The 71,653-nt window shown below is 47.9% G+C and overlaps 1 protein-coding gene across 3 annotated transcripts; it reads right to left on the bottom strand.

Annotated features, from left to right (window-relative positions):
- Positions 1-14,964: 14,964 nt before the first annotated feature.
- On the bottom strand, positions 14,965-53,973 carry slc1a4 (solute carrier family 1 member 4). 3 transcript variants are annotated; one of them, XM_059648307.1, is made up of 8 exons: positions 53,020-53,973; positions 42,337-42,379; positions 41,509-41,586; positions 37,585-37,751; positions 30,778-31,011; positions 26,704-26,898; positions 20,325-20,459; positions 14,965-17,080 (listed from the first exon to the last, which is right to left on the bottom strand). In XM_059648307.1, exons 1-8 carry the CDS (start codon positions 53,553-53,555, stop codon positions 16,846-16,848), a joined length of 1,623 nt encoding a protein of 540 aa, XP_059504290.1. In that variant the 5' UTR covers positions 53,556-53,973; the 3' UTR covers positions 14,965-16,845. The 3 variants fall into 3 exon arrangements, with proteins under 3 accessions (XP_059504290.1, XP_059504292.1, XP_059504291.1); XM_059648309.1 differs by lacking the exon at positions 53,020-53,973 and adding an exon at positions 52,507-52,572; XM_059648308.1 differs by lacking the exon at positions 53,020-53,973 and adding an exon at positions 45,033-45,085.
- Positions 53,974-71,653: the final 17,680 nt, after the last annotated feature.

Here is a 71,653-nt window from a genome sequence, read left to right as displayed (position 1 = left end):
CCATCCCTGATAACCCCCCCTCACTGCTCCCTCCCTGATAAACCCCCTCTCTGCTCCCTCCCTGATAACCCCACTCTCTGCTCCATCCTTGATAACCCCCATCTCTGCTCCATCCCTGATAACTCCCCGCCTCACTGCTCCCTCTCTGATAACCCCCCCCTCTCTGATATCCTCCCTCTCTGATATCCCCCCCTTCTCCCTCTCTGATAATCCCCCCCTCCCTCTCTGATATCGTCCCTCTCTGATATCCCCCCCTTCTCCCTCTCTGATAAGCCCCCTCTCTTCTCCCTCTCCGATAACCACTTCCACTGCACCCTGTCTGGTCACTCTCTGCTCCCTTTCTGACAACCACTCCCTTTGGTCACTCTCTGATAACCACTCCGTCTGATCAGTCTAACAAGGTGTAGAGCTGGATGAACCCAGTCCTTCGCAGGCCTGGGAGAGGGAGGCTTCCTTCGCAGGCCTGGGACAGGGAGGCTTGTGTTCATCCAGCTCTACACCTTGTTATCTCAGATTCTCCAGCATCTGCAGTTCCTACTATCTCTGATCAGTCTGTTCACTCTCTTTGTTAATCACTGTTCTGGTCACACTGGTCACTCCCTAATGGTAACCCTTTCGCTCTGCTCTCTCTACGATCTACTTTTCAATGATTACTTTCTCTCTCTCTGGATGGTCATCCAACCTCTAAACTCTCTCACTGTCTATGATATCTCACTATGATCACTCCTATAAACCTCTCTATGTCTCTCTCTTTCTTTCTAATGATCACACTTTCTCCATGATCTCTCTCACTCTCATTATGATCTATTATTTATGATCACTCCGTTGTCAATCTTGCGTCTCTTTCTGGGCATTTGTCGCTTCCGGAGCGGGTTCATTCGAATACAACGTAACAAAAGGATGGGGCGGGGCAACAGTAGCGGCAGCCAATAGAGGCGCAGCACCGCCGTCAGTTTGCCCATCCATCGGCCAATCAGAAAACACGCCACACTCAGGGGGCAGGGCCTCCTCGATCCGCAGAGAGAGACAAATTCCAGCAGAGCGAGGGGCAACTCCCAGCACAGAGAGGGGCAAATTCCAGCACAGAGAGGGGCAAATCCCAATGCAGAGAGAGACAAATTCCAGCAGAGAGAGGGGCAACTCCCAGCACAGAGAGGGGCAAATTCCAGCACAGAGAGGGCCAAATCCCAATGCAGAGAGAGACAAATTCCAGCAGAGAGAGGGGCAACTCCCAGCACAGAGAGGGGCAAATTCCAGCACAGAGAGGGCCAAATCCCAATGCAGAGAGAGACAAATTCCAGCACGGAGAGGGGCAACTCCCAGCACAGAGAGGGGCAAATTCCAGCACAGAGAGGGGCAAATCCCAATGCAGAGAGAGACAAATTCCAGCAGAGAGAGGGGCAACTCCCAGCACAGAGAGGGGCAAATTCCAGCACAGAGAGGGCCAAATCCCAATGCAGAGAGAGACAAATTCCAGCACGGAGAGGGGCAACTCCCAGCACAGAGAGGGGCAAATTCCAGCACAGAGAGGGGCAAATCCCAATGCAGAGAGAGACAAATTCCAGCAGAGAGAGGGGCAACTCCCAGCACAGAGAGGGGCAAATTCCAGCACAGAGAGGGGCAAATTCCAATGCAGAGAGAGACAAATTCCAGCACAGAGAGGGGCAACTCCCAGCACAGAGAGGGGCAAATTCCAGCACAGAGAGGGGCAAATCCCAATGCAGAGAGAGACAAATTCCAGCAGAGAGAGGGGCAACTCCCAGCACAGAGAGGGGCAAATTCCAGCACAGAGAGGGCCAAATCCCAATGCAGAGAGAGACAAATTCCAGCACAGAGAGGAGCAACTCCCAGCACAGCGAGAGGCAAATTCCAACACAGAGAGGGGCAAATCCCAATGCAGAGAGAGACAAATTCCAGCAGAGAGAGGGGCAACTCCCAGCACAGAGAGGGGCAAATTCCAGCACAGAGAGGGCCAAATCCCAATGCAGAGAGAGACAAATTCCAGCACAGAGAGGGGCAACTCCCAGCACAGAGAGGGGCAAATTCCAGCACAGAGAGGGGCAAATCCCAATGCAGAGAGAGACAAATTCCAGCAGAGAGAGGGGCAACTCCCAGCACAGAGAGGGCCAAATTCCAGCACAGAGAGGGGCAAATCCCAATGCAGAGAGAGACAAATTCCAGCAGAGAGAGGGGCAACTCCCAGCACAGAGAGGGGCAAATTCCAGCACAGAGAGGGGCAAATCCCAATGCAGAGAGAGACAAATCCCAGCACAGAGAGGGGCAACTCCCAGCACAGAGAGGGGCAAATTCCAGCACAGAGAGGGGCAAATCCCAATGCAGAGAGAGACAAATTCCAGCAGAGAGAGGGGCAACTCCCAGCACAGAGAGGGGCAAATCCCAATGCAGAGAGAGACAAATTCCAGCACAGAGAGGGGCAACTCCCAGCACAGAGAGGGGCAAATTCCAGCACAGAGAGGGGCAAATCCCAATGCAGAGAGAGATAAATTCCAGCACAGAGAGGGGCAATTCCCAGCACAGAGAGGGGCAAATTCCAGCACAAGAGGGGCAAATCCCAGCACGGAGTGGGAAAATTCCAGCAGAGAGAGGGGCAACTCCCAGCACAGAGAGGGGCAAATTCCAGTACAGAGAGGGGCAAATCCCAATGCAGAGAGAGACAAATTCCAGCACAGAGAGGGGCAAATCCCAGTACAGGGAGGGGCAAATTCCAGCACAAGAGGGGCAAATCCCAGCACGGAGAGGGGCAAATCCCAATGCAGAGTGAGACAAATTCCAGCACAGAGGGAGGGGCAAATCCCAGTACAGAGAGGGGCAAATCCCAGCACAGAGAGGGGCAAATCCCGATGCATAGAGAGACAAATTCCAGCACAGAGAGGGGAAAATTCCAGCAGAGAGGGGCAAATTTCAGCACAGAGTGGGGCAAATCCCAGCACGGAGAGGGTCAAATCTCAGCAGGGCAAATCCCAGTGCAGAGTGGGACAAATCCCAGCTAGAGAGGGGCAAGTTCCAGCACAGAAAGGGGCAAATCCCAGGGCAGAGTGGAGCAAATTCCAGCTAGAGAGGGGCAAATCCTGGGATTTGAAAATGATGGTGATCTATCCCAGCTGAGGGTGTGATCAATCCTACCTTCTACAGGGCAATTAGGCACGGGTGATAAATGCTGGCCCAGCCAGTGACACCCACATGCCATGAATAAAAATTCCCAAATAGGAGGCAGAGCACGGATGAAGCCTGATCGAACTGAAATTGCAAACAGTCAGCACGGGTATGATGGCTGAATGGTCCCTTTCATGCTGTCTGAATCTGAGATGACAATAAAATGTGAGTTGCAATGTTTGACATGTCATCTAAAGAATGGGAGGGGGAGTGGAAATGGTTTGCGACTGGGAGGTGCTTCCGCTTGGGAACCCTGCAGCCCAATGGTATCAATGTGGACTTCAGCAGTTTCAAAATCTCCCTTTCCCCCAACGCATCCCTAAACCAGCCCAGTTCATCCCCTCCCCCCACTGCACCACACAACCAACCCAGCTCTTCCCCCCCCCCCACCCACTGCATCCCAAAACCAGCCCAGCCTGTCTCTGCCTCCCTAACCTGTTCTTCCTCTCACCCATCCCTTCCTCCCACCCCAAGCCGCACCTCCATCGCTGACCTACTAACCTCATCCCACCTCCTTGACCTGTCCGTCTTCCCTGGACTGACCTATCCCCTCCCTACCTCCCCACCTACACCCTCTCCACCTATCTTCTTTACTCTCCATCTTCGGTCCGCCTCCCCCTCTCTCCCTATTTATTCCAGTTCCCTCCCCCCATCCCTCTCTCTGATGAAGGGTCTAGGCCCGAAACGTCAGCTTTTGTGCTCCTGAGATGCTGCTTGTCCTGCTGTGTTCATCCAGCCCCACATTTTGTTATCTTGGATTCTCCAGCATCTGCAGTTCCCATTATCTCCACCCACTTCAATCTTCACTCTAGTGCCTTACAATGTATTCCTTCAAACTACCACAGTTTTGTCTTTTTAGCGTTCATACTCCAGATTGTAAACCCCTAGATTTTATTCCCACTGTACTTAACAGGGACTGCTCCTGATTCTGTGAGTAATCATCAGTGTACTGCAAGTTTACTGTGTTCTTTCCTCCAATATTTACCACTGGAATTATACCAAATTCTTTGAATACTCGCTCAGTGTAAAGACTGAATGGCTTTAGTTATAGCACACAGCCTTGTACTCCTCCCTTCATTTGTAACATATCTGATTGTCCTCCTGACCTGACTGCCAATATTTGATGCCTCTATAGACTCTGCGTAAATCTCACAGCTTTACTGTGAAAGTCACATTACAGCAATACCTCTGTTAACATGGTGATCAAACGCATTTTCATTGTTAATTTGTAAATGGTTTTGTTTGCATTTAAATATTTATTGAAGATTGTTCTCGGGTTGAAATTTTTTCTCTGTGTCTCTCTCTTGATCCTACACCTGGTCTAAATCAAGTCTGCATTCCATCAATCTGCTTCAACTGTAATTAGGCATTGAAAATCCCTCTTGCTATGCAATGTCAGGAATTCCACATTCATCTTCTCAACTGGAATCATTTATGATACAAGATAACAAGGTGTAGAGCTGGATGAACACAACAGGCCAAGCAGCATCAGAGAAGCAGGACTAAGATGCTGCTTGGCCTGCTGTGTTCATCCAGCTCTGCACCTTGTTATCTCGGATTCTCCAGCATCTGCAGTTCTTATTATCTCATTTATGACACCGGTGTGTATTTAAGGAGAAGGACATGACACCTAATCTGAACCCATTAATAATTGTGAGATTTTTCATTACATTCATTTTCCATTTTCCATTACACTAACTGTTTTATTTAAAAATCTCAAGCATTCCATCCAATTCTTTCTTTTTTGTGATTTGTTATATTTTGACATGTGACTTGTTCAAGAAAAAGTAAAAGAGGAAGTTTAGAGCTGTTACATGGTAACTCAGCAAGCTATACGACTGTAACAACTCATCGTATCTTTGTCTAATTCTTTCTCCATTCATCATTGTTGAACTTCAAGGGCAAATTTTCACAATGCAAGAATGATTGCTGTCCAGTAAAATCTTGATCGGTAAACCAGCATGTGTATCTTCCGTTTGCACTAAAAAAAACCCATCAATTAATTCATTGTGGCCCTACTGTCCTCTCTCCTTCACGCAGCTACTTATGATAATAAATATGTGCAAACCTCCTCTTCATATACATGTGATAATAAAAATGCAAACGTGTAAAAATAAGCTAGAGGGAGCAAACTACGCCCTTGCGATGTTAGAGGTTTGAATCTTCTGAAGCAAGCAGAAGAACAGCTTTATATCTCTCCTGTCCCTAATATTGTGAATTATATTTTCCTCTAAGCTCGCATTCTTTCTGTGCCACTGACAATATAACAGGATAATGAGGCAACTCGTCATTCTTCGTAATACATCAAGTCTATAAATTAGAAACAGGCCATTTGGCCCAAATGGTCTGTGATAGCATTAATTTCTTGTGAATTTCTGAATGGATTTATCAGCGATTGTCTTCCATCAAGGACCCTGCTGGGAACATTATCGCTGCATCTACCCTTTCATTTTCTTGGCAATTCTCTGGCAAGTCACTCCTCGATCGTCTCTTTTCGAGAATAAAGAGCCCTGACTTTTCCTTATGGTCCTCGCAATTCCCTGTCTCTGCTTAGCTCTTTCCCAAAGGCAGCATTCTAAAAAATTATTTTTCGTTATGTTGCCTAATTGACCCTGACCTGAGAGTCTGGCCGGGCTATTCCAGAGGCCAGCAAAGAGTCAGCCACATTGCTGTGGGCCTGGAGTCACATAGACCAGACCAGGTAAGAATGATAGATTACCTTCCCTACGGGACAGTAGTGAATCTCGATAGGTTTTACAATAATCAATGACAGTCTCATGCCCACAACTGCAGAGACAAGCTATCAATTCTGATCGTCATGGTGGGGCATGAACCCATGGCTATAATTTTCTGCTTCCTCGAGGATTAAGAGCAGTAGTGAGAGAGTTCGGAAAACATGGCTGTACTGGAAAAATTAAACTCTCAACGTTGAGCTAAAAACATTCCAATTTTTCCCATTAGGGCTTAGACTGTGGGTTCTGAATTCCTTTAACAGGAGGCAGCTTCGTTATTGTTATTGTTTTGTACCTCCTTATTAGCCTGGCTCACCTCCTCTCCGTGCAGATTCCAAACCTCCTCTCCTTCCCTGGAAACAAGGCGACCATTCCCAGCGCAGGGGGTGGGGTGGGGGGGGGGGGGGTTGCGGGTGTGGGGAGAGCAGGTACTTATCCACAACAGCTGCTTTCATTTTTCTTCTTCAGAACTTCATGAACCTCTATCTTCACCACAACATCCCAACACACTCCAGAGACACTTTCCTTTTCATCCCTTTTTTCCCTCCGAACTGACATCAGCAAAACCACTAGCCACATCACATCAGAATGGCTGCTCTCATGTCCCACATCAGCCCTCTAGGACTTCACTCTATAGCTCAGGGTGCCTGCTACAAGTTAATAAAGTGTGAAGCTGGATGAACACAGCAGGCCCAGCAGCATCTCAGGAGCACAAAAGCTGATGTTTCCGGCCTAGACCCTTCATCAGAGAGGGGGATGGGGAGAGGGTTCTGGAGGATGCCACCCGAAGGTTGCAGGAACAGCAACTCATATTCCGCTTGGGAACCCTGCAGCCCAATGGTGTCAATGTGGACTTGACCAGCTTCAAAATCTCCCTGTCCCCCACTGCATCCCACATCCAGCCCAGTTCGTCCCCTCCCTCCACTGCATCACACAACCAGCCCAGCTCTTCCCCTCCACCCACTGCATCCCAAAACCAGCCCAGCCTGTCTCTGCCTCCCTAACCTGTTCTTCCTCTCACCCATCCCTTCCTCCCACCCCAAGCCACACCTCCATTTCCTACCTACTAACCTCATCCCACCTCCTTGACCTCTCCATCTTCCCTGGACTGACCTATCCCCTCCCTACCTCCCCACCTATACTCTCCTCTCCACCTATCTTCTTTTCTCTCCATCTTTAGTCCACCTCCCCCTCTCTCCCTATTTATTCCAGAACCCTCACCCCAACCCCCTCTCTGATGAAGGGTCTAGGCCCGAAATGTCAGCTTTTGTGCTCCTAAGATGCTGCTTGGCCTGCTGTGTTCATCCAGCTTCACACTTTATTATTTTGGATTCTCCAGCATCTGCAGTTCCCATTATGCCTGCTACAAGTTGTCTGCTTCTGGATGTACTGGCACTGGAGGGGTGCGGAGGAGGTTCACTCGGTTGATTCCAGAGTTGAGGGGGTTGGCTTATGAGGAGTGACTGAATAGGCTGGGATTATATTCATTGGAATTCAGAAGATTGAGGGGGATTTCTTATAGAAACATATAAAATTATGAAGGGAGTAGATAAGATAGAAGTAGATTCGATGTTCCCACTGGCAGGTGAAGCTAGGACAAGAGGGCATAGCCTCACAATTAGAGGGAGCAGATTTAGGACTGAATTGAAAAGGAACGTCTTCACTCAGGATGGTTGATCTATGGAATTCCTTGCCCAGTGAAGTAGTTGACACTACTTCAATAAACGTTTTTAAAGCTAAGGTAGATTTTTTTTTGAACAATGAAAGAATTAAGGGATACAGTGAGAGTGTGGGTAAGTGGAACTGAGTCCACGAAAACATCAGCCGTGATCTTATTGAATGGTGGAGCAGGCTTGAAGGGCCGAACAGCCTACTCCTGCTCCCAGTTCTTATGTTCTTCCAGCTTGCTCTGTATGAAGGGGGCACTGACCCATCTACACAGGAGCAATCCAATGGCTCACAGCTTCACTGCTGATTACTCAATCACTTTGTGTTTACTGGAGACTGCCAGCCTTTAGCGCAGATGGGGAGGGAGTCACTGTAGACCGAATGGACAAGCCACAGTAAAGCATTGTGCCACCTCAATGTCACACCTACAGTATAACCCAGCACCTTAGCACCCACACACTGTCTGTGCTTCTGAAAGTCAATGGGTCCTGTTCTGGGGGTGGAACATCAGTTAGTCAGGGACATCCCAGTGAGTCCAGGGGCAAGTCTGACTCCAGTTCAGGGGCTGAGCCCACTTTTCCTGCAGTGAGGAAGAAGCTGAGTTTGATGGAAGTGGATGGAGGAACACTGAGTGGTGAGGAGGAAGTGCAAAAGCCAGGAAGGGCTACCAATCTGAGAGGATGAGGTAGGTGACAGCCACTGAGTGAACATGCTGCACACGATTGGGAGAGATGTTCTTTTCACACAGAATTCCTACAGTGTGGATACAGGCCCTTTGGCCCAACAAATCCACACCGACCATTGGAACATCCCACCTAGACCCATTCCCCTATAACCCACACACCCCTGAACACTACGGGCAATTTAGCATGGCCAATCCACCTAGCCTGCACATCTTTGGACTGTGGGAAGAAACGGGAGCACCCAGAGGAAACCCACGCAGACACAGGGAGAATGTGCAAACTCTGCACAGACAGTTACCCGAGGCTGGAATCGCACCCAGGTCCCTGGAGCTGTGAGGCTGCAGTGCTAACCACTGAGTCACTGTAATTGAGGAGTCACATTGCTGAGTCTGGGTGAGGGGTGTGTGCAGTGAGAGCATTAGAGTAGCTGGTGGTCCATGTGAGGGGGCAAAGAGGTAGTGACATTGGGCCTTGTGAAGAGTTGGAGATGATCGAGCAGCATTGTGCCCTGAGCATGTCTCCGATCTGGGCTGACTGGCAATGGATACATGGTCTTCTTTGCCAGACAACAAGAGAATACAGAGGCCTCTGCTACCCCCACCCCACTCCATACACCAACCACCCTAGGTTCCTGTGGGTGAAGTGGGGAGTTAACAGAGCTCTCAGGGCTGTCTGTTCAGGGTAAGAGTGCAGGAGCAGAACAGTGTGATGTGCAGCTCCTGGTCTGCAGGCTCTCCCTGGGGGGTGAGCAGCTGGGCCTTGGATGTAGCACCTGCAGCCAAAGGATGTTAAGGTGCCCACAGGAGTGGGCACTGCCCTCACCCCTCCACCGCCCCCCACTTTCCTGTTGAGACAGCATGGGGGAGGCTATGGGAAAGGATGAATCAGCAAAAGAGAGGATGGTTACGAGAGAAAAGTCAATGTGGGCTGTGGTGGACCTCTCAACACAAATCTACCCAAAACAACCCTCAGCCAGAGATAAAGGGAGCATTTAGTCCCAGGCCCTGTGCACTGTTACTGCAGTGATATGGGCACTACATCACCAGCTCCCTGTAAAGTTACTGAGAAAAGAACAAACGCTCTCAGGCTTCCTGAGTAAATAGAAACCAAAAAAAAACTGCAGACGCTGTAAGTCAGAAACAAAAAGAGAAATTGCTGGAAAAGCTCAGCATGTCTGGCAGCATCTGTGGAGAGATATGTTTCGGGTCGTGTGACCCTACCTCAGAACTGCTTTCTAGTTTCTGAGTAAGTAGATGTTGTTTGCTGTAGCATTCGCTGTTCGATGTGAGACCTTCTGTTATCCTGCCCTGTTTAGCACAGCGATGGCTTCCAGGGAAGCACACCCCCACAGCAGCCATGCGAGACAACCAAGCGAATATTTCACCGCAGTGTAAAGGTCAAAGCACCACCTTAAAAATGGAACGGAGGGAGCGAGAGAGAGTCAGAGACCTTGGGAAGAGAGAGTTGCAGAGTTTGGGGCTCAGGCAGCTGCAGGCATGACCAGTAGTGGACAGATTCCTGAAGAAGGGCAGGATTTATGGAGCGCAGATGTCCTGAAGGTTTGTGGTGTCTGGAGGAGGTTATGAGACAGGAGACTGTTTAGGTTTTGGAGGGATTGGGAAACAGGTATGAGAATTTTAAAACCTCTTAACAGGAAAGATATTTAAGCCCCAGGGTCAATCAATTCCATTTTATTGATATGATCTTTTTAAAGACCCTCATGTGGCACAGAGGTAGTGTCCCTACCTCTAGGCCAGGGGACCTCAGTTCAAATCTCACCTGCTGGTGTGCAATGACAGGTTTGAACAAGTTGATTGAGGAAAACAGGTTAAGAAAATACATAGGGTTCACTGATGCTCTCAATGCCTTTAGAGTCGGGGGTGGAGTTTGGAGTGCTGTTCTTTATATTCCGCCCCCCCCACTCCATTCTGATTGTACACCCCTCCCTCGCTTTTTAATGTTAATGTTACACTTAACAAGCTTTACTAATACATATTCAATTGGCCACAGGAGTGTTTTCCTGGAGGTGGGGAAAAATATACATATGTAAAAGAATTAAGTCTATTCAAAGGAGTGTCTACACTTTTCTGCCATACAAAGCAACATTAAAATATAACCATGGGTGATTTGGAGGTTGGGGGAGGGTGGTGGGGTGAGGTGAGACAAAAAAAAATCAGAAATCCGGGGGCCCGTTTTGTGGCAAAATGCAGGGAGAAACAAGTTTAATAATTGGTAATGCTCGCGCGCAGGGTGTCCCTGGAGAAGGATCACGCACTGTCCCATCAATGCTCTTCATGCTTTTATTTCCCCCGCCAACTCCATTTCAATGTAATCCCTTCCCTATTTCCCAAGCTCCCCATCACTTCCGTCAGTTTGCATTGTCTATAGTGGGCTTTGCATGCAAATATTTAGTTGGCTGCACAGTGAGTACAGCTGGCAGTTAATAGTTTATCATTGGGGTGTCATGGTGGCTCAGTGGTTAGCAATGCAGCCTCACAGCACCAGGGACCCAGGTTCGAGTCCAGCCTCGGGCGACAGTCTGTGCAGAGTTTGCACATTCTCCCCGTGTCTGCGTGGGTTTCCTCCGGGTGCTCCGGTTTCCTCCCACAGTCCAAAGATGTGCAGGCTAGGGTGGATTGACCATGCTAAATTGCCCCTAGTGTCCAGGGATGTGTGCGTTATAGGGGAATGGGTTGGCGTGGATTTGTTGGGCAAAAGGCCATGTTTCCACACTGTAGGGATTCTATGATCAAGATGGAGGGAACAGGCACTGTTATTGTGATGGAAATAGCAGAAACTGCAGATGCTGGAGAACCTGAGATAACAAGGTGTAGTTGTATCAGAGATAATGGGAACTGCAGATGCTGCAGAATCTGAGGTAACAAAGCTTTCGTGCTCCTAAGATGCTGTTTGGCCTGCTGTGTTCATCCAGCGCCACACTTTGTAATAACAAGGTGTACAGCTGGATGAATGCATCAAGCCAAGCAGCATCAGAGGAGCAGAAAAGCTGACATTTTGGGCCTAGACCCTCCTTCAAAAAAAGTGTCTAGGCCCGAAACGTCAGACCTCCTGCTCCTTTGTTTCTGCTTGGCCTGCAGTGTTCATCCAGCTCTATATCTTGTTATCTCTACTGTGATTGTGGTGGTGAGAAGGTCACTCAGCTGCGTGTGATAACATTTCTGGGTATAATTTTTCTTTTAAAAATTGGCGATCTGGGTCCTTGTAGCACAGTGGTGGTCTCCTTATATCTGAGCCAGGAGGCCTGGGTTCAAGTGTCACCTGCTCCAGAGACATGTCATAACAGCTCTGAACAGGTCGATTATAAAATATCTGAAAATAAAACTGGTGACGTGTCCCTTTCACATGTACCTAAAGACTGCTCAACATCTGAAATGGGCTCTGAGTCAAGGCTAGCTCACAGAGATACTAAGGGTAAAGGGAATAACTGAGTATTCAGATATTACAGTTACATCAAATCAGTACAGTTCGCGTATGAGGATCAAAAGCTCAGCTTGATTAGGTTTCAGATATTTTATCATCAACCAATTCAGGGATGATATTAATGTCTCTGGAGCATGTGGGACTGGAACATGAACCTCCTGGTTCAAAGGTTCGGACACTACCAGTGCACCACAAGAATTCCCCTTTCCTGGTTTCAGTTTCCTTTTCTTCTATTTTTAATCCGGAAATAATCTTACATACAACTGAACCTTTGTCTCAAGGTAATTTTCAGAGATGATGGGAACTGCCGATGCTGGAGAATCCAAGATAACACAGTGTGGGGCTGGATGAACACAGCAGGCCAAGCAGCATCTCAGGAGCACAAAAGCTTCTCAGCTTCTCTGGCTCAGACTAAGTGTAGTTTCTGTGGTAATTTTCACTTGTTACAGACCACTAGAAAATCACCCATCTTTTCTAATTGAATATTTCCATGCAAATACACACTGCCAAAGGTTGGGAGAGGGGAGTAGGAGCTAAATCAGAATGGAGTTGGAGGGGGAACTAAAGCTTTAAATCACCCACGGTGCCCATCTTTCTCCAAAGACATTGAGACCATTGGTGGACACAGTGTGCTCCCTCTCCAAGGACAGCCCCGAGCACAAATGTAACTATGGAAAGAGGGGCAGGCAGTTGGTAGAAATGACCCCCTCTGGCCCACTGCTTTGACCTGTTTATAGACAGCTTGGCCAGGCCCCTTGAGGAGATCCTCTGATCTGCCCACATCCCTCTGCACCGGGTGCCCAAAGATCAGGAGCATGGAGCTGAAGTGCCACTAAAAACCCCACATTTCCCTGGTTTCACTTTCCCCAATTACATTGGTTCCAGCTGAGTGAGTGAGTTAGGGGAGGTGATGGCCTTGTGATATCATTGAGAGTATTAATCCAGAGACTCAGCTAACATCCCAGGTCAGGGTTTGAGTCCCACCACAGCATTCGGTGGAATTGGAATTCAATAAAAGATGTCTGCAATTAAGAATGTAATGATGACTGTGAAACTATTACCAATTGTCAGGAAAAGCCCAAAAGGCCCAATTGTCCTTTAGCGAAGGAAATCTGCATTCCTCACGTGATTGAGCCCACATGTGACTCCAGACCCACAGTGGGGTGGTTGCCTCTCAACTGCTGTCTGGATAACTACGGATGGGCCATAAATGCCGGCCCAGCCAGCAACACCGACATCCTGTGAATGAATTTAAAATAATAAGTAACTCCAAACATACAAACATTGAGATGTCCAATAGGATGATCCAAACTGTCCTCGCGTCGATTGATTTCTCCGTAATCTTCTCCAGTGACACAACCCTCTGAGATACCTGTAAACGAGACCGCTCCCTAATAACTTCATCACTGGTAGCCATCTCTACAGCTACCAGGATCCTAAGCTCTGGAATTCCTTCCATAGTCCTCCCTGCCTCTTGGAGTGAGGGGGCACAGTGTTACTGTGTGTGAGAGAAGCTATCTGGCTGCAGTTAATATCAGAAAATGAAGCAGAGATATCTCTCCCCATATTCCATCCTTTGTTTATATTCAAGATGTTCATTTTTGCTTCTAATTTCTGTATGGCTCCGAACCTCTCCAGGTCCATCTCCTCCTCCAGCCCCCTACACCCCCTCCCTGTCTCCGTCACCTCCTCCAGCCCCCTACACCCCGTCCCTGTCTCCGTCACCTCCTCCAGCCCCCTACACCCCCTCCCTGTCTCCGTCATCGCCTCCAGCCCCCTAAACCCCCTCCCTATCTCTGTCACCCCCTCCACCCTCTACACACCCTCCCTATCTGAATCACCTCCTCCAGCCCCCTATACCCCTCCCTATCTCTGTAACCTCCTCCAGCCCCCTACACCCCTCCCTATCTCCAACATCTCCTACCCCCGAAACATTAGCTGGGACCCTCCGGATACAATCCTATTATGCCACCCTCTCTCCACACAAATTGCTTCAAGTCTAAAAGTCTGCAAATGAAAAAGATACAAACCCTGAATGGCTGCAGGAAAAGCACCAAATCAGGACATTGACAGCATTAACTTTATTCAAAGAACATTGCAATCCAGTTCGGCAAAAACTTAGACAACAAGACGTGGAGCTGGATGAACACAGTGAGCCAGGCAGCAGGAAAGCTGACGTTTCAGGTCGAGATCCTTCCTCAGGTACATTTCTGAAGAAAAGTCCTGAGCCGAAACATTGAGTCTCTGGCTCCTCTGATGCTGCCCGGCCTGCTGTGTTCCTCCAGCTCCACACTGTGTTATCTCTGACTCCAGCATCGGCAGTTCTTACTATCTTGGCAAAAACTTAGTTTATTTTAATATCAGACAGTCATAATTAAAACTCACAGCATTTGTAACATGGTTCACAGCAGAATCGATGACAGCATTAGATTAGACATTATCAGCAACACTTTACACCAGGTCTAGATTAATTTACATCATTTAAACAAACAAGAGAAAGTTCAATTCCCATTCGTCATGGTAACAAGTGTAAACTCTCATTGTTCTTGTCACCCTGTGAAGAGTTTAGGAAGTTGAACAATGCTGGGAGCTGAAGGATTATTATTAGCATTAACAAGGAGTCAGAAATAAGGCCACTGCGTTTAGATGAAATAATTGCTTGAATTTTGAAAGTCTTTTCATGTGCTCACTTGTCTCCTGGTTCTTGTCCCAAACCCAACAGCCCCCAATAATCTTTCCAAGGCATAATCTGAGGAGTCCAATTCTCAATGCCCAAATAAAACTTCAACCAGGCAGATGGGATCAGCCAGAGGGAGAAGAGACCCAGTGATCAATCAGGTCAGTAAATCTACAGGAGCAGATTCACCAGGGACAGGTGAGAATTCATATCATATGAAGGAGGAAGACGAAAGTAGCATTGTCCATCTGCAAGTGTGTTATCTCTACTGCAGTGGCTTTACCCTATTATATTGTGCTGCTTTGGTTGGTCTGGGTTGTATTGTACTGTGCCACATCGGGTTTTATTGTGTTGGGTTGGGTTTGGTTTCGTTTGTATCAGAGATAATGGGAACTGCAGATGCTGGAGATTCCAAGCTAATAAAATGTGAGGCTGGACGAACACAGCAGGCCAAGCAGCATCTCAGGAGCACAAAAGCTGACGTTTCAGGCCTAGACCCTTCATCAGAGAGGGTGATGAAGGGTCTAGGCCCGAAACGTCAGCTTTTGTGCTCCTGAGATGCTGCTTGGCCTACTGTGTTCGTCCAGCCTCACATTTTATTAGTTTGGTTTCGTTTGTGTTGGTTATGTTAGGTCACATTAGGTTGGGTTGGTTTGGCATGGCTTGGGTCTGGTTGGGCAGGGTCAAGTCGGGTTGTGTTGGATTGGGTTGTGCTAGGCTGTGTTGGGTTGTGTTGGTATCGGATGGGTTGTATTGGATTGGGTTGGGTTGTCTTGTGTTGGGCTGGGTTGGGTTGTATTGGCATGTATTGGATTGGGTTGGGTTGAGTTATGGAATGGGATGAGGCCTTGTAGGATTTGAAGAGTAGGATCAGAATTAACATTATACTTCAGCTGAAACAACTGATTAAATATATTTATCAACATGTACAGTAAAGCTCAACACTTTTTAAAACAAAAAGAGCATCAGTTCAAAAGAAACTGTAATCGATTCATTTCAACTAAACATTTCCTCATCATATCACAATCACTTCAGACTGCAAATAAAGTTTTGAAATTAAGGAAAATTTTGCTCACTGTTATCCAATGACATTGAGTTACACAGAATACAACTACTTCATTGGATAAAGTGTTGTTAAGGTTCCTCGGGAAAACTGCTTTCCTGTTTAATTTCTTAAAGAATTTAGCTCTGCAGATTCTGCAATTTGCTTTGATATGAAGTGAGTGTGGAGGTTAGTATACATGTGTATGGTGAAACAAAGTTCTACCTGGGCTCGTCATGAATCGTTCCTGAATCCCACATTTGGAACGGACTACCTCTTAGCAAGTTGGTCTTTGAGAATGGCTGCAGTGAGCTGTTGAGACTAACAGTGAGATACATCCCTGTGTCACTGGGCATGTACCCGGGCTAACTGCAATTGTTTATGTGTAGAGTGCTAAACCATTAATATGTCTTGCAAGGCAGTAGTAGGTAGCTAGGGTCAAACAGAGGAAGGGAACATTAAGGCAGAAGGTCAAGCAGGTTAAAGCAACACCTCAAGCCCCACCAGAAATGAACTTCTAGAAACAGAGAAAACTCACAGTGCAGAAGGAGGCTATTTGGCCTATCATTCTAAAGAAATAAAGTTAACCAAACTAACCCATCTTTCCAGGTCTTGGTCCATAGCCTTGCTGTGACATTTTAAGTGCATATCAAAAAGTGAGCTTTTTTATTTTACAGAGGTGAGAGTTTCTGCCTCTGCCTTTACAAGCAGTAAGTTCCAGATCCTCCAGTATCCTTTGGGTGAAAGGGTCAACTCTGCTTGCATCTGGGATAAATGGTAGAACCAGCTCAAGCACTGTCTCTGTACAGACCCCCCAAGAGGGCTATGTAATAGAGACCATGAACATCGAACTATCTACAAACTTTTTACAGCACCAACACACTTTAACACATTCATTGCGAGATTTACAGAATACTGTAAACCTCAATGTAATACTGTCCCAGTGGGAAAACTTAATGATTGACAAAAGAACAGGTGAAGCCTTCTGTCTCATCTACAGCAGGAGGAAAGACATAAAAACATCATAATTTCATTTTCTATGAATATTTAAATAGGAGAAAGTAATAAGACAGTTAAGAAGAAATATCAAATGTAACTGAAGTTCTTAAACATTAAAAGGTTGTTGGAAGGTCACATATAACTGAGATCCCCAGTAGTTCCCTCTGTTCCCATGACGTCTGAATCTAATATTCATGGAATGTTGGTTAGGGATGTTTTCTGCTGATTAATGTCGGATTTCTACATCAAATGATTGTGAAATAATCAGTTTGGAGATGACGAAGGAACTGACACCAACATTCACATTAAATAATCAAAAATCAACCATTAACACAGAAGATTACTCTCCCCATGTGAAGGTAGCTTTCAGATGAAAAAGGGATTTCTGAAACTGGGAGAAGTTGTTTTGTTTTGAGTGTTTTGATGCCTTCAGAGTATAGACTCCTTTGGTTCTGGATCGATGGTGTTTCTGGGAGTTGACAGCTGTTTTGCGTAAGTGACCAGGGGAGAGGTTTCCTCCTCTGAATTCGGGTTAGCGACCGCTTCAACTTTCACACCTGTCAGTTCTGCTTTCACTGGCTCCAGTTCAGACAAACAGGTATAGTGAAGAATCCCTGCCCCCAGAGCATCGCCCTCGACATTGACCACAGTGCAGCTCCGGTCCCTGTTCACAATCACAGCCATCGGTCAGTACACACTGTCAGCGGTTCTGCTTATCTGCACCACCCCATGCCCTGCACACCCCCATCCCCCGCCCCACGACACTCCTCATGGTGGGGGGGGGGGGCAGGAATCAGCTCTCCAATACCTCCCAAAGCAGCTCCATGGGGACCCAGCTGGGTAAGGGTTTCCCAAGCCCCTGTTTCCTTGCAGAAACCACCAGCACTGAGCTCAAAGACAGCATTCCCCAAACCCTACCCACGGTAAACATTCTGGCTCGGGGTGGAGAGGGGGCACTGAGTAGCTCTTGGAAAGAGGGAAGCCAAACATTTCTCAAGAGCATGAGGAGGCCATTCAGCCCCCTCCATCATCCAATAAGATCCTGGCTTTTGATGACAATGCAAGCTCCTGCAGTGTCCCTACTACCACCCTGAATGAAATTATCTAACACAGTACAAACTGGGGCCTACCCAAGACTTCCACCTATTGTCTAGGTCAGCTCAACATCAATGTGTATTATTCAGGGACCAATCAGAAGTGAAGACACTATTGCATTGACCAAAGTCAAGCTGCCAATATTCTCTAAGAATTTTGATGATTGTCCCTGATTTCATGGAGCTTGCTGAGGTGTCAGTAGATGGAATGACCCATCACTCAGCTGGCTCTCTTAGACATTGCTCAAAGCTGCATGTAGCTCCTTTTCCTGAATGTTCATTTCCTGGTCATTGTTGTGGTTATAACAAGTTCAGCCAGCTAGACCTCATAAAATATGAGTTCCCCGATTGGGGCTGTCATTGTGGTCCAATCAGGGAGCCCTACCTGACATAAAACGGTGAACATGTCAGGGATAAAAACTGAAAAAACTGCAGATGCTGGAGAAGAATTCTGAGGAACAGTCACTGGACCCAAAATGTTAACTCTGCTTTCTCTCCGCAGATGCTGCCAGACCTGCTGAGCTTTTCCAGCAATTTCTGTTTATGCTTGTGAATGTCAGGGATATTGGGTCCCTGAATGCCTGACTCAGTGAGAGGCAATGGTCCTGGCAAAGGCCATGCATTTGTAAATAAAGGGTGACTGGCGATGGGAAGCCGGCCTCTGAAGAGTTGTCTCAGACAGAAAACTGCCTTTATCCATAGCTTCTTAAACCTCTCCCACATCCTATATCACCTCTCATTAACAACAGTCCACTATCCCCAGATTCTAAATGAACAATTGATCTAATGGTAATTGTCATTTGTGTAAGAGAATTGGAATGGTCCAGCAGCCTTTCTATATCAGAGTCTCCTTATTTCAATCCTGAAAGGCCTCGCTTGAATGTTCAGGCTCTGATTTAGTCTTGAATTTCCCAATGAATGAAAACCTCTTTCCTACACTTTCTTCCCCTTTTTGTATCTTGAAAGCCCGATGAAACCACCCCTTAACTGTTTACATAGTACAGAATACAATGCTGGTGTGACCTCCCTCTGTTTAACTCATGTAGCCCCAGGGGTAAGCCTACATTAAATTCCCTTCCAGGGGCTAAATCCTTCCAGAGGTGTGGTCTCTGAAGCGTTTCACAGTCTCTCTTGGTCAGGTCTGATGATGGATCACTGTTGCTATGACACCAATATTCCTATCCTTGTTAGTTTGTTTCTTGGAAACATCTAATCAGGAGTATCCCCATTCCCAGTTAAAACTCGAGATGGTAGTGATGTCATGATCAGTTAGGAACTGAGAACCCAGGCTAACACTCTGGGGACAGGGATTTGAACCGCATCAGGGCAGGTGGTGAAATTTGAGTTCAATTTAAAATTTGGAATAAAAAGCTATCCCAATGATGACCATGTAACAACTGTCATAAAAGCCCATCAGGCTCACCAATATCTTTTAGGGAAGGAAATCTGCTGCCCATATCTGGTCTGGCCTACATGTGACTTCAGACACACAGCAATGACACACTTAACTCCCTCCGAAATGGCCCTTGCAAGTCATTCGGTTCAAAAGTGATTAGTGACGAGCAACAAATCCCATCTTGGGATAATGAACGTACAACCCATATAAGAAACAGAACTTGCTATTCCTAAATGTAGGGCCTCCCCCTCGCTCCCTATTTATTTCAGAACCCTCTCCCCATCCCCCTTTCCTGATGAAGGGTCTAGGCCCAAGACGTCAGCTTTTGTGCTGCTTGGTCTGCTGTGTTCATCCAGCTCCACACTTTGTTACCTTGGATTCTCCAGCATCTGCCCTTCCCATTATCTCTTTGCTATTCCCAAAGTTCAGCTCCTATTATTTGACCAATGCAGTGTCAGCAGGAGGCAATACACATTCTGTAAAAGGATGGCTCCAATGAAACTCAACGTTGCCCTGTATCAACTTCCTTCTTCCAAAGGGAACAACATCATCTTGTATTTACATAGCACCTTTAATGTAACAAAATGTTTCATAAATGTTTTTAAAACAACATTTGAAAATGTACCAGAAAGAAATATTCACGTTGGAGAAAGTTTTATGGAATGTCTTAAAAATAAAACATATGGTGCAGTTTTCTAGGGCATGTGGCATTGCCCATCCCGAACTGCCCTTGAGCAGGTGATGGTGAGCTGCCACACCTCAGGGGCACAGCCAGGCAAACGGGTTTAGGGAAGGAATTCCCAAACTTTGGGCTCAGGGCAGCTGAAGGCCCAAACACTAACAGTGGAGCGATGGGAATTAGAAAGGTACACAACGCCAGAATTAAGAGGGTGCTGAAACTCAGGGGTTGGGGTGGAGTGGAGGGGGCAGTGGGCCAGTCAAAGATAGTTACAGAGTTGGGGAGACTGTGAAGGAATGTGAAAACATAGAAGAATTTTGAAGTTACTATTTTTCTTGATTGGGAACAAGTGGAGTTTAGCAAGTGCAGGGGTGACAGGGGAAGGGGGCTACTGTGAGTTAAGACCCCAGGTTTCAGAGTTACAGCCCACTATCTGAACGTCTGCTGAGAGATCCTGGCTGGGAATTTGTTTAATGGGATTAACGAGAGGCCCAGTCATTAAACTTACTGCTCACTCAGCAGACAATAACACATTTATCCAAATAACTTTCGAGTTTGGAAAGTTTAATTTCAGATCAATCATGTCAGCATTTTCAGAATATTAGTCCATCCATATTTTCCCATCGTTTCCAGGGCCAGGTGTGAATAAAGGAAAAGCACAAATCCCAAACACAGGGAAATAAAGAATTGAACGTTTAAATATTATTTAAATGACTATAATGAGATCTTCTGTACTTACACAATCCAGTCAACGGCTAATATGAGCGAAAGGTCATTGGTGGGCAGTCCAATAGCTTCCAGGATGATTGCGATAGTCAGCACAGCTCCAGCTGGGATTCCAGCAGCTCCAACACTCGAAGCTGTGGCAGTGACTCTGTGGTTACAATGAGCAGCGTTTCAACAAGAACTGAGCTCTCTCGCTTATCATCTCACTGCACTGAGTTTACAGTGCACAGACAGGCCATACTGACCATCTACCTCGTGATGTTGTTTCTGCTCTACTTCTACCCCATCCTTCTCACATTTTTTCCTCATGTTTGTCCTCTTTCCCGCACACCGGAAGACAGAGGGCCAGGGTTAGGCCATTCAGCCCATCGAGGCAGCTCCACAATTCAATGGTGGTGACTTGGTGACCCTCAACTCCACTTTCCTGCCTTTTCTCCATAACCCTCGGCTCCCCTTACAGATTACAAATCTATCTCAACCTTGAATATACTGAATAGCGCAGCCTCGACAGCCCTCTGCAGTAAAGAATTCCACAGATTCACTCCCCTCCGAGAGAAGAAATTCCTCCTCATCTCTGTCTTCAATGTGTGATCCCTGACTAATTGCTCTGCGATGATGTAGGTTTTGATCTAAATGTGAACAAATGTTACTTTGAGGTAACAATATTACTTTTGCTTTGGGACCACTGCTGTTTGTCATTTTGATAAATGACTTGGACGCAGGCATTGGTGGATGGGTGAGTAAGTTTGCAGATGACACTAAAGTCGGTGGAGTGGTGGACAGTGTGGAAGAATATTGCAGGTTGCAGGGAGACTTGGATAAACTGCAGAATTGGGCCGAAAGGGTGGCAAATGGAGTTTAATACAGATAAATGTGAGGTGATACACTTTGGGAAGAATAATAGGAAGGCAGAATACCAGGTCAATGGAAAGACTCTTGGTAGCGTGAATGTGCAGAGAGATCTTGGTGTCCATGTACATAGATCCCTGAAAGTTGCCACCCAGGTTGATAGTGCTGTTAAGAAGGCTTACGGTGTGTTAGGCTTTATTGGTAGAGGGATTGAGTTCAGGAGCCGTGATGTCATGCTGCAACTGTACAAAACACTAATGCGGCCTCATTTGGAATATTGCGTGCATTTCTGGTCGCCCCATTACAGGAAGGATGTGGAAGCATTGGAAAAGGTGCAGAGCAGATTTACCAGGATGTTGCCTGGTCTAGAGCGAAGGCCTAATGAAGAAAGGCTGAGGGACTTGGGTCAGTTCTCATTGGAGAGAAGGAGGCTAAGAAGGGATTTGATAGAGACATACAAGATGATCAGAGGATTAGATAGGGTGGACAGTGAGAGTCTTTTTCCAAGTATGATGACTTCAGCTTGTACAAGGGGGCGTAGCTACAAATTGAGGGGTGATAGATTTAATACAGATGTCAGAGGCAGGTTCTTTACTCAGACAGTGGTAAGGGTGTGGAACGCCCTGCCTGCCAATGTAATTAACTCAGCCACATTAGGGGCATTTAACCAGTCCTTGGATAAGCATATGGATGATGATGGGATAGTGTAGGGGGAGAGGCTTAGATTAGGTCACAGCCCGGCACAACATCGAGCACTGAAGGGCCTGTTCTGCACTGTATTGCTCTATGTTCTATCTTCTAGGAACAGTTAATGCCCGAGTTCTGAAGATGTTGTATTGAAACGTTGACTCTGCTTCTCTCTCCACAGATGCTGCCAGACCTGCTAAGCTTCTCCAGCAATTTCTGTGTTTGGTTCAGAATGCGTGAGGTGTTTTAATTAGGGGAGGGGTGGCAGGGGTGGAGAGGTGTAGGGAGGGAATTCCAGAACTTCAGGCAGTTGAAGCACAGCTGCCAAAGGCGCTGAGATTGGGTGTCCAAGAGATGTGTGGCTGGAGGTGATTACAGAGTAAGGGAAGCATGAGGCCACAGAAGAATTTTTAAATTCTCAGCCAAAGGATGTCCGTGAGCACAGGGCCGATAAAAGAGATGCAGTGCATGTGAGGAGACGGGCTTTCGACAGGGTTTGAGATCAGCTGAAGATTTTGGAGGGTGGTAGGAGGGAGATCCACTAGGAATGGATTGGAGTAGTTAATGGAGGATGCAACAGTATAATAAGCTGCAGTGGACCAATGAGTGACGTTGCTGGTGATTTGAATACCAGGCGAGAACTTGGGATCCAGTGTGGCACCAAGGCTGTGAATAGTCTGGCTGAGCCTCAGGCTGTTCCTTCATTCTTGTTTGGGATGTGGGCATCACTGGCAAGGCTGGTATTTGTTGTTCATCTCTAGTTGCCTTGTATCGAGTGGCTCTCGAGGTTATTTCAGGGGGAAATTATGTTGGCAGGGCGAGGGACGCATTTGGTGCAGGGACCAGAGACAATGGCTTCAGTCTTCCCAATACTTAATTTAAGGAACTCCTTGTTTGTCCGAAATGGAGAAGCAGTTGGATAACCTAAACACAGCCAACGGGTAGGGGTACGTGAGTGTATGTGTGGGAAGCTAACCCTGGACCCGTGGGTGGAATTGCTGATGGGCAACATGTTGATGAAAAACAGGCAGGAGTAAAGAGCAATCCTCGAGGGATACCGGGTGGAGCAGGAAGAGATTCCCTGGTTCTGATGAGCTGGGTAAGAGCCGGCCACAGTCAGGTGGACACCAGCAGAGAGGGGTTGGAGGATGACATTGTGGTCATTTCTGTCACAAGCTACAGGGCAGATTGAGAAGGATGAGGAGGAATGGTTTAACTAACAAAGTTTACAAGTAATAGCAGATTCATTGATCCAAATGTCCTCAGCCTCTCGGATGATACAAAGATTAATGGATCGAGAAATGGACTGAGTATGTGAATTCACTGCAAACACAGCTGGCAGGTAAAAACCATTGGTCAGCACCTTCTGTCAAAATCAGAAAAAATTTGTGTTTAAAGAGGAAAACTGCTGGAAAGACGGAAAGTAAGGACCTTTTTGTTGCCTGGGAACTGTCGAAAAGAGGCTGGTCTGATTCACCTTTCATGTTCAGGTGAGCAATTTGCTGAGTTAGCATCAGCTTCAGTTTTGAATAATGAGGAGACTCAAAGAAAAGATGACAATTTATTTGTGGAGATGGGAACTGAGTAAATACTGGATCAGCTTTCAGACATACGAGGTGCAGTTATTTCACATTCCTCTCTCTGATTTCATGCTGCAATAGGTTTGAGGCTCTTCCCTGTTCCTGACCCAAGCTGCTTGTCCCACTGTCCCTCTCAATAACTGTCCGCTTCCAGCTTTGTAACATTACCATGTTGGTTCCTCTGTAACTGGAACCATACTGCGAGCCTGGAATATCTTCAGACCTGACAATTCAAACATTCTCCTACTCATTGTCTCTCTCTCTCTCTCTCTCTCTCTCTGTACCTGCTCAGCACAAATGCCATAGATCACATCCAGCACAACCTGGCTTACTTAGAAACTGTCTGGATTCTCTTGGAGAAATCTAGAAGCAGGAAAGCCACAATAGCAAAAGGTAAGAGTCTGATGTGAGACCAACACAAAATGAGGTTTCCTTTTAGCAAAGTTGTTTCAGAAACATTATATCCTCTCAACTGTCTGAAATCCCCTACTGCCGGGAAACATCCTACGGACCACTGGGTAGTACCCCTCTCTAAGATATTGTTGAACAATAATTCTACATCTTCAAATCTTGGGACCAAAACTCTCTGTCCTGTCCAGGCAGCTCAGGATCGTCAAGGTGGGCATGCCAGTGAGGGAGAGCCACTTGTTTGTTTAATGTTAAATCTCAGGGTGAGAGCCATGTCCTGATATAACCATAAACATCACTGTGAGTGAAGGTTAATTTCCCTGATTCTTCCTGTAGTGTTCTCCTTGTCTCCCTCCTCCCGAGGCAGTGTCTCAAACACCAGAAAACATTCTCTTCGCTACTTTCCAACAATCATCCATGACTGAGTCAGAACGGCCAAACAGGCAGCCCAGAAAATGAAATCCTCAGATCTGTCTCTTTCCAAATCCACACACTGAATCGTTACAAAATTATTAGAGTGCAGAATGAGGCTATTCAGCCCATCTTGCCTGCACTGGCTCTTTCACCTATTGCTAATCACCTATTTTTCCCCCCTACCCCTACAGACACAAATCACCAGTTAAATCCCTCTTGAGCAGTTCATTTGAACCTGCCTCCAGCACATTTCCAGGCAGCACATTCCAGACCCTAACTACTCACTGGGTGAAAAAGTTTTACCTGATATCTGCATTGCTCTATTTGCATATCACTTTCAATCTGTGACCCTCTCGTTCTTTTCTCTTTTAAAGACTTCTCCCTCTCTACTCTATTTAGCCCACTCGTAGTGTTTAAAATCTTCATCAAGTCTCCTCTCAGCTTTCTTCTGTCTGAGGAGAATTGTCCTAAACTTTTCAATCTATCCTCATCACTGAAGCTTCTCATCCCCGGAACCATTCTTGGGAATTATTTCCACACAATCTCTCTCACTCTCTCCAATGCATTCACATCCTTCCTATAATGTGAGGCCTGCAACAGTACACAATGATCTGCTCGAGTTCAGGAACACATGCACCTGAGCTCCAAAAACAACAAGAAAAGCAGATCAGAAATAAAAGGAGAAAGAGCTGGAGGAACTCAGCAGGTCTGGCAGCATCTGTGGAGAGAGAAACAGCGTTAATGCCTCGAGTCCAGTGACCCTTCCACAGACTAATGCAGAATCTGAAATTCCAGCTGGTTTGAAGAAGTCAGACTGGTCTCGAAACATTAACTCTGTTTTCTCTCTCCACAGGCTGTGGCAGATCTGCTGAATTTCTCCAGGACTTCCTGTTTTTGTACAATAAGAATGACTTGCATTCATATATCACTTTTAACCCAAAGGTAAATGGTCCAAGGTACCTCAGAGCAGACATTATCAAACAAAACTTAGTTTTGAGGACGTTGCAATCAGAGAGTTGGTTTTGAGGAGTGTCTTAAATGCAATGGAGAGATGGTGAGGCAGAAAGGGTTGGGATGGGAAATCGAGAGGTCGGGGCCCAGGCAACTGAAGGCCTGGCCACTGATGATGGGGCAATGGGAATCGCGAGGTGCTCAACAGGTCCAACCCAGAGGGGTGAAGGATTAGAGAGGGTTATGGAGGTTAAGGTTGTGGAGGGGAATGAAAAGATGTTGGAACATTTAAAATCAAGGCATTGCACCAAACAGGAAGCCAACAGAGATCAGCAGCAACAGGAAAACAGTCCTTGGTTCACCATAAGATACAGGCAGCAAAGCTCACGATGAATTTGGAGCAGGTCTGTTATGGACATTATCAGAGAAAAAGAAAGGCTCCTTTCAAAGCAAGGGCCTGTGTTCCTTGTTGGAAGTTCATTTTTTCTAAGGCCAGGGGTTTCAGCAACCTATGGGCTGAATGGCCTCCTCATGGACTGTAACATTCTGTGATTCTGGGTCTGCAGCATAAAGCTAGTATGGGTTTGAACTGAAGTAACCATTCAGGGGCGACAACAGCCTGGTGGGTATTATCACCAAACCATTAACCCAGATACCCAGGCAATGTCCTAGGGGAGCCAGGTTCGAATCCCACCACGGCAGATGTGGAATTTGAATTTAATAAAAATCTGGAATTAAGAGTCTAATGATGACCATGAGTCCAATGTCAATTGTCAGGAGAAACAAAACCCATCTGATTCACTAATGTCGTTCAGGGAAGAAAAATGTCATCCTTACCTGGTCTGGCCTACAAGTGACTCCAGACCCAGCACAATTTGGTTGACTCTTTGGGATGGGCAATAAATGCTAGGCTGGCCAGCAACACCCTCATGAATGAATTTTTAAAAATATTCACATGTGGCCAGGTTGGGCTGTATCCTTATGAGTTTGGATGAAAGAGAGATGATCTTATGGAAAGATTTAAGGAAGAGACTTGATGAAGAATGTTGGCACATTGGAACACATTTTAAGAGTAACAGGTCCCCGTTTTATGTCAGAGATGTGGAGGTTTCCTTCTCTCAGAGGGTCACTAATCTGTGGAATTCTCTTCCCCAGACACAACTATGAAGGCTGGGTCAACAACTTCAGTCAAAGCTGGGTTAGCGAGGTCTTTGGTAGGTAAGGAGGTTCAAGGGTAATGGGGGTGGGGTGAAAGGGAAGGGGAGCTCAGGCTATAACTAGATCAGCCTCAATCGTACTGAGTGACAGAGCAGGGCCCAAGCAGCGTCCTACACCTAATGCCTGTTTACTTGGAGTGGGACCTGGGGAACTCCACATTATTTTAACTGAGGCTGTTCCTCTCGGGATGAACTAAAGAGAATGTGGTGAGGCTAATGAACACAGCAGATAGAGAGGGATTTTCATAAGTTAACAAAAAGGGTAAAATAAGAACTTGGTCCTTACATAATGGTGAAGATCTGTCCTGCATCCAAGGTAATACCATTTAAATTCGCAATGAAGACAGCAGCAATACTCTGAAATAAAGCTGCTCCATCCATGTTGACCGTAGCTCCAATGGGAAGCACGAACCGGGAGATCCTCTTATCAATTCCGTTGTTTTCTTCCACACACTTGATCATTGATGGCAGAGTTGCGGAACTGCAATGTACCATTGGGAGAGGGAGTCAAACATACACCTTCTGAGTCTGGACACTGAATTTGGCAGGACATGACAACCACATGGTTTTGCAACTCCCACTTTGTAACAACAACCTGCATTTATAGAGCGCCTTCAAACCGTAAAAGATCAAAGTCACAGGTGCGATTATCCAATAAAGATTTCACTCCAAGTCACATTTTACGGAACAACTTGGTCAAAGACCTTTGCAGGGAGTCTTACTGGAGAAGAGAAAGAGAACGAAAGAGCGAGAGAGAGAATGAGAGACAGAGAGAAAACGAGGAAGAGGCCTCTCTTCTGTTTTATACCTCCATAGGCGGAGGGAGTGCACAGTGGTGATGGACAGCCTAATTATACAAACCGGAATGGTCCTTAACTCTGATCAGTCAGCGCTGAAATCATCCTGGCTCCAATTTACAAACAAAACCAGCTGAGGGCCATTAACACATCACAGTCCTTAATAAATCCAGTGGGCGATTCAGGAGGAAGCTCTTCCATTCCCCATCCTCTGGAGAACGGGGAGATTGTCGAAGTGGCTCCCAGAGGGAGTGGTCACAGTGTATAGTGCAGATACATTTAACATGAAGGTGGATACATACACAAGGGAGAGAGGAAGATTGGATTACGTTGCTATGGTTATAATGTAGGGTAGGAGGAGGATCATGTGGATCATAGATACGGCCAAAGACCAGTTGTACAAATGTCCTGTTTCTGTAACATGGTCTTTCTTTTCTGCAGTCCTGTTTTATAGGTCGGTCCATGTACTCTTAGTGGATTGGCAGACACTCTGAACTGCCACTGCCTTAGGCAGGGTAGGAGCTGACTTGGAGACTCTGTCTCTGTTGCTATCTGCCATTGATATTGGCAATCAGGATTGATAGGCTGGCATCACCCTGTTTGGCCAAATTACCCACCATGGCCAACAATAGCTGCAGCTGGACTCAAACAGGGAGCTCTGTCCCAGAGCTTGCAATAACTGATTTGATTGCCGTCCATTCATTTTGCCAGAGATGGTGAGCAGGAGCTGGGATCCCTGCCAGGGAGCTCTGGAAACTGGGCAGAACAGAAATATTTCACTGAAAGCACAACTCTGCCAACATTGGCACCAAACCTAAATGGCAAGGAGGAGCCCTGGCAGGGTCAGCTGGAAAGATTCAAAGCCAAGCAGTCGCCTGGTTTCAGTCCCTTCATCCTGGGGACAGCAGAGTGATGCACTGGCCATTCACAGGGTAATTAAGAGTCAGTCTTGTTGGTGTGGTTCCATCCAAACCAGGCTGACAGGATTACTACCTTAAAAGGGGGTTGAATTTTAACAACAGTTGGACCCTTTCACAGCCAAAGTTAAAATTCTGGATTTGCTTATTTTCCAGATATACCTTTAATTGAAATCAAATTCTCGAAACTGCATTGGTGGCGTTTGAACTCATGATGCAGTTATCCAGCTTTGGGATCACTAACACAGTAACATAGCCAATCCACTGTACTGTTCCCATGGGCTTGTTCGCTCCACCCCTCGCTCCCAGATTTTCCCATCTCCCTTTCCTAAATCCTCCTCACCCCCTCACTCACTGATCCAATTAAACCCCTCTTTCTGTCCCCCCCAACACTCTTTACCCTGAGCACTAACCCCCTCCCCATGACCCACACCATGGAGATTAACAAGTCACATTATACAGGAGCAGGTAGGTGGGACGAATTTAGTTTGGGACTGTGGTCAGCATGGACTGGTTGGGCTGAAGGGTCTGTTTCCATGCTGTATGACTCTATGACTTTTCTCCTTCTTTATTGCTCACACCAACAACATTGAACAAGACACTTCTATTGCTGGATCTTCCCTGATATCCTTTGCAATTTTAACCTTTTACCCCAAATCCCAATGGCTAAGCAAATATTTCAGAATCTTTAGATAACGGCTAAGCAAATGCTTCCTTAGCAGAGTATCCATTAAGATGTCAGTTCTATCACTTGCCTGACTAATGGCAGCAACAATCTGGTAAATATTAACTGATGCCCCTTCACATTTGCTAAAAACAACTCTACAAAGCAACTCCATCGCTCACAAAACCTTTCACTGTTACCTTACAATGCGCTGACTGTGCTAACAGGTGACAGAGATTCCTACTTAACACAACATAGTAAACAGGACAAAAAAAAACACTAAAGAACCACAGACGCTGGAAATCAAAAACAAAACCAGCAGATCTGGCAGCACGCGTGGAGAGAGAAACAGAGTTACCGTTTCAAGTCCATTCACCCTTCTGAGCTGGAGAGGAAGGGTCACCAGACTCGAAACATTAACTCTGCTCTCTCTCTCCAGTGATGCAGCTGGCCATGAAAAACAGCAGCCTGAGCGCAGCTCACCTGAAGAATCCACTTTCAGCCCACTTGCGACATTTCCCCCATTAGGCAGTATTGTGCAAGTTCACTATTTATAAAATTCCAAAAACAGTGAAGTCTAGTTATTCCTAAAATTAAAATCTCTTCACCTCTGAAACATGACACTTCTGTGCTTCTGTCTGTCATTCTTCATCACAATAGCAGCATTCAAGAAGCAAGTGGATGAGTACATGAATAGGAAGGGAATACAGGGGTACAGGTCCTATAAGTGAAGGCAGATTTAGCATGGAAGGGCAAAAGGTATTGGTGCAGGCTTGGAGGATCATGCAGCCTGTTCCTGTGCTGTTCGTTCTTTGTTCTTTGTGCTTCTTTGAAACCTGCATTCATATTATCATTGTCTCTACAGCCACCACTATCCTGGATGGGGGCAGCCCCAACAACACTCAAGCAGCTTGACACCATCCAGGACAAAGCAGCCGCTTGATTGGCACCACATCCACAAGCATTCACTCCCTCCACCACCGATGCTCAGCAGCAGCAGTGTGTACCATCTACAAGATGCACTGCAGAAATTCACCAAAGATCCTCAGACAGTACCTTCCAAACCCACGACCACTTCAGTCTAGAAGGATAAGGGCAGCAGATACATGGGAACACCACCCCCTCCAACTTCCTCTCCGAGCCACCCACCATCCTGACTTGGAAATATATCGCCGTTCCTTTAGTGTTGCTAGGTTAAAATCCTGGAATTTCCTCCCTAAGGTCAACCTACAGCATATCTACTGCAAGGGTTTAAGAAGGCAGCTCCCACCCACCCCCATTCTCAAAGGTAACATAGGATGGGCAATAAATGTTGGTTGAGCCAGAGACACCCACGTCCCAAATAGAAACCATAAAATGATTCTCACATTGTCTCCTGGTCAACCTTCCCTTCCCAATATTCCAAGCCCTCTCGCCAACTAGCCAATCCCAAATTCTACAGCCTTCTCCTGGGCAAAAATATCACAACTTTAACCTTCTTCACTGACCTGCATGAGATCTCTGTTCTCCAGAGCTTTGACTGACTCTTTCACCAAACGATTCTAGGTCCCATGCCACCCAATCCAAGCAACCACCCCCACAGACTTTCCTTTTGATTCAGCCCTAATTTTCTCTTTGGTGGGTTGTTCATCAGTGAGCCCCTGATCTCTGCAGATCTCCCAATAATCATGTTGTTTTGATGTCTAATTGCCAGCCTGCAAAAGCCTCTTAAAAATCGATTCTGTGGAGCAGACAGCTGATCGATTCCCTTAATGACGTGGCCATCCCTGGGAGGAGAGATTGAGTGGAACGCGAGTGAACGCTCTGCAATATAAAGCAAGGAGAGTTCCTTGTTAAGGTCCCAGCTCTTTGACCAAGCTGGTGGCTAGACTTCTGTTTGGGAACTGCTGCCACTTGGTGACCTCAGTAAGCATAAGGAGGAAATATAAGCGTGCCCCCACCCCCGGAGTGACACCGACGAGGAAACAGTGACTAACACAGACCTGGAACACGTTCCAAATGCTGTAGTTAATGGAGTGACAATGCCCAACAGAAACTTGTACGGATTTCTGCGAGTGAGCAGCAAAAAGATCAACGGCAAGATGATCCCTCCATGAATGAAATGGCCCAGTATTGAAGCTAGGACGTATTTCCCCAAACCAGTTACCAGCAACACCACATCCTCCATCTCCACGATTCTGCTGGCAACCAGGAATAGGATTCCAATAGGAGCATACCTGTTTAAAACAAGATAGCAGCCAGTGTTAGGGAGGCACTCCAGACAATACAACACATGCAGTGACAACAGTGACAGTACCCCAGAACGGGCCTGGGGAGAGGGGGGTTGTGGTGGTGGGTCTTGTTGGCGCGAGGGAGACAGAGAGGGTGAGGGAGATGGTTTGGGGGTGCAGTGAGGGGTGAGGGTGAGGGAGATGGTTTGGGGGTGCAGTGAGGGGTGAGGGTGAGGGAGTTGGTTTGGGGGTGCAGTGAGGCGTGAGGGTGAGGGAGATGGTTTGGGCGTGCAGTGAGGGGTGAGGGTGAGGGAGATGGTTTGGGGGTGCAGTGAGGGGTGAGGGTGAGGGAGTTGGTTTGGGGGTGCAGTGAGGCGTGAGGGTGAGGGAGATGGTTTGGGGGTGCAGTGAGGGGTGAGGGTGAGGGAGATGGTTTGGGGGTGCAGTGAGGGGTGAGGGTGAGGGAGTTGGTTTGGGGGTGCAGTGAGGCGTGAGGGTGAGGGAGATGGTTTGGGCGTGCAGTGAGGGGTGAGGGTGAGGGAGATGGTTTGGGGGTGCAGTGAGGGGTGAGGGTGAGGGAGATGGTTTGGGGGTGCAGTGAGGGGTGAGGGTGAGGGAGATGGTTTGTGCGTGCAGTGAGGGGTGAGGGTGAGGGAGATGTTTTGGGGTGCAGTGAGGGGCGAGGGTGAGGGAGTTGGTTTGGGGGTGCAGTGAGGGGTGAGGGTGAGGGAGTTGGTTTGGGGGTGCAGTGAGGCGTGAGGGTGAGGGAGTTGGTTTGGGGGTGCAGTGAGGGTGAGGGAGTTGGTTTGGGGGTGCAGTGAGGGGGTCAGGGGGTGAGGGGTGGTAGGGTTGGGGTGAGAGGGGGATAAGGAAGGTGAGGGTGATTGGTTTTGGGGTGAGGGTGAGGGAGGTGGTTTGGGGTTGCAGTGACGGGTGAGAGTGAGGGAGATGGTTTGGGGGTGCAGTGAGGGTGAGGGAGATGGTTTGGGGACACGGTTCGGGGTGAAGGTGAGGGAGATGGTTTGGGGGTGCAGTGAGGGATGAGGGTGAGGGAGATGGTTTGGGGGTGCAGTGAGGGGTGAGGGAGTTGGTTTGGGGGTGCAGTGAGGGGTGAGGGTAAGGGAGATGGTTTGGGGGTGCAGTGAGGGGTGAGGGTGAGGGAGATGGTTTGGAGTTGCAGTGAGGGGTGAGGGTGAGGGAGATGGTTTGGGGGTGCAGTGAGGGGTGAGGGTGAGGGAGATGGTTTGGGGGTGCAGTGAGGGGTGAGGGTGAGGGAGTTGTTTGGGGCTGCAGTGAGGGTGAGGGAGTTGGTTTGGGGGTGCAGTGAGGAGGTCAGGGGGTGAGGGGTGGTAGGGTTGGGGTGAGAGGGGGATAAGGAAGGTGAGGGTGATGGGTTTTGGGGTGAGGGTGAGGGAGGTGGTTTGGGGTTGCAGTGACGGGTGAGGGTGAGGGAGATGGTTTGGGGGTGCAGTAAGGGTGAGGGAGATGGTTTGGGGACACGGTTCGGGGTGAAGGTGAGGGAGATGGTTTGGGGGTGCAGTGAGGGATGAGGGTGAGGGGAGGGGTGAGGGAGTTGGTTTGGGGGTGCAGTGAGGGGTGAGGGTAAGGGAGATGGTTTGGGGGTGCAGTGAGGGGTGAGGGTGAGGGAGATGGTTTGGGGGTGCAGTGAGGGGTGAGGGTGAGGGAGATGGTTTGGGGGTGCAGTGAGGGGTGAGGGTGAGGGAGATGGTTTGGGGGTGCAGTGAGGGGTGAGGGTGAGGGAGTTGGTTTGGGGCTGCAGTGAGGGTGAGGGAGTTGGTTTGGGGGTGCAGTGAGGGGGTCAGGGGGTGAGGTGTGGTAGGGTTGGGGTGAGAGGGGGATAAGGAAGGTGAGGGTGATGGGTTTTGGGGTGAGGGTGAGGGAGGTGGTTTGGGGTTGCAGTGACGGGTGAGGGTGAGGGAGATGGTTTGGGGGTGCAGTGAGGGTGAGGGAGATGGTTTGGGGACACGGTTCGGGGTGGGGGTGAGGGTGAGGGAGATGGTTTGGGGGTGCAGTGAGGGATGAGGGTGAGGGAGATGGTTTGGGGGTGCAGTGAGGGGTGAGGGAGTTGGTTTGGGGGTGCAGTGAGGGGTGAGGGTGAGGGAGATGGTTTGGGGGTGCAGTGAGGGGTGAGGGTGAGGGAGATGGTTTGGGGGTGCAGTGAGGGGTGAGGGTGAGGGAGATGGTTTGGGGGTGCAGTGAGGGGTGAGGGTGAGGGAGATGGTTTGGGGGTGCAGTGAGGGGTGAGGTGAGGGAAATTGTTTGGGTCTGCAGTGAGAGGTGAGGGTGAGGGAGATGGTTTGGGGGTGCAGTGAGGGGTGAAGGTGAGGGAGATGGTTTGGGGGTGCAGTGAGGGGTGAGGGTGAGGGAGATGTTTTGGGGTGCAGTGAGGGGCGAGGGTGAGGGAGTTGGTTTGGGGGTGCAGTGAGGGGTGAGGGTGAGGGAGTTGGTTTGGAGGTGCAGTGAGGGGTGAGGGTGAGGGAGATGGTTTAGCGGTGCGGTGAGGGGTGAGGGTGAGGGAGATGGTGTGGGGGTGCAGTGAGGGTGAGGGAGATGGTTTGGGGACACGGTTCGGGGTGAGGGTGAGGGAGATGGTTTGGGGGTGCAGTGAGGGATGAGGGTGAGGGAGATGGTTTGGGGGTGCAGTGAGGGGTGAGGGTGAGGAAGATGGTTTGGGGGTGCAGTGAGGGGTGAGGGTGAGGAAGATGGTTTGGGGTGCAGTGAGGGGTGAGGGTGAGGGAGATGTTTTGGGGTGCAGTGAGGGGTGAGGGTGAGGAAGTTGGTTTGGGGGTGCAGTGAGGGGTGAGGGTGATGGAGATGGTTTGGGGGTGCAGTGAGGGGTGAGGGTGAGGGAGATGTTTTGGGGTGCAGTGAGGGGTGAGGGTGAGGATGTTGGTTTGGGGGTGCAGTGAGGGGTGAGGGTGATGGAGATGGTTTGGGGGTGCAGTGAGGGGTGAGGGTGAGGGAGTTGGTTTGGGGGTGCAGTGAGGGTGTCAGGGGAGTGGGGGTGGTGGGGTTGGGGTGAGAGGGGGATAAGGAAGGTGACGGTGATGGGGTTTGGGGTGAGGGTGAGGGAGGTGGTTTGGGGGTGCAGTGAGGGGTGAGGGTGAGGGAGATGTTTTGGGGTGCAGTGAGGGGCGAGGGTGAGGGAGTTGGTTTGGGGGTGCAGTGAGGGGTGAGGGTGAGGGAGTTGGTTTGGAGGTGCAGTGAGGGGTGAGGGTGAGGGAGATGGTTTTGGGGGTGCAGTGAGGGGTGAGAGTGAGGGAGATGGTTTAGCGGTGCGGTGAGGGGTGAGGGTGAGGGAGATGGTGTGGGGGTGCAGTGAGGGTGAGGGAGATGGTTTGGGGACACGGTTCGGGGTGAGGGTGAGGGAGATGGTTTGGGGATGCAGTGAGGGATGAGGGTGAGGGAGATGGTTTGGGGGTGCAGTGAGGGGTGAGGGTGAGGAAGATGGTTTGGGGGTGCAGTGAGGGGTGAGGGTGAGGAAGATGGTTTGGGGGTGCAGTGAGGGGTGAGGGTGAGGGAGATGTTTTGGGGTGCAGTGAGGGGTGAAGGTGAGGAAGTTGGTTTGGGGGTGCAGTGAGGGGTGAGGGTGATGGAGATGGTTTGGGGGTGCAGTGAGGGGTGAGGGTGAGGGAGATGTTTTGAGGTGCAGTGAGGGGTGAGGGTGAGGAAGTTGGTTTGGGGGTGCAGTGAGGGGTGAGGGTGATGGAGATGGTTTGGGGGTGCAGTGAGGGGTGAGGGTGAGGGAGTTGGTTTGGGGGTGCAGTGAGGGTGTCAGGGGAGTGGGGGTGGTGGGGTTGGGGTGAGAGGGGGATAAGGAAGGTGACGGTGATGGGGTTTGGGGTGAGGGTGAGGGAGGTGGTTTGGGGGTGCAGTGAGGGGTGAGGGTGAGGGAGTTGGTTTGGAGGTGCTGTGAGGGGTGAGGGTGAGGGAGATGGTTTAGCGGTGCGGTGAGGGGTGAGGGTGAGGGAGATGGTGTGGGGGTGCAGTGAGGGTGAGGGAGATGGTTTGGGGACACGGTTCGGGGTGAGGGTGAGGGAGATGGTTTGGGGGTGCAGTGAGGGATGAGGGTGAGGGAGATGGTTTGGGGGTGCAGTGAGGGGTGAGGGTGAGGAAGATGGTTTGGGGGTGCAGTGAGGGGTGAGGGGTGAGGAAGATGGTTTGGGGTGCAGTGAGGGGTGAGGGTGAGGGAGATGTTTTGGGGTGCAGTGAGGGGTGAGGGTGAGGAAGTTGGTTTGGGGGTGCAGTGAGGGGTGAGGGTGATGGAGATGGTTTGGGGGTGCAATGAGGGGTGAGTGTGAGGGAGATGTTTTGGGGTGCAGTGAGGGGTGAGGGTGAGGATGTTGGTTTGGGGGTGCAGTGAGGGGTGAGGGTGATGGAGATGGTTTGGGGGTGCAGTGAGGGGTGAGGGTGAGGGAGTTGGTTTGGGGGTGCAGTGAGGGTGTCAGGGGAGTGGGGGTGGTGGGGTTGGGGTGAGAGGGGGATAAGGAAGGTGACGGTGATGGGGTTTGGGGTGAGGGTGAGGGAGGTGGTTTGGGGGTGCAGTGAGGGGTGAGGGTGAGGGAGATGTTTTGGGGTGCAGTGAGGGGCGAGGGTGAGGGAGTTGGTTTGGGGGTGCAGTGAGGGGTGAGGGTGAGGGAGTTGGTTTGGAGGTGCAGTGAGGGGTGAGGGTGAGGGAGATGGTTTTGGGGGTGCAGTGAGGGGTGAGAGTGAGGGAGATGGTTTAGCGGTGCGGTGAGGGGTGAGGGTGAGGGAGATGGTGTGGGGGTGCAGTGAGGGTGAGGGAGATGGTTTGGGGACACGGTTCGGGGTGAGGGTGAGGGAGATGGTTTGGGGGTGCAGTGAGGGATGAGGGTGAGGGAGATGGTTTGGGGGTGCAGTGAGGGGTGAGGGTGAGGAAGATGGTTTGGGGGTGCAGTGAGGGGTGAGGGTGAGGAAGATGGTTTGGGGGTGCGGTGAGGGGTGAGGGTGAGGGAGATGTTTTGGGGTGCAGTGAGGGGTGAGGGTGAGGAAGTTGGTTTGGGGGTGCAGTGAGGGGTGAGGGTGATGGAGATGGTTTGGGGGTGCAGTGAGGGGTGAGGGTGAGGGAGATGTTTTGGGGTGCAGTGAGGGGTGAGGGTGAGGAAGTTGGTTTGGGGGTGCAGTGAGGGGTGAGGGTGATGGAGATGGTTTGGGGGTGCAGTGAGGGGTGAGGGTGAGGGAGTTGGTTTGGGGGTGCAGTGAGGGTGTCAGGGGAGTGGGGGTGGTGGGGTTGGGGTGAGAGGGGGATAAGGAAGGTGACGGTGATGGGGTTTGGGGTGAGGGTGAGGGAGGTGGTTTGGGGGTGCAGTGAGGGGTGAGGGTGAGGGAAATGGTTTGGGGGTGCAGTGAGGGGTGAGGGTGAGGGAGATGGTTTGGGGGTGCAGTGAGGGGTGAGGGTGAGGGAGATGGTTTGGGGGTGCAGTGAGGGGTGAGGGTGAGGGAGATGGTTTGGGGTTGCAGTGAGGGGTGAGGGTGAGGGAAATGGTTTGCGGGTGCAGTGAGAGGTGAGGGTGAGGGAGATGGTTTGGGGGTGCAGTGAGGGGTGAGGGTGAGGGAGATGGTTTGGGGGTGCAGTGAGAGGTGAGGGTGAGGGAGATGGTTTGGGGGTGCAGTGAGGGGTGAGGGTGAGGGAGTTGGTTTGGGGGTGCAGTGAGGGTGTCAGGGGAGTGGGGGTGGTGGGGTTGGGATGAGAGGGGGATAAGGAAGGTGACGGTGATGGGGTTTGGGGTGAGGGTGAGGGAGGTGGTTTGGGGGTGCAGTGAGGGGTGAGGGTGAGGGAAATGGTTTGGGGGTGCAGTGAGGGGTGAGGGTGAGGGAGATGGTTTGGGGGTGCAGTGAGGGGTGAGGGTGAGGGAGATGGTTTGGGGGTGCAGTGAGGGGTGAGGGTGAGGGAAATGGTTTGCGGGTGCAGTGAGAGGTGAGGGTGAGGGAGATGGTTTGGGGGTGCAGTGAGGGGTGAGGGTGAGGGAGATGGTTTGGGGGTGCAGTGTGGGTTGAAGGTGAGGGAGATGGTTTAGGGGTGCAGTGAGGGGTTGAGGGGTGGTGGGATTGGGGTGTGAGGGGGATAAGGAAGGTGAGGGTGAGGGAGGTGGTTTGGGGGTAAGTGAGGGGGTGGGGTTGGGAGGTGGTGGGGTTGAGGTGTGAGGGGGATGAGGAAGTTGGGGGTGATGGGGGTTGGGGTCAGGGGTGACGTTGATTGAGGTAAGGATGAGGGAGGTGGTTTGGGGGTGCGGTGAGGAGGTGAGGGTGGTTGAGGGGTGGTGGGGTTGGAGTGTGAGGGGGCTGAGGAAGGTGAGAGTGACGGGGGTTGTGGTCAAGGGTAGTGGTGAGTGAGGTGAGGGTGAGGGACGTGGTTTAGGGATGCAGTGAGGGGTGGTGGGGTTGGGGTGTGAGGGGGTTAAGGAAGGTGAGGGTGATGGGGGTTGAGGTGTTGGGTGAGGATGAGGAAGGTGAGGGGGATGGGGGTTGGGGGGAAGGAAGGTGAGGGTGATGTGGGTTGGGGTGAGGGGTGAGGTTGAGGGGCAGTAACAGCTTTACCACATTATCCATGAGACCAGGATCATTGTGGCATCATTGAAGTTGCTGAAAAACTGAATGAGCAGCTCTCCATCACGACCCAGCTTCCGGAGAGCAATCCCAAAAGTCATCGCAAACAGGATCAGTCCCAGGATGTTCATCCCCTCCACCTCAGTGCCAATGGGAACCTGGAGTCACAGACAGAAATCATGGGCCACAGGACCAGAGAAAAACCTGAGAAACACAATCCACACCCAGGGAGCTCTCACACAATAGACAATAGACAATCGACATTTGACAATAGGTACAGGAGTAGGCCATTCGGCCCTTTGAGCCAGCACCACGATTCATTATGATCATGGCTGATCATCCACAATCAGTATCCTGTTCCTGCCTTATCCCCACAACCCTTGATTCCGCTATCTTTAAGAGCTCTATCTATCTCTTTCTTGAAAGTATCCAGAGAGTTGGTCTCCACTGCCTTCTGGGGCAGAGCATTCCATATATCCACCACTCTCTGGGTGAAGAAGTTTCTCCTCAACTCTGTTCTAAATGGCCTACTCCTTATTTTTAAACTGTGTCCTCTAGTTCTGGACTCACCCATCAATGGAAACATACTTCCTGCCTTCAGAGTGTCCAATCCCTTAATAATCTTATACGTCTCAATCAGATGCCCTCTCATCCTCCTAAGCTCAAGCGTATACAAGCCCAGTCGCTCCAATCTTTCAACATACGATAGTCCTGCCATTCTGGGAATTGACCTCGTGAACCTACGCTGCACTCCCTCAATAGCAAGAATGTCCATCCTCAAATCTGGAGACCAAAACTGCACACAATACTCCAGGTGCGGTCTCACCAGGGCCCTGTACAGCTGCAAAAGGACCTCTTTACTCCTATACTCAATTCCTCTTGTTATGAAGGCCAGCATGCCATTAGCTTTCTTCACGGCCTGCTGTACCTGCATGCTTGCTTTCATTGACTGATGTACAAGAACACCTAGATCTCGTTGTGCTTCCCCTTTACCTAACTTGACTCCATTGAGATAGTAATCTGCCTTCCTGTTCTTGCCACCAAAGTGGATAACCACATATTTATCTACATTAAACTGCATCTGCCATGCATCCGTCCACTCACCTAGCCTGTCCAAGTCACCCTGTATTCTCATAACATCCTCCTCACATTTCACACTGGCACCCAACTTCGTGTCATCAGCAAATTTGCTAATATTACTTTTAATGCCTTCGTCTATATCACTAATGTATATTGTAAACAGCTGCGGTCCCAGCACCGAACCTTGTGGTACCCCACTGGTCACTGCCTGCCATTCTGAAAGGGACCTGTTTATCACTACTCTTTGCTTCCTGTCAGCCAGCCAATTTTCAATCCAACTCAGTATTATGTCCCCAATACCATGTGCCCTAATTTTGTTCACCAATCTCCTATGCAGGACTTTATCAAAGGCTTTCTAAAAGTCCAGGTACACTACATCCACTGATTCTCCCTTATCCATCTTCATAGATACATCCTTAAAAAATTCCAGAAGATTAGTCAAGCACGATTTCCCCTTTGTAAATCCATGCTGACTCCAGCCTATCCTGTTACTGCTATCCAAATGAGTTGTAATTTCATCTTTTATAATTGACTCCAGCATCTTTCCCACCACTGACGTCAGGCTAACCAGTCTATAATTCCCTGTTTTCTCTCTCCCTCCTTTCTTGAAAAGTGGGACAACATTTGCCACCCTCCAATCCGTAGGAACTGATCCTGAATCTATAGAACCTTGGAAAATAATTACCAACGCGTCCACAATTTCTAGAATCACCTCCTTAAGTACCCTGGGATGCAGACCATCAGGTCACGGGGACTTATCGGCCTTCAGTCCTAACAGTTTATCCAACACCATTTCCTGTCTAATATAAATACCCTTCAGTCCATCCATTACCCTCGGTCCTTCAGCCACTATTACATCTGGGAGATTGCTTGTGTCTTCCCTAGTGAGGACAGATCCAAAGTATCTATTCAACTCTTCTGCCATTTCCTTGTTCCCCATAATAAATTCACCCGTTTCTGACTTCAAGGGCCATTTTAGTCTTAACCATTTTTTTTTTCTTTTCACATACCTAAAAAAGCTTTTACTATCCTCCTTTATATTTTTGGCCAGTTTGCCTTCGTAGCTCATTTTTTCTCTGTGTATTGCCTTTCTAGTTATACGCTGTTGCTCTTTAAAAGCGCCCCAGTCCTCCGGCTTCCCACTCATCTTTGCTATGTTGTACTTCTCTTTTATCTTTATACACTCCTTAACTTCCCACGTCAGCCACGGCCGCCCCTGCCTCCCCTTAGGATCTTTCTTCCTCTTTGGAATGAACTGATCCTGCACCTTCTGCATTATATCCAGAAATACCTGCCATTGTTGTTCCACTGCCATCCCTGATAGGGTATTGAACCACTGAACTTTGGCCAGCTCCTCCCTCATAGCTCCATAGTTCCCTTTATTCAAGTGTAATACTGACACTTCCGATTCTCCCTTCTCCCTCTCAAACTGCAGATTAAAACTTATCATATTATGGTCACTACTTCCTAATGGTTCCTTTACTTTGAGGTCCCTGATCAAATCCGGTTCATTGCACAACACCAGATCCAGAATTGCCTCCTCCCTGTAGGGTCCAGTACAAGCTGTTCTAAGAATCCATCTCGGAGGCACTCCACAAACTCCCTTTCTTGGGGTCCAGTACCATCCTGATTCTCCCAGTCTACCCACATGTTGAAATCTCCCATAACAACTGTAGTGATACCTTTGTGACAGGCCAATTTCAACTCTTGATTCAACTTGCACCCTACATCCTGACTACTGTTTGGGGGCCTGTAGATAACTCCCATTAGGGTCTTTCTACCCTTAGAATTTCTCAGCTCTATCCATACTGACTATACATCTCCTGACTCTATGTCCCACCTCGCAAGGGACTGAATATCATTCCTCACCAACAGGGCCACCCCACCCCCTCCGCCCACCAGTCTGTCCTTTCGATAGCACGTCTCGCCTTGAATATTCATTTCCCAGGCCCTGTCCATTTGAAGCCACGTCTCAATTACCCCCACAACATCATACTTGCCAACTTCCAACTGAGCCTCAAGCTCATCCTCCTTATTTCTTATGCTAACAGGATCTGACTGAAACTGCCTCATCCCCACCCTGGGATGTAAAATGCCCGTGTCTACATTTCAAAGATTACCCCCACCACCACCACCGCACCCCCCCCAAACTCTGGTCCTTTTCCCCCACCAACTCTCTTGGACCCCCTTCACTCATTACCCCCTCCCCCAACCACTCTGGTGTGCCCCCTCCGCTGCCACTCTAATCCCCAACCCCCCTCCCCAGCCGATTTCCTTTCATCAGAGAGCAAGCATCTAATGTTCATAAATGAGAAGTGCTTTCTCTCGATCAATAGAAAACTCCAAGACTGACATGAGAAAACCGTTCTTTAACATGGCAAACTATTGCGATCCGTACCACAATGGAAGCAAATTCAATAATAACAATGAAAGGAAGAATCAGAAACAGTACTGGAAGGTGAAAACATTTCTGGGGTTCTGAGGAAAGGGCAGCGTAGTGGGTCTAACCGGACCACCCTTCCAAAAGCTAGCATAGGGACGATAGGGTGAATGGCCTCCTTCTGTGCCAGACTTTACTCTGGCTCCACAGGTTCCAGTGCTATTGATTGGGTAATGGGGGCAAATGATCAGATGATAGAATCCATACATGGGATCACATAGATCTCTTGTTATTGCCTCCTACAGGCCCCCACCATCTCTCCCTGACTCAATACCACCTTCACAAACTGTGGTTGAGTTTGGAGGTGCGTGCTTGTACTGCGTATGTCTGCAAATAAAGGTTTATAAGATCAAACACCAGAGCTATCCTGCCCACCAGGGCTGAACATCTCTTACCTTTTCATAGCTTGCGTTTCTGGATGTTACATTTTCACCAGCGGCAGCAGTTATCACCCATTTATAATCTGTGGCATACTGAGAAATGAAGCTTGTGTTAGGCCCTGCCACAGCTCGTCAATCATAACAAATATTCGCACATCAAGCAAACAGCAATTCACCAGCGACATCAACATACCAAGCAGTGTGACTGCTCCAAAGGCAAATAAAATTGGTCAGTGCTGGAGCCTGTCACTGTGAGGTCACCATTTACCTGTCTGCCTGGCTTCTCCCCAGTCCCCAGTCACAAGGGTATGGTCATGCACTTCCAATGGATAGTGCAGGCGTTTGGGTCAAAGCACTGCAGTATACACCAATGGCCTTTTGCAGGGGACATTCTCCCCCTCTCCCCACCTGCTCTTCAGCCAACTGGAAGGATTTACTGCTGACAACCAACTGGCACAGCCAGAAAATTCCTGGAGTGGGACCCACCATCTGGAATGTCTGGTAAAAAGACAGGGCAATCATTGGCACAAGCCTTTCAGTTCTTTCAGAAGCGTGCATTGTGATAGCGCCAGGAATATCTAACTCCCCACTTGTTCACTACTTCAGGAGTTTAAAGGTGATCACCACAAGTTAATTCACACAAGCAGAGGAAACTTTACCCAAACAACATTTTGAAAGTGGCTGTTATCTTTTCCTAACTTCTGATGGACACTTAGCAATTTGAGCATTTAAAAAAAACAGGTCCCGGTGACAAATGGCAGCAAAATATAGAGCTTGGTTTGTGTTTATCAATTTTGCTGCCGGACCTGATTTGTTTGAAGGTTTTAAAGCAGTAAATCTCACCGATCGGAAAGCTGCAGCAACAAGGTTTGCAGGAATCAGATTCCTGCAACAAACAAAAAGAAAGAACAATTTCTCAGCAAATCCAATCTGATCATTACTCAACAAACCATCTGCAGAGAAAAAATAAACAGTAACTGCATTTTACACAACAACTAGAACAGAAATTGCTGGAAAAACTCAGCAAGTCAGGCAGGAGAGAAAGCAGAGTTAAATGTTTTGGGTCCAGCGATTTTATCCTGAAACAATTCAACTTTCATACAGCTAGAGGAAAAGGCATGAGATAGGTTATGTGAGATAAGTTATGTGAGATAGGTTATGCGAGATAGGTTATGCGAGACTAGTTTTGAAGCACATCACTCTGACTGCAATCTACAGAGGCAGTTCCTCAGTGATCTTGTAACTATAATAGAATGTTTCCTCACAAAAGTATACTTTATTCATGAATTATCTGCAAGTACATTCCAAAACAGTTCAAGTCAGACATTACAGAAAATACAATAATATTGCATTTGAGCATCAAACACTTGGGTGCCTCCATTCAAATGCAAAATTAGAACATTTCCTAAAGATGACCAGAAACTATATATGATAACAAGGTGTAAGAGCTGGATGAACACAGCAGGCCAGGCAGCATCAGAGGAGCAGGAAAGCTGACGTTTCCTTCTGGAGGGTTCTGCAGAAATGGTGATAACCTCTACATACAAAACATTCAGATCCTCCCAAAAACGGTTTTCTCTGCGGCTGAAGAAGGGTCCAGACCTGAAATGTCAGCCTTTCCTGCTCCTCTGATGCTGCTTGGCCTGCTGTGTCCATCCAGCTCCATACCTTGTTATCTCAGATTCTCCAGCATCTGCAGTTCCTACTATCTCTCAGAAACTATTTATATTCCATTACAAGACACGAGGGGCTTCTATAAGTTAACAGGCCCCCAGAATATCACGGCAGAAAGTATGACACTAGTGACTGTGCATTGATGGACTATTGACCATCCTGATATGTAATCACTGGTAAAGTTAATCGAAAAGCTGAAAAGAAAAGCAGATATTGCTGGAGAAACTCAGCAGGTGTGGCAGTATTTGCGAACAGAAAACAGAATTAACATTTTGAGTCCAGTGACACTTCTTCAGAAACAATTAGAAGCTGCTTGATTTGATAAAGAGGGATAGGAACACCCGGGCAGAGAATAGTTAATGCTTTGGGATGGTACTTAGCTCCACCATCCACAAGGCACAAGGCAGGAGTGTGATGGAATACTCCCCACTTGCCTGGATGGGAGCAGCCCCAACAACACTCAAGCAGCTTGAATCACCCAGGACAAAGCAGCCGCTTGATTGGCATCACATCCACAAACATCCCACTCCCTCCACTACCGGAGCTCAGTAGCAGCAGTGTGTACCATCTACAGGATGCACTGGATATCATCCAGCCAGTGACACTCACATCCCATAATGAATAACCTCTACTTCCTCTGGATTCCGTCAGCAGTTGCCATGGGGGCAGTGTCTGTACTGGTTCACACTCCATTAGCAGATGGATCAGAGCCAGCCACTGCTTCAGTGTGTCTTTTCCAACTGATCTCACCGTTTTGGGAATTACAGAGCTTCAGAGAGCTATCCTCATTCATTTCCAGAAAAGGTAGATGTCCCATCCGGATGTTCCCAGGAAAATCCCAGACCCCCCCCGCCCCGAGATGATAGGCCCAATTCTAATTGGATTTAAAAATGACCAAGGCCTTGAGTTGGCCTCAATTGGCTCCAGTTCCTGTGGAGATTACGGTCAGTTCCCGCTGGGACCTGGGTAACTCACAGGAGGGCAGGACTACATTGAGGAGGCACAGGTTTCCACAGTCAGCCACCACCAGCCACCTCAGCGGCCAAATTCAGCCCAGTCACTCATTTACTTAATCAGAAACAGTTTGTTGCTATGTTCTGTAGGAAAGCTGCAAGAACATCAATGACCTTGAAGCAGTTATTACAAGTGAGGAGTTTAAATGTTTACAGACCACAGCTCAACTGGAATTATGAGAACTCAGAACAAAGTCTGCTTTTATTCCTTCAATTCTCCCTAACTTTCCTTCTGTAGGAGCTGACTCTTACGTACACATCAAATAGGAGCAACCATTCAGCCCCTCTAGCCTGCTGTGCAAGCCAATAAGACCATGGCTGATCTTATGTGGCCTCACCTCCACATTCAAGGAAAGGTCTTCCTACCTCAGCTTCAAAAATACTCAACAACCCTCCTCATCGCTCTCTGGAGAAGAAAGTTCAAAGACTCTGAGCCCTGTGGGAGAAAAACATCCTCATCTCCTTCATAACTGGGAGATCAGTTACGTTTCAATAGTGTCCCCTTGATCAGGTCTGCCCTGTCTTGCCCGCCCAACCAACCCCCCACCCCCCCCCACACACACACACACACACACACACACAACAGAAAACATTCTTTCAGTGAAGGAGAAAACAGAGTTAACGTTTTGGTTCCTCAGTTCTGAGGAAGGGTAACTGGACCCGAAACGTGAGCTCCTTCACGCTTTCTCCTTCACAGATGCTGCCAGACCTGCTGAGCTTTTCCAGCAACTTTGTTTTTGTTCTTGATTTACAGCATCCGCAGTTCTTTCGGTTTTTATTTAGGGTTTAACGTCCTTTCAGTGTCCACCCTGACAGATCCTCCCAGGATCTCATATGTATCAACGCAGTCACCTCTCACTGCCCGAACTCCAATGGACACCGCAGAACATTAGCCGACACCATCCCACAAATCAGACCAGTTATGGGCTGTACATGCATTGTGACCTGCCCCAGCTGGCCACCTTTCTTTCAGCATCAAAAACAGAAGTTGCTGGAAAAGCTCAGCAGATCTGGCAGCACCTGTAGAGAAAAAAATCAGAGTTAATGTTTTGGGTCCGGTGATCCTTCCTCAGAACATTTCTTTCAGCCTGATTAAAACATGATTGAGCAGGGAAATTCCCAAAATCTCAATGCCCATTCCTAAAGCAAGGCTCATAAAATGTGAGGCTGGATGAACACAGCAGGCCAAGCAGCATCTCAGGAGCACAAAAGCTGATGTTTCGGGCCGAGACCCTTCATCAGAGAGGGGGATGGGGAGAGGGAACTGGAATAAATAGGGAGAGAGGGGGAGGCGGACCGAAGATGGAGAGTAAAGAAGATAGGTGGAGAGAGTATAGGTGGGGTGGTAGGGAGGGGATAGGTCAGTCCAGGGAAGACGGACAGGTCAAGGAGGTGGGATGAGGTTAGTAGGTAGCTGGGGGTGCGGCTTGGTGTGGGAGGAAGGGATGGGTGAGAGGAAGAATCGGTTAGGGAGGCAGAGACAGGTTGGACTGGTTTTGGGATGCAGTGGGTGGGGGGGAAGAGGGGCTGGGCTGGTTGTGTGGTGCAGTGGGGGGAGGGGACGAACTAGGCTGGTTTAGGGATACAGTAGGGGAAGGGGAGATTTTGAAACTGGTGAAGTCCACATTGATACCATATGGCTGCAGGGTTCCCAGGCGGAATATGAGTTGCTGTTCCTGCAACCTTCGGGTGGCATCATTGTGGCACTGCAGGAGGCCCATGATGGACATGATGTCCACATTAAGCAGAGGTTCACCTGCACATCCGCCAATGTGGTATACTGCATCCACTGTATCCGGTGTGGCTTCCTCTACATTTGGGGAAACCAAGCGGAGGCTTGGGGACCGCTTTGCAGAACACCTCCGCTCGGTTCGCAATAAACAACTGCACCTCCCAGTCGCAAACCATTTCCACTCCCCCTCCCATTCTCTAGATGACATGTCCACCATGGGCCTCCTGCAGTGCCACAATGATGCCACCCGAAGGTTGCAGGAACAGCAACTCATATTCCGCCTGGGAACCCTGCAGCCATATGGTATCAATGTGGACTTCACCAGTTTCAAAATCTCCCCTTCCCCTACTGCATCCCTAAACCAGCCCAGTTCGTCCCCTCCCCCCACTGCACCACACAACCAGCCCAGCTCTTCCCCCCCACCCACTGCATCCCAAAACCAGTCCAACCTGTCTCTGCCTCCCTAACCGGTTCTTCCTCTCACCCATCCCTTCCTCCCACACCAAGCCGCACCCCCAGCTACCTACTAACCTCATCCCACCTCCTTGACCTGTCCGTCTTCCCTGGACTGACCTATCCCCTCCCTACCACCCCACCTATACTCTCTCCACCTATCTTCTTTACTCTCCATCTTCGGTCCGCCTCCCCCTCTCTCCCTATTTATTCCAGCTCCCTCTCCCCATCCCCCTCTCTGATGAAGGGTCTAGGCCCGAAACGTCAGCTTTTGTGCTCCTGAGATGCTGCTTGGCCTGCTGTGTTCATCCAGCCTCACATTTTATGATCTTGGAATTCTCCAGCATCTGCAGTTCCCATTATCCCTAAAGCAAGGCTGTTGGGAATGGGGGAAAGGACTGTTTAATGCATTTGTTAATTGTACCCTCCACACGTGTTCCACACATTCCCCACCGGAGCGCGTCCGCACCTGAACACAGCCCAGTAGCGTGCTCCCGAATTTACTAACCAAAGTCCTTTACAGCTTGTGGGAAAGTGTTTGCATCACACACACACACACACACACACACACACACACACACACACACACACACTCACTGAAATCCTCTCTGGATGGCGTACAGATTTGAAACCATGTAGAGTTATTTTCTACCTTGCAATGATGTGGAAGGATAAATTCAGTTTTAAACCGAACTCTTTCCTGGAGAAAATTGCCCTCCAGCTGTTCAATTCATTCCCACAGCTTAGAAGCTGGGTTTTCATTGTGTAATATTACAGCTCCAAGTAAACAAAGGAACATAGTAACACCCTTCTTTCTATATTCTGTAAGGGATGTGCGGGTTGCTGACTGGCTCAGGATTTGTTGCTCCACCCCCAATTGCCCTTGACTTGAGTGTCTCACTTGGCCATTTTGGAGGATAGTTCAGAGTCAGCCATATTGCTGTGGGTCTGGAGTCACATGTAGACCAGACTGGGTAAGGACGGCAGATTTCCTTCACTAAAGAATATTGTTGAACCCAGTGGGTTTTTACATCGTGCATGATGGTTTCAGGGTCACCGTCCCTGAGACTAGACTTCAATTCCATTTGAGCCCATGTTCCCAGAGTTAGGTGACTGGCCCAGTGATACTACCATCGTGTCACTGTCTCCCCTCGGAGAGAGACCACAGCATCCAACTCAGGATAAAAATACAGGAAATATTCCCCAGGTCTGGCATTGCCTTTACACAGGGAACAGTGTTAAGGCCCTTCAGGTCTGCACCCATTCGCCATTAAGCAAATAAAATGTGAAGCAGTTGTTGAGAAGGTATAAATAAATGCTTCTTAAATCATTTGTTTTTGATTTAAATGCTCCTGTGTAAAGACCGGGGAGGCATAGTTTAACTTCTCAAGAGTCTTCACACAAAATAGTAGCTGGAACTTTTCCAAATTCGAACAGAAATGGAAGGGCCAGGTAGCTTGATTTTACTTGCACTCCTTACATTTATAGTCTGATGGACTTGTAGCAGGACAGCAAAAAGAAAGGATGTTTTATATAACACAAGATTAAAAGAGTGCAATAAATCTCAACATATTTGCCACAAGTTGGAGCAACAAAGCAGAATGCCATGTTCTGTGCTGAGATCGTGCAATGTCACAGTGACACCTTCAGCCTCCAGTTACAACGTGGGCAATGAGATAGAGACAGGGCAATATGTTAAATATTAACACTGATATCAAACACCAGCAAACAGAAATAACAACAGTCACTTTCTTATTCAGATGTTCAATTAAACATATTAACCGACTGAAATATCTATGTTAACAAAGTGCGGAGTTGGATGAACACAGCACGCCAAGCAGCATCTCAGGAGCACAAAAGCTGATGTTTCGGGCCTAGACCCATAGCTTTTGTTCTCCTGAGATGCTGCTTGGCCTGCTGTGGACATCCAGCCCCACACTTTGTTATCTCGGATTCTCCAGTTCGCATTATCTCTGAAATATCTAAGTCATTTGTTTGAGAAGTTATTTGTAAGCCTAAAGTCTTTACTGGGAGTGAAAGCTAAGACTGGGAATTTGCAGCTCCCCTTATTTATGGGATCAGTGGGTCAAAAAGAGAGCCGGAGTCTAAGAGGATGATAGTAGCTGCCCTTAGCACTATCGCTCAGTTTGGGTTATCTTGCTCACTATTTACTTTTCGGCACCCACATCCAACTAATGTGCTGAGTCTGTGCCTGTTACACAAGCATAAAGGCTGCATTGCTGATAACTGCTGGGGATTCATCCTTAATCCTTATCACATGGACTGCAGGGGCTCAAGCAGATGACTCCTCACTATTCACTCATAGAGTCATAGAGCTGTACAGCACAGAAACAGACCCTATGGTGCAACGCGTCTATGCTGACCAGATACCCTAAATTAATCTAGTCCCATTGGCCAGCATTTGGCCCATATCCCTCTAAACACTTCCTGTTCATATACCCATCTGGATGCCTTTTAAATGTTGTAATTGTACCAGGGTTTGAGTGGGAAGATGGGGGCTGGGATTCCACCCTATTTTACACACTCCCCTACCTCACCTCAACACTGAGGGGCACAATTTACGGTCGTCACCTTTCACTGGGAGAGCCGCTATTAGAGACAGTGGATTGCGAGTGTGGACATTCACAACTGGTGCACCATTTTCAAAGTTGCCTCTGGTTATTGATTTGATTTTCATACCATGACAGGCCTGTATCTTTAACCAATATTTAGAATTACAGTGATTACAACAACAATTGGCATTCCTCTAGCATCTTCAGCATCCCAGGGTGCCTCTCAGGAGGCATCTTCCAACAGAATTTGCCCCCCCAGGATCTTTAGGTCTGATGCCCAAAGAGGGGAGTTTTAGGGAGCATCATAAAAGAGGAGAGGGAGAGACAGAGAGGTTTAAGGAGGGGTTTGGTGTCCAGGGAACAGACAGTATGTCTGCCAACAGTGGAATGACTAAAGTCAGGGATATGCAATTAGTGTAAGAGAGATTTGAAGAGTTAATGAGCCGGAGGGGAATACAGAGATGGGGTGGAGGCCATGGAAGGGTTTGAAAGCAAGTACGAGAGTTTTTAAATTGAGGCATTGTCAAAACCAGATTCAGTGAGGGCAGCTTCTGACTCTCTATAAGTGGAAAGTTCTATTCTCCCTTCCAGCTATGACACAATGGTATCACTGAAGGTGACACAGTCTTTATTTTGAAAATACTGCTCACTGTAATGTGGAGTTATTATCAGTTTGGCATAAACCTTCGAACCCACATTCAGAGACAGCAAGAACTGCAGATGCCGGAGTCGGCATCACAGTGTGGAGCTGGAGGAACGCAGAAGGTCAGGCAGCATCAGAGGAGCAGGAAACTCAACATTTCAGGCCTAGACCCTTCATCAGGACCTATATTCTAACCAGGGGACGACTGACAATGAATGCTCAGGTATTGCCAGGAGAAACAGGGTTCACATTTCATGTTCAACATGACTGTTCTCTGGAACTCATAGATTCATAGAATCCCTACAGTTTGGAAACAGGCCCTTCGGCCCAACAAGTCCACACCGAACCTCAGAGCATCCCACCCAGACCCATCCCTTTATAACCCACCTAATCTACACATCTCTGAACATTATGAGAAATTTAGCATGGCCAATCCACCTAACCTGCACATCTTTGGACTGTGGGAGGAAACCGGAGCACCAGGAGGAAACCCACGCAGACACGGGGAGAATGTGCAAACTCCACACAGACAGTTGCCCAAGGCTGGAATTGAACCCGGGTCCCTGGTGCTGTGAGGCAGCAGTGCTGACCACTGAGCCACTGTGCTACTCCTAAACTGAAGGAACCTGTCCCAAAGAAAAGTCATAGCAGGCTCAAAACATTAACTCGCAGTTCTTGTTTCAGATTTACATTTACAGCATTGATAAAAATCTTCTTAAGAAACACTGCAGACTACACATATCAATTATCAATTTTACATTCTACAGTAAAGGGCAGACAGAAGGCGCAATTGAACACAGAATCACAACCTTGTATGTTGGAAAAGTTTGGAACATTGTCTGTGTCACTAAACAAGTTGATGTGAATGTAATTGGCTCCTGCATTAAGGTTAGAGCTTCAGATCTAATTAATGAGACGCATTTGATCATGCGTGCTTGAGAACATTGTTCTGGGTGGTCGCACATCTTCAAACTCAGTCAATTACTTCTGAAGCTCCTTCATTGGAGACAAGAGTGAGTTCATCGCTCTTAAATCTGTCAGCAGCTCTCACTTGGTGCTGAGTTGTAAAAGCTGGGGAAGCCTTAAAAGAGAGAGAATGGCCTCTGTCATTAGTAAAAAAATTTGATCAAGGGGCAAGGGATAAACTCTGGCTTTAATAATCAGGAGATCCTGCAGATTGATCTGACAATCATCAGTCTACTGACTCAGTCCGCTTGGTTATCTGTTTTTAGTTTTAAATGCAAAGTTACATTGCTCTTGGAAAATGGATGGGATAGAAGTTGGAAGATTACAGGGAAATACATTGCGAATCAATAGACAATGATACACGTTAATAGGAGCACTATTTTTAAAAAAATCAACCCCATGAAGACAGATTGTAAAGCAGAGAAATGAATTTCCATCTCGAACTGAACCTCAGTACTAAACTTTCAAAGTGAGAGGAGGAAAGTTTGAGGGAGATATGCATGGAAAGTTCTTTACACAGAGGGTGTTCGGTGCCTGGAACGTGTTGCCAGCGGAGGTGGTAGACACAGACACGTTAGCATCTTTTAAGATATACTTGGACAGGTACATGGATGGGCAGGGAGCAAATGGACACAGACCCTTAGAAAATAGATGACAGGTTAGACTGAGGATCTTGATCGGCACAGGCTTGGAGGGCTGAAGGGCCTGTAGCTGTGTTGTAATTTTCTTTGTTCTTTGTTGTTCTTGGTAAATTGCAGGGCTGTCTGTTTTCATATCACAAAACAAAATAATATCGAAACTCTCAAAAGAATGCAAAAGAAAATTGCAAGGACACCACTAGAACATGAAATCATTAGGAAGATTGGAATTGACTGAGATTCTGTATTCCAAACAGGAAAGTGTTTGGATGGGATGTGGGGAAGATGCTGCCACTTATGAAACACAAGACAGTCACAAATAAATCCCTTCAGGAATTCCAAACAGATTTCACTGTACAGGAACGGGAATAGGCCATTCAGCCCACCTAACCTGCAAACCTTTAGACTGTGGAAGGAAATCCACGCAGACACGGGGAGAATGCGCAAACTCCACGCAGTCACCCGAGGCTAGAACCGAACCCACGTCCCTACTGCTGTGAGGCAGCAGTGCTAACCGCTGAGCCATCGCCGACTGCAGGCAGTGCTTTGATTTTCTTCTGGGGAGCCTGTTCAGATTCTCGCTTCAATGTGAATGAGAGCCTGAACCGTGTGCATTTGTTGTCATTTCAATCAGCGATTTAAACTCGAACGAAAAACACACAAAAAAGTCCACAAACAACATGAACAGCCTGCCCCTTAGTCTTTCCCAACGCAGCGCATATATCACACTTGTACAGCACTTCACATCCTAACCAATACACGTGGACCTTCTTAGATGCACTGGAAAAGACCATTCAGCCCATTGAGTCTGTGCTGGTACTTTGAAAGATCCGCCAAAGTAGTCCCACTATCCCTGTTCTTGAGTCCCACCAGTTTTGATCCCCTTTTAGAAAGCTCCTGTTGAATTGGTTCCCATTGCATTTTCAGGCAGTGTGTTCCAGACCACAACTGTCTAAATAATTCTCCTCGTCTACCCTGAACCTCCCTGACCAATTAATTTAATTGGAGTACCTCTGGTTACTAACTCACTTGGCAAAGCATTGGACACTGCTTCTCCTTATTATATCCCAAAAGTTTTAAGTTATTCATAAGATTTATAAAAATGCACTACAAAACATTTTGACTTGAAAATTACAGATGATGCAATGAAATTCGATCTGCCCTTCATACACTCTATGATCCACCTTGGGGGTGTCTCAGTCTAGTTGTAACAGTCTTAATATTTTGTAACATTCATTTCCTGACAAGCACACAGTCTGAGGCGAAGACATTCCCAACTGGACATTACAGAAACTCTACCAGAGACGAGCTTTCTCCATACCCAACATTCCAAAGTCAGGGGCGTCTCCAAAAGGGTGGTTTCGAACTCCTCCATTAGTCTCCCTGAAACCATCTTTCACTCACGGTCACTCCATCCCAGTGAGGACCACTAGGGACAGGAGCATGAGTAGGCCATTCAGCCCATTGGGTCTGCTTCCCCAATCAATGAGGTCATGGCTGATCTGATCACACTTGACTGTCCTTTCCTGCCTTCTGCCCATTTCTCTTGATTCCGTTACTGAATAAAATCCTATCTCAGCCTCGAACGTACCTAACGACCCAGCCTCAACAGCCCTCTGGGGTAAAGAATTCCACAGATTCACTCCCCATGGAAGAGAAGAAATTCCTCCCCAACTCAAAACATTAGAAGGGTGTTCCCTTGCTCTGGGACAGTAGTCTCTAGTCCTAGACTGTGCCATATCTGCCCTGGCAAGTTCCCTAACAATCCAGTGTGTCTCAGTGAGGTCCCCTCTCATTCCCGCAGACACCAATGAGAGAAGAGGCTGTGCCTTACCTGAAGAGGTCCAAGAAAGTGTCAGTTGCCTCTTTGCTGGGCAGCGTGGAGCTGGCCGGGGCCCGGTCTATGTGTCCCGCTTGCCCAGTCTGATCTCCTGGTTTGATGGTCAGCCCCAGGATGACTCCCAGCGCTGACCCAATGAGGGTGGTCACTGCGAAGTACAGGATAGCCCTGCCGCCCAGTTTGCCGAGGGCTCTGGGGTCGAGGCTAGCGGCCCCGGCCACCAAGCTGCAGAAGACCACGGGCAGGATGATCATCTTGAGGAGCCGGAGCAGGAGCTCTCCAGGGAAAGCTAAATGCTGCATGTGAGCCCGGGAAAGCTGCAGTTTCCGGGCTGCCAATCCCACAGCCACGCCGAGCAATACTCCGGACACGGTCAGCAACACCAGGCAGTTCGTCTGCAGGAAAGCCCGCAGCTTCCCCGGGGCTCGCCGCTTCTCCCCGGGGCTCACTGGGCTGGCCACGCCGCCCACGCTGCATCCTCGGCGGCTCCCGTTAGCAAGCGACTGCCCAGGCTCCAGGTCCTTCTCCATGGAGCCGGAGAACTGCCGGCCGTCTCTGGGTAAGGAGAGGGTTAGATGTGCGTGAGCACGGACCGTGCAGCCTGTCTGTGGGACACACTGAGGGGGTGTGGGGATGTGTATCTGAGTCAGGGAGGGAGAGCGAGAGAGAGTGTGTGTGTGTATGTGTTTGAGGGAGCGTGTATCTGTGTGGTGAGTTAAGAGTGTATGCCTGAGAGAGAGCTTGTCTGTTAGACACTGTCTCTGAGTGTGGTGTGCTATTGTGTGAACAGGGTGAAAAGGCAGAGATAACGGTGTAGGAGGAGGCTCACAGATGATGCAACCCAGCTCAATTATTACTGAGGAAAAGAAATTACGACTGCCCACTGCTTGATCAGACTCTGAGCTTCAACAGAAACCAGTAAACTCAGAGTAAGGCTGCTAGGGGAGCAATGTAAATGGTCCTGAGTGGGACACCTACTCTGCAGGCATCAGGGACTGGAATTTATTGGGGGTGATGGGAAATTGGTGTCTCCCTGTGCAGCAGAAAGCATAGATTGCGATAGGAAGGACGTTGTGAAACTCGAAAGGGTTCAGAAACAGTTTACAAGGATGTTGCCAGAGTTGGAGGGTTTGAGCTACAGGGAGAGGCCGAGCGTCAAAGGCTGACGGGTGATCTTATAGAGGTTTATAAAATCATGACGGGCATAGATAGGGTGAGTAGACAAGGTCTTTTCCCCAGGGTAGGGGAGCCAAAACTAGAAGGCACAGGTTTAAGGTGAGATGGAAAAGATTTAAAAGGGACCTGAGCCTGAGGGACAACTTTTTCACACAGAGTGGTGCGTGTATGGAATGAGCTGCCGGAGGAGGTGGTGGAGGCTGGTACAATGACAGCATTTAAAAGGCATCTGAATGAGTATATGAATAGGAAATTTAGAATACTGTGTCCAATTTTGGGCCCCACACCTCAGGAAGGACATACTAGCCCTGGAGCATGTCCAGCAGAGATTCACACGGATGATCCCTGGAATGGTAGGTTTAACGTATGACGAATGGCTAAGGATCCTGGGATTGTACTCATTAGAGTTTAGAAGGTTGAGGGGGGATCTAATAGAAACTTACAAGATGATGTATGGTTTAGAAGGGGTGGACGCTGTGAAGTTGTTTCCATTTGGCGGGGAGACTAGGACCCGTGGGCACAGCCTTAGAATTAGAGGGGTTAAATTTAAAACTGAAATGAGGAGACATTTCTTCAGCCAGAGAGTGATGGGCTTGTGGAATTCATTGCCACGGAGTGCAGCGGAGGCCGGGACGTTAGATGTCTGCAAGGCAGAGATTGATAAATTCTGGATCTCACAAGGAACCAAGGGCTACGGGGAGAGTGCAGGGAAGTGGAGTTGAAATGCCCATCAGTCATGATTTAAATGGTGGAGTGGACTCGATGGGCCGAATGGCCTTATTTCCGCTCCTATGTCTTCTGGTCTTAAGTGTTTACAGGGATATAGGTCAAACGCTGGCAAATGGGACTAGATTGATTTAGGATATCTGGGTGGCATGGATGAGTGGGGCTGTACCTCACTGTGACTTTATGGTTCCAGGTTTGAATTTGACATTACTGAGGCCTTTGGTAGCATTCCTCACAGATTTCAGTACAGAGGCCTCTGAAAGCTCAGAACCTAAAGCACATTATGGTAGAGAGCGTATTGTCCCTCCACAGGGAGCAAGATGGGATCTCAATAATTTTTAGAGCCCCTGGAAGATTGTACAACCCAGCAGTAGGTTTGAACGCCTTCCACTGTTCACACATCATTTTTAAAGTTGTCTGGAACTTTCAGGAAAGAATCATTATTTTTAAAAACGATATCTTTCACTGACAAGCCCAGTGTTTGCTGCCCATTAGGAAAGCGGATGTGATTTTATATTAGTCAATGACAGCTCTGTGATGGTCAGTGTATGGCTGTGATTGAACTGAAATTCCACTAGGACCTCTGGTGGGGTTTGAACCCACACCCCCAGAGCATTAGCCTGGGTCTATCAATTGGTAGTTACAGTATCACTGTCCGCTGCAACACCATTCCCTGGAGCTTGGGCCACTTGTAGCGATTTGACAAATGAGGCGTTGACAAATGGAGGGGTTTGCAGTGATGAGTGAGGAGGTGAATTCAGGAGCTGCAGTTCACAAATCTCCAATAATTCGACAATTATTGCACTGCAGCTTCTGTTGGTCCCACTGTGCTTTTGACTGACCTGGGTGGTTAGCCCTGCTGCATCACAGCGCCAGGGACTCAAGTTCAATTCCGCCCTCGGGTCAACATCTGTGTGGAGTTTGCACATTCTCCCCGTGTCTGCGTGGGTTTCCTCAGGGTGCTCCGGTTTCCTCCCACAGTCCGAAGATGTGCAGGCTCGGTGGATTGGCCATGCTAAATTGCCCGTAGTGTTCAGGGATGTGTGGGCCAGCTGTGGGAAATGCAGGGTTACAGGAATAAGGTAAGGTGGGATGCTATCTGGAGGATCAGCGTAAACTCGGTGGGTTGAATGGCCTGCTTCCACATTGTAGGAATTCTGTGGGAGATGGGACTTGAGCCCAGATCCCCACATCCCACTATTCAATATGGAACAATAGTGCAAGTTAGTTCTTCCTAGGTTCCTTCAATTATTCTGTGAAGTCAGTGCTGTAACAATTTGGGCATTGTACCCACTCACAAAAGAAACAAGAAGTGGAGAGACAAAGATTTAAAGTAATGTCCAGATAATGTGGCAGAGGCAGGTTCAAGAGGGGCATTGGATGGTTATTGGATTGAAATGGTGCGCAGGGAGGTGGGGAAAATGCAGAGACTGCACTAGGGAATGATGTCAGAGATAATGGGAACTGCAGATGCTGGAGAATTCCAAGATAATAAAATGTGAGGCTGGATGAACACAGCAGGCCAAGCAGCATCTCAGGAGCACAAAAGCTGACGTTTCGGGCCAAGACCCTTCATCTGATGAAGGGTCTAGGCCCGAAACGTCAGCTTTTGTGCTCCTGAGATGCTGCTTGGCCTGCTGTGTTCATCCAGCCTCACATTTTATTAACTAGGGAATGATGCTTGTTTGAAGAGTCAGTACAGGTACAATGGGCTGAGTGGGCTCATTCTGACTATAACATCGCTGTGATTCATATCTAATAGCTCATAACAGATCATTCACCTGAATTGGTCTCTGACTAGATTTATCCTTCACACCAGCCTCCACTTCACCTCCCCCCCAGGGTGTCGCGTCCCAGGCTGAGAGCGATGACCACTACTGTCCCCTAAAGTGCCTGATGGGCGCATGTTACGATGAATCATTGTGCTCAGAGTCAGCACTTTTTTGCCAAGCCCGGGATTTCTGCTTGTTTTGTTCAAGACGCGTCCTTTCCACATGATTTACTCTCCTTCCCTGAGTCCAGACTCTGACGCTGGGGATCAGCTTCATCATTCTTCACCACACTGCCCCTACTGTTGAAATCACTTGTTTCTTTGCAACAACAACACCCAACAACTTGCATTAATGTGGCTCCTTTAACCGAGTTAAACACAGAAGCAGTTAGCAAACAAAACGCGATGCTAAGCTATATGAGGAAGTGTGAGGGCAGGTGACTGACAACTTGGCCAAGGAAAGGAGTTTTAAAGAGTATTTTTAAGGGGAAGAGTGTGAGGTTTAGAAGAAGAACTAAAGTGAGATATGAAATAACTCAATAGAGGCTGATATCCTGTCACCAAGTCACCGTTTATTTACATGTCGAGAGTCCTTAACACTGGTTGAGCTTCCTCAGAGTCAGCTCTCAGAGCGTCTGACATTGCTGTTTCTACCTGTCAGCCAGGGCTCTCTGATTGAGCCAGACTAACATCCCTGATCAAGGAACCCTTATTTTGTCAGCTGCAGCTGGCTGAGCTGGTTCCGTCACTACAGCATGTGTTGGCTAGTGCTGATATGATGGACACCATCTGCTCACCTGCACAGTAACAGTTCAGTGATTCTGGAGCCTGTCCAAACAAGTACAAACTTTTTATAACTCTCTCAGTTTATTTCACCATCCTAGTTTTTATTTTTGCCCATCTTCAATGGGCTCCATTTAAAATTAAGGTTGTAAAAGCCCTGGGTCTCTCCCACCTTGGTGTTGTTTTTTGGGAACGATTCAAGGGCAAGGCCCTGACCCTTGTCTTGATTATATTATCCGTACCATGATGCTCCACCCAGTTACAGATCCACTCCAGCTCATGAAACTGACATTCCCAACCAGGGATTTCCCACCTTCCACATTTAACCTCTCCGAGGTTCTGGATCATGTCTGGGTTGGCAGAGTTTCCAGCCCAATCAGACCTTGATAGAAACGCTCACTCTCGTACGGAAGCCTGTGTTTCTATGTTCAGACAATTCCCTGGTCCTTTCAGTGTTGTCGCAGTCTTCCCAGCATTATACCTCCCAGTTTTATCCCAGTACTCCCAGCATTATCCCAATCCTCCTAGTTGCATCCTAGTCCTCCCAGCATATCCCAATCCTCCCAGCATTATCCTGACCCCCTGGTTTTATCCCAGTCCTCCTAGTGGTATCCCAGTCCTCCCAATTCTATCCCAGGGTTACAACTGTAATCCTGCCTGTGTCTCAGTGGAGATCTGGAGTCACTGACTTGTCCTTTTTGGATGAGTTTATGAACTTTAGGCTCAGTTGGGATAGCTCCTGCGGGTCATATTCAACACTGCTTCTTAGAAACGGATGCTGGGAGAAATTTCCAAAAGGCAGCAGAAACAGGAAGGTGAAAGTCTTGAGGAAGACAAAACAGGAAACATTTTGTAAGTTCTTTGCTCAATCATGATGCAAGCCGCTACAAACAGCAGCAGTGAGGGGCCTGGATAATGTGTGTGAGTGATAGAGAGGTGAGTGTTTAGGCTGCAAGGATTTAATGTGATTGGTGGGAGGATGAGAAAGGGGGATGAGGACACCTTGTTTTCATCCAGACAGTTGCAGGGGTCTAGACCAAACTGAGTGACTCATTTCTCAGCTGACACAGACACCTGGGACCAAATAGGCTCATTCCATGCCATAAACCTAATACAATTCCAACATAAAAAATACCAGCAGGAGTCAGTCATTTTGCCCCTTAAACTAGCTCCACCATTCATAAAGATCATTGCTGATTGCATCATGGTCTGGTCTCACTAAAGCTCTCCATCCACACTGTTTTAGAAACTGATGCAATTTACCAATGATTCAGTTCCAAGTGTTTTCTTAGAATGAATGATGACTGTCAGTATGGAGGAAAACATTTGACTTCAAAATTAATGCTTTCCAAATTTTATTTCTGGTGGAGGTTGAAAAGAGTTAAAAAGCAAAAATGAACTGCAGACCTGCTGTTAAAATAACCCTTTCGTTTTCCAGTCTACCCGCCGTTTACACTTAGTGCATCCCTGGATCCCTGGATATCCCTGCAATTTCCAGCCATGAAATATTTTTCCAATTCCATTTTTAAATTTCATGTTGAACCCCTTCCGTCTGCACATTGCAAATCACAATGCTCACTGTGTCATTTCACCCAGCCTTTTGTGTGGTATGGACCAGACAAAACCCACTAAAAACTGTCAAGGAGATAGCCTAGAAGCTAACTTTTTTTCCTTTCTAAAGGCAAGTGTAAGGTGCAGTGTTCCAGATTTGATTCAATTGATCACACTGGCCAATTTAAGCAAAACACACTTTATTCTTAACCCACAGTTAAAATACAAGCAAAAAGAGAATTGGCATAACTTTAACACTATTGAGATACTTAATAAAATAATACATTATGTAAAAACCGAAAGGACTGCGGATGGTATAAATCAGCAACAAAAACAGAAGTTGCTGGAAAAGCTCAGTAAGTCTGGCAGTATCTGTGAAGAATAAATCAGAGTTAACATTTTGGTTCTGGTGACCCTTCCTCAGAAGGGCCCTTCCTGTTTTGAGGAAGGGTCACTGGACCTAAAACATTAACTCCAAACATTAACTACTACTCATCAACTGTTCCAATAAAGCAGCATTTTATAAACACACCCTTGGCAAAGGCAAATTCAGCAAAACAGATTTCCCTCACTTGCTATCTCCTCCAATCCAGACGAAGGAACACTGACAGAATGAATCTAGCCACAGTGAGAGAGCTGTATCTAGCAGTTTCAACTCCAAAATTCCAACCTCAACAACTGAAAGCAAAACTAAAACCCCGGGCCTCTGTGAGCCTGACTCCACACATCCATGCTTTGTCTAATTTTCAGAAAAATCCCAAGCTTTTTACTCTGCTTTCCATGGAGCAGACACTTCAGCAACCAGATTTACATACCATCTCTTTAAGAGAACCAGACAAACCTCTCTTAAAGGCACATCTCGTCATATTTGTCAATTTCCTCAAAAACCTGTGGCCCCTTTTCAGTGATCCTCCTGCCAGTGAAAACAATTTCTCCCGCTCTCTAATCCATTAAAACCCCACACAACCTTGAGGGGTTAACTCCTCTGAGCCTTTGTGCAGTACGGAACAGTTTTAGGGGAGGTGATGGCGAGTGGTATTATCGCTGGACTGTTAACCCAGAGATCCAGATAATGTTCAGGGGACCCGTGTTCGAATCCCGCCATGGCAGATGGTGGAATTTGAATTCAATAAATGTCTGACATTAAGAGTCAAATGATGACCATGAATCCATTGTCAGTTATCGATTGTCAATTGTTGGGGAAAACCCATCTGGTTCACCAATGTCCTTCAGGGAAGGAACCTGCCATCCTTACCTACATGTGACTCCAGACCCACAGCAATGTGTGGTTGACTCTTAACTGCCCTCTGGGCAATTAGGGAAGGACAATAAATGCTGCCTGGCCAGCAAAACCCTCATCACGCAAATGAATAAATGAATAAAGAAAAGTTTCTATCTAAGAATGTTCCTGAACAAAAGACACGTCTCTTTGGCCCTTAGGCCCATACATTTGATCCTGAAAGGAGCCCAGTCTACTGCAGATGATCCAGAAAGATTAAGGTATCTCAAAATGTTTGAGTGAGCTGCTTCACACTGCTACAATACAGTAACCATATGAATGATGATCACCGCCAACAGGAGGTTAGCATCAAACCAATATGAGTAATGTGGGTGTGAGTTTCAGGGCCAGTGTGGTACCAGGTATGTACGCCATACGTCCCAAAGACTGGTCAATGGCACCAGCCAAGGTACTGACCATACCCAACCCTCCAAAAGTGCTTGCAAAATTTACAACACTGTGTCCAACATTACACATGATTCTGCATTTGGACACCATTCGCTGAATAAGCCAAAAAATCTCACTGACAACCAATTTAAGATTGTCATTCAGGATTGAGAATGGCACACACATGGGTCTACTAGAAGCTACAAAGCCAAGTTGTTTTCAGACAGAAAGTGTATGTATACACACTGCACCCGCTTCACTCAGCAAAATAGGAGCCGTTTGCTCCCATGTACCTTCTCGGGTCAATGTTCAACCAATCAGAGTCAACCCGTCTGGTCTAAAATTTTTAAAAAAGGCAGTTAGCTGTCAATCATCATTAACCAATGAACAATCATCATTAATGCCTCCATGGCAACATTCCTACCAATCAAAGTCTACTTTCCAACATCAGCACCCATATTCAGTGTTTGAGAGAATGATTCTTGCAAATTCTCCTCAACAATGCAAGACAAAATGCTTTGACAAATGTGTCTTTCTTTTCAGCAAAACCCAAACTCTTATGGCCAAATGACTGTTTATATCTCAGAGATTGGTGCCAACTGATGAAAATTCTATGGTTTTACTGCTATAAGATGATTCCCTATTGACATGGCTTTGTCTAAACCAAATAACATGAATGAGCAAGTTCCATGTTATCAGCATTCAGTTCAGATCTTCCTGCTCTGTCCAAGATGACTGCACATTGTCATTGCGATCTAGGGTCATGTGATACACTTGAGGATGATGTAACATTTCTGCTGTGTTACTATAGCTACCCCATTTGGTTTAAAACAGGAAGGATGCAGCCGTTTGGAACTGTTAAACCACAAATAAGCTGCTTCAGCCAGAGGGTAGATTGTAGTGACTGGAACATTCTCCTCATTAAATAGTTTAAAACTCTCAATTTGGAGGATTCCCCAGCACTTGGTTCAATTTTACATCTATTTCACACTGGAATCCCATGGACTTTCTTCTCAGATTGGCCAATGGGCCGACCAATCATCCCTGCCCCTTTACCTAAGGAAAGATCATTGGACACTATTGAGAGAAGGTTCATCTGCCTGACCCAGGGATGGAGGCATGTCTTAGGAGGCAAGGTTGTGTAGATTGGGCCTGTATTCATTTGAGTTGTGATGAATGAGAGGTGACTTTATTGAAACAGACAAGATTCTTAAGAGACTTGACAGGGTAGATGCAGAAAGCTCGTCTTCCCTTGCCAGAGAGTGTAGGACCGGAGGGGCGTCATCTCAGAAGAAGGGGTCACATGTTGAAGGCAGAGATGAAGAGGAATTTCTTCTCTCAGAGGGGAGTGAATCTGTGGAATTCTTTGCCACAGAGGGCTGTCGAGGCAAAGTCAATAAATGTATTCAAAGCTGCGATAGATTTTTAATTGGTAAGGGAATCGTAGGTTAAGGGGAAAAAGGCAGGAAAGTGGAATTGAGGATTAACAGATCAGACATGATCTCATTGAAAGGCAGAGCAGACTCAATGGGCTGAATGGCCTCCTTCTGCTCCAGTGTCTTATGGTCTTGCAGTGTACATTACACACAATTCTTTACTGGTGCTTTGGGGAACATTATACAAGTTTTGCTCCCTGAGAAAAATAAACTGTAGAGTTATTTTCAATTTTGAGAATGGTTTGGCAAGATCACAATCAAGCATCACACCGAGAATAGACAGGCATAACTATTAAACTGATACCTGTCAATAAATACTTCCTGTCTTATTATAAAACATTCCTCTTATTTCACCCACATGCCAAGCATGACACTGGCTGGGTCAGCAATTATTGCCTGGCTCTAGTTGCTTTGAGAAGGTGAGCCACCTCATAGAAACACTGCATTAATGGGGTATAGGAACACCCATAGTGGTGTTAGGGATGAGCAGTCTTGATGGGCCGAATGGCTTACTTCTGCTCTGACTTTGTCTGTTTGTACAAAGGAGGAGGCAGGTTGGTGGAAATTCTAGAAGATTCTGGCAGCGGAGGTTGTTGGGGGAGAACACAGGAACCCTCTTTGCACATTCTGAAGCTCCATTGCATTGTCCCTGATCACCGATCCCACTGTAGCAACTGCAGAGACTTCATGTTTCCATAACAGCCAAAGATACGTTCAATGTTTCCATAGCAATCAAACCCACAGCCCCCTTCCAGCATTGCCATTGGATGGTACATTGTATGTGTGCCAAGGGAGAGGGGAACACTGGCACCTCATCAAACTGGGATGAAGTATGAATTTCCCAGCATAGGAGTTCCTCAGCACAAGGCCCCATCTGTAAACCACTGACAGTCAGTCCGACTGTAAACCACTGATAGCCTGTCCATCTACAAACTATCAATAGTCTGTCTGCTTATAAACCATCTACAGTCTATCTATAAATCAGTAACTGTATGACTGTCTATAAACCACAAACAGTCTGTCTGCCTGTAAACTGGGAAGAGTCAGTCCGCTTGTAAACCACTGTCAGTCTGTCTATCTGTAACCCGCTGACAGTCTGTCTGCCTGTAAACCACCAACAGTCAGTCTATCCATAAACCATTGACAGTCTCTCTGTCTGTAAACCACCGACAGTCTACTCACCTGTAAACTACTGACAGTCAATCCTTCTGTAAATCCTGCTATAGTCAGTCCGCCTGTAGACCAGCTTCAGGCAGAGGCCTCTGAGTGCAGCTCCTCCTACTGGTAAATCTCCAGCTACATTGGTCTGTCTCGTACATCCACTGTGTTCCACTGGCAATTCGCTCTGTAACACCCATCAGCCTGGGTCACCACCCTCACCCCCCACACCCCCCACCACATCCTGCTACCGATTGTACTCTCATGGAGATCACTGAGGCTTTTAATCTCTGATCAAACAGCTGAATTCTGAAGAAGGGCCCAGACCCGAAACGTCAGCTTTCCTGCTCCTCTGATGCTGCTTGGCCTGCTGCGTTCATCCAGCTCTACACCTTGTTATCTCAGATTCCCCAGCACCTACAGTTCCCACTACCTCTGAAATATTGGCATTTTATTTTCTGAATGCCTATTTTTAAAGTTTGTTTTCCTCTTGCAATCTCAAACACCTCTTCACTTGTCTCAAGGTCTACAGTGCCTTGTTTTTAAAGCCTGCCTTGTAATTGACATTTAAAACGCCTCTCTTTTCTTGCACAGATTGTCACTTACTGTCCAGGTATCTGAGGTGGACAGACAAGTGGATGAATGTAGCATCTGATGAGTTTTCACCCTTGTTCCGCTATCAAGATGTTCATTCTAATTTCTTCAAACTGTTACAGGTTCCCAGTCCCCTCCATTTCAACCCCTTTTTCATGCCTCACTTCCTGCTAATTTATTGCTTTTTCACAAGTACAAAGGATGACCAAGGAAATATAGCAGGAAACCAAAATTCTGCATATTCTGGAAATCTGAAACAGAAACAGAGAGTGCAGGAGAAACTCAGCAGGTCTAGCAGCGACTGTGGGAAGAGGAACAGGGTTAACGTTTCAAGCCCAGTGACCCTTTGTCAGATGTGTCGATGGTGTTGATTCAGAACCACAGCCGGACCTCAGGTCTCCCACTACATTCATTTACAGTCGTTTTTGACAAACGGCTGTTTGGGTGGAAATTTGGAGAGCGTGCACTCACAAAACAGTTTCCTCTTACAACCAAATACAAGGAGGCCAGACTGGAAGGAGGATTGGAAAAACTGATGTAAGATCATTCGAAATGTGGAGCTCAAACTGCAGATCTTGGATACCCCAAACAAAGATTCCTGGCTAGTGCATGCTTGTGGCTTTACGGTAGTGTCCCTACCCCTGGAGCAGAAGGACCAGGTTCAAGTCCCACCTGCTCCAGAGGTGTATTACAATGTCCCTGAACAGAGTGATTACAAATAAAAATGGCAGTAATTACCATCAGAAATCCGTGATTAATCATCCCCAATGATACATGTACCTGATTCTATGGGGATGGGCGGGGTGGGGGTGTCGTTCAACCACATATAGTTTCTGAGTGATTTCACCTCCTTTAGAGTATTTGTGCTTTTGCTTCCACCGTGCTTTTGGTTCCACTTCAACACCATGTTCCTAATCTTTGGGCACCCAATGCGGAAGGTTGCTCCTGGGCCTGGCCAAGCTGGTTGTAAACCAGGGGTGGGGTGTTGTCTCTTCCAACTGTCTGCCCCTCCTCTGCAGTTACATTAGTACCCAGGCGTCCTTGGAGAGGGACCACACTGTTCCCACGATGCCGTCAGAGAGAGGTGGGCACTGTGGGGGATACAGTGTCATATTTCTGCCTCCAACTCCATTCTGATTTAGCCCCTTCCACCTTTGGAATTATCGTCCTGCCCCAATAGCTTTTGCAGGTAACATGATACATTGGAAAGCTGGGTGGTGGATGCAGGTGAAAGTTTACATAGAGCTGAGGTAGTACTGGGAAGGAAACCATTGAGTTCAGCAAATAAAAGCTGCAGCCTCTGAACAGTGCAGTGAAAGCTGGCCACACAGCCTTGCAAAGGAAACAGCACGAGCTCTCAGTTTTAACCAGTCCCTGACCTCAATCCGACCACGCCTCGGACTGATAATCGATGCCTCACTTAGCTGATGCAACGAAGCTCACAATTTCGCTTCTGTGACATCAGTCTTGAATAAAACAAATTTGTTCAATGAGTTCCTGAAAGAATTTTACACAGAAAAGAGATGATTTTGTGCATTGTGTTTTAATGTGATAAAGACACTTGGTGACAATGTCGTTTTGAGCCCCATTACCTTCTCTAAACCCAGTTCAATTCACTAATTTTTGTGTGGGAGGTTTCAGACGGTTTTGGTCGTAGATCCTTGAACATTGTGGTCTTGGCCACCAATGGAGATGTTAGCATCAGATCTAGAACACAACCCTCACGTTACCAAAGGTTACAAGCCTCCTTCCTTGCTAAATATTAATGTAAACCCTGAGCATTGTGGGAAAAGGGACACTTTTCAGCTTACTCTCATCAGGACAAATCACAAGAATACCAATTCAAGAGGAAAACCAACATCTGTGCAAATAAGAGGAGACTGCTGGTTGCTTGGCAAATGGTGTCATGTCGCATGTTGTCAGTTAAAGATGATTGACAGTTAACTGCCAGTCTTTGTTTAAATTTGAATGCAGGTAGTTTGGCATTGATTGGTTAGGACACTGCCCTGAAGAATGTAGCAACAAATAATTGTCACACACCCTGTTGAGTTGAAATGGGCTGCAGTGCATGTACTTGTGCTGCCTGTCTGCAAAGACCGGGGCCTTTCTCATTAATTTGTGAAGCTTCAAGTACACTCAAGGGCACACTCTGAGCCCAACAAACATAAATTATTGTCAGCATAATTTCTCACATGTTCAGGGTTATCCAGTAAATGGTTTTTCATTCATTCAGGAACCTGTGCATCGCTGGTTGGGCCCAGCATTTGTTGCCCATCCCTAGTTGCCCCTTGAGAAGGTGGTGGTGAGCTGCCTTCTTGAAACACTGCATCCTTGTGCTATAGCTGGACCCATAAACCCCTCAGGGAAGGAATTCCAGGATTTTGACCCAATGGGACTGAAGGAACAGTGATATATTTTCAAGTCAGGATTGTGAGCAGCTTGAAGGGGAACTTGGAGTGGTGGTGTTCCAATATGTCTGATCTCCTTGTCCTTCTGGATGGAAGTGGGTATGAGTTTGGAAGGTGCTGTGTGAGGATCTTTGGTGAGTTTCTGCAGTGCATCTTGTAGATGGTACACACTGCTGCTACTGAGCGTTTGTGGTGCAGGGAGTGGATGCTTGTGGATGTAGCATCAATCAAGTGGCTTCTTTATCCTGGATGGTGTCAGGCTTCTTGAGTGTTGTTGGGGCTGCACCCATCCAGGCAAGTGGGGAATGTTCCATCACACTCCTGACTTGTGCCTTGCAGAAGGTGGACAGGCTTTGGGGAATTGTTTGCTGTATGATTTCTAGTCTGACCTGCTCTTGTATCCATTGTGTGTATGTGGTGAGTCCAGTTGCGTTTCTGGGCAGTGATAATCCCCCAGGATGTTGATTGTGAGGGATTCAGTGATAATAATGCCAATGAATATCAAAAGCAGATGGTTAGATTGTCTTTTATTGGTGATGGTCTTAGCCTGGCAATTGTGTGGCACAAATGTCACTTGCCACTTGTCAGCCCAATTCCAGATATTGTCCAGATCTTGTTGCACGTGAACATGATCTGCTTCAGTATCCGAGGAGTCACGAATGGTGCTGAACATTGTGCAATCATTGGCGAACATCCCCACTTCTGACCTTATGATGGAGGGAAGGTCATTGATGAAGCAGCTGAAGATGGTTGGGCCGAGGACACTACCCTGAGGAACTCCTGCAGAGATGTCCTGGAGCTGTGAAGATTGACCTCCATTAACCACAAACACCTTCCTATGTGTCAGGTATGACTCTAACTACTGAAGAGTTTGCCCCCGATACCCATTGATTCCAGTTTTGTTAGGGCTCCTTGAACCCACATTTGGTCAAATTCAGAGAAAATGGGAACTGCAGATGCTGGAGAATTCCAAGATAATAAAATGTGAGGCTGGATGAACACAGCAGACCAAGCAGCATCTCAGGAGCACAAAAGCTGACGTTTCGGGCCGAGACCCTTCATCAGAGAGGGGGATGGGGAGAGGGCACTGGAATAAATAGGGAGAGAGGGAACCTTCGGGATGCAACCTTCGGGTGGCATCATTGTGGCGCTGCAGGAGGCCCATGATGGACATGTCATCTAGAGAATGGGAGGGGGAGTGGAAATGGTTTGCGACTGGGAGGTGCAGTTGTTTGTTGCGAACTGAGCGGAGGTGTTCTGCAAAGCGGTTCCCAAGCCTCCGCTTGGTTTCCCCAATGTAGAGGAAGCCGCACCGGGTACAGTGGATGCAGTATACCACATTGGCAGATGTGCAGGTGAACCTCTGCTTAATGTGGAATGTCATCTTGGGGCCTGGGATGGGGGTGAGGGAGGAGGTGTGGGGGCAAGTGTAGCATTTCCTGCGGTTGCAAACAGCAACTCATATTCCGCCTGGGAACCCTGCAGCCATATGGTATCAATGTGGACTTCACCAGTTTCAAAATCTCCCCTTCCCCTACTGCATCCCTAAGCCAGCCCAGTTCATCCCCTCCCCCCACTGCACCACACAACCAGCCCAGCTCTTCCCCCCCACCCACTGCATCCCAAAACCAGTCCAACCTGCCTCTGCCTCCCTAACCGGTTCTTCCTCTCACCCATCCCTTTCTCCCACCCCAAGCCGCACCCCCATCTACCTACTAACCTCATCCCACCTCCTTGACCTGTCCGTCTTCCCTGGACTGACCTATCCCCTCCCTACCTCCCCACCTACACCCTCTCCACCTATCTTCTTTACTCTCCATCTTCGGTCCGCCTCCCCCTCTCTCCCTATTTATTCCAGTTCCCTCCCCCCATCCCCCTCTCTGATGAAGGGTCTAGGCCCGAAATGTCAGCTTTTGTGCTCCTGAGATGCTGCTTGGCCTGCTGTGTTCATCCAGCCTCACATTTGGTCAAATTCAGCCTTGATGTGAAGGGCTGTCACTCTCACCTCACCTCTGGAAGTCAGCTCTTTTGTCCCTGGTTGGATTGAGTTTGGTTGGGTAAGGTAGAGTAGGGTGGTGTAGGGTTTATTATAGTCACATGTACAAGATACAGTGAAAAGTTTTGTTTTGCATGCGAACCAGAAAAATCATACCTTACATAAGTGCATCAGGGTAATAGAACAGAATACAGAATATAATGTTACAACTACACAGAAGGTGCAGAGAAAGATCAACTCTGATATATGAGAGATCCATTCATTGGTCTGATAACAGCAGGGAATAAGCTGTTCTTGAATCTGTGAATATTCATTTTTAAACTTTTCTACCTTGCCCAATGGGAGAGAGTATAACTGGGGCAGGAGGAGACTTTGATTTTGCTGGTTACTTCCCCAAGGTAGTGGGAAGTATAGATGGACTCAGTGGAAGGAAGGCTGGTTTTCATGATGGACTGGGCTGGGTTCAGAACTCCCCGCAATTTCTTGCGGTATGGGGCGGAGCAGTTGCCAAACCAAGCAGTGATACATCCAGCTAAGTTGCTTTCTAGTGTTGCGTCTGTAAAAGTTGGGAAGAGTTATTGTGGACATGCCGAACTTCCTTTACTTCCTCAGAAAGCTGAGGCGTTGGTGTACTGCCTTGACTGTAACATTGGCATGGATAGACCGGGACAGATTGTTTGTGGTATTTACCGAGGAACTTGAAGCTCCCAGCCATCTCCATCTCAGCACCGTTGATGCAGACAGGGGTGTGCCCTACACTCTGCTTCCTGAAGTTGATGACCAGCTTCTTCATTTTGCTGATATTGAGACAGAGATTGTTTCTTTACACCAGGTCGCTAAGCTGCCTATCTCCTTCCTATAGTCTGTCTCGTCGTTGGTTGAGATCCAAACCACTACAGTGGTGTCATCAGTAAATTTGTAAATGGAGTTAGAGCTGAATTTGGTCACACAGTTGAGAGTGGAAATGGTGTAAAGTAAGAGACTGAGTATGCAGTGTTGTGAGACACTGGTGTTGAAGATTATTGTGGGGGAGGTGTTGTCACCTATCCTTACTGATTGCAATCTGTGGGTCAGGAAGTCAAGGATCCAGTTGCAGAAGGAGGAGCAGAGAGCTAGGTCTGAGAGTCTAGAGATGAGTTTGGTTGGAATTGTGGCATGGAAGGCAGAGTTAAATTCAGTAAATAGGAGCCTGAGGTAGGGTGTACTTGTTATGCAGATGTTCCAGGGATAAGTGTAGGGCCAGGCCAGGAGCTGAGTCAGGAGTGGAATCCAAACTGGACATCACTGAGAAGGTTATTGCTGAGCAGGTGCTGCCTGATAGCGCTGTTAGTGACACCTTCCATCACTTTACCAATGATCGAGAGGAGACTGATGGGGCGGGAATTGGTCGGGTTGGATTTGTCCTGCTTTTTGTGTACAGGACATACTCGAGCAATTTTCCACACAGATGCCAGTGTTGTAACTGTACTGGAACAGCTTGGCTAGGGGAGCAGCAAGCTCTGGAGCACAAGTTTTCAGTACTATTGCTGGAATGTTGTCCGGGCCCATAGGCTTTGCAGTATCCAGTGTCTCTAACCATCTCTTGATATCACGTGGAGTGAATCGAATTGGCTGAAGACTGGTATCTGTGGTGCTGGGGATCACTGGAGGAGGCTGAGATGGATCATCCACTCGGCACTTCTGGTTGAAGATTGCTGCGAATGCTTCAGCCTTATCTTCTGCTCTGATGTGCAGGGCCCTTCCATCATTGAGGATGAGGATATTTGTGGAGCCTCCTCCTCCAGTGAGTTGTTTAATTGTGCACCACCATTCACAACTGGATGTGGCAGGGCTGCAGAACTTAGATCTGATCCATTGGTTGTGGAATCACTTAGCTCTGACTATCACTTGCTGCTTTTGCTATTTGGCGAGCAAGTAGTCCTGTTTGGTAGCTTCACCAGGCTGGCACCTCATCTTCAGGTCTGCCTGGTGCTGCTCCTGGCATTCCCTCCTGCACACTCCATTGGACCAGGGTTCATCCCCTGGCTTGATGGTAATGGTGGAGGTCATGTGATTACAGATTGTGCTGGAGTACAGTTCTGCAGCAGCTGATGACCGTCAGTGCCTCATGGATGCTCAGTCTTGAGTTTCTACATATGTTTGGAGTCTGTCCCATTTAGCATGGTGATAGTGCCACACAGCACGATGGAGGGTTTCTCAATCTGAAGGTTGGACTTTGTCTCCATAGGACCTGATCAGATGGGCCAATGGGCCGAGGAGTGGCAGATGGAGTTTAATTTAGTTAAATGTGAGGGGCTGGATTTTGTCCTGGGGCGTGTTGCTAAACAAAGACTTTGGAGAGCGGGTTCATGATTTCTCAAAAGTGAAGTCAAGATAGAGTAGTGAAGATAGTGTTTGGTACGCTTGCCTTTGTTGGTCAGTGCATTGAGTATAGAAGTTGAGAGGTCATGTTGAGCTAGTACAGGACATTGGTTCTGCCAACTTTTGGAATACTGTATACCGTTCTGTTCAAGAGATAACAGGAACTGCAGATGCTGGAGAATCCGAAATAACAAGGTGTGGAGCTGGATGAACACAGCAGGCCAAGCCTCGGAGGAGCAGAAAGGTTGACATTTCGGGCCTAGAGCCTTCATCAGAAATGGGGGAGGGGAAGGGGATTCTGAAATAAATAGGGAGAGAGGGGGAGGCAGATGGAAGATGGACAGAGGAGAAGATAGGGGGAGAGGAGACAGACAAGTTAAAGGGGCGGGGTTGGAGCCTGTAGAGGTGACTGTAAGTGGGGAGGTAGGGAGGAGATAGGTCAGTCCAGGGAGGACGGAAGGGTCAAGGGGGTGAGATGGGGTTAATAGGTAGGAGATGGAGGTGCAGCTTGAGGTGGGAGGAGGGGATGGGTGAGAGGAAGAACAGGTTAGGGAGGCGGGGACGAGCTGGGCTGGTTTTGGGATGTGGTGGGGGGAGGGGAGATTTTGAAGCTGGTGAAATCCACATTGATACCATTGGGCTACAGTGTTCCCAAGCGGAATATGAGTTTCTGTTCGTGCAACCTTCGGGTGGCATCATTATGGCACTGCAGGAGGCCCAGGATGGACATGTCGTCCAAGGAATGGGAGGGGGAGTTGAAATGGTTCGCGACCTCCCCAGCTACAGTCTCCTTCACTGGCTCCATCCCCGCCTCTTTAACTTGTCTGTCTCCTCTCCCCCTATCTTCTCCTCTATCTATCTTCAATCTGCCTCCCCCTCTCTCCCTATTTATTTCAGAACCCTCTTCCCCTCCCCCATTTCTGATGAAGGCTTGAAGCCTGAAACATCAGCTTTCCTGCTCCTAAGATGCTGCTTGGCCTGCTCTGTTCATCCAGCTCCACA

This window comes from Stegostoma tigrinum, chromosome 9 (genome assembly GCF_030684315.1).
Source record: "Stegostoma tigrinum isolate sSteTig4 chromosome 9, sSteTig4.hap1, whole genome shotgun sequence".
Classification (NCBI taxonomy): Eukaryota; Metazoa; Chordata; class Chondrichthyes; order Orectolobiformes; family Stegostomatidae; genus Stegostoma; species Stegostoma tigrinum.
The sequence above is the reverse complement of the archived record's forward strand: the minus strand, read 5'-3'. Positions and strand labels throughout refer to the sequence as shown.

Bases quoted from the DNA above. Each gene is read 5' to 3' on its own strand.
- slc1a4 (XM_059648307.1), bottom strand. From the start codon at position 53,555: ATGGAGAAGGACCTGGAGCCTGGGCAGTCGCTTGCTAACGGGAGCCGC. The intron at 42,380-53,019 runs GTAAGGCACAGC...TGTTTGTTGCAG, and splicing joins ACTTTCTTGGACCTCTTCAG to GAATCTGATTCCTGCAAACC. The intron at 26,899-30,777 runs GTCTGTGTTAGT...GGTACATTGCAG, and splicing joins GCATTTGGAACGTGTTCCAG to TTCCGCAACTCTGCCATCAA.